The sequence below is a fragment of the Triticum aestivum genome, chromosome 3A (genome assembly GCF_018294505.1).
Source record: "Triticum aestivum cultivar Chinese Spring chromosome 3A, IWGSC CS RefSeq v2.1, whole genome shotgun sequence".
NCBI lineage: Eukaryota > Viridiplantae > Streptophyta > Magnoliopsida > Poales > Poaceae > Triticum > Triticum aestivum.
Genome location: NC_057800.1, coordinates 205,585,623 through 205,657,711, shown reverse-complemented (window position 1 = coordinate 205,657,711; position 72,089 = coordinate 205,585,623). Strand labels below are relative to the sequence as shown.

Here is a 72,089-nt window from a genome sequence, read left to right as displayed (position 1 = left end):
TCAGGGAGGGGGCCACCTGCAATTCACTAATGTGTTAATTGGAATGATTTAAACTAGTTTTAATTTGTGATGGGGCCCCACTGTCATATACCTATTAACTAACTGGGTTAGGTAGTCTACAAGGGGGTTAGTGTTAAGGGGATTACCCCCTGATTAAAACTGGATTGGGCCGGCCTCATATCCAGAGCTAGCCGGACCCCTGGCTGAGTTGCACGCATGGGCACATGGCCACGACGGCCATGGCCAGCAGGCAGGGCAGCGCAGCAGTGGCCGTAACAAGCGGCGGCGCTAGCCAGCGGTGGCGCTAGGCGACAGTAGGTGGAGCAGCAGGCAGCACAAGCGATAGGAGCAGCAGGAAGCACGCAGTAGCATCACGCAGCAGCAGCGGTACAACGCAGCAGCGGCAAGGAGCAGCAGCGCGGCACACACGTAGGCGTACGCGTACAAGAGAGCTCGGGTGTGATCGGGGACGGCAAATAGCGACCGTATCAAGGCGGAGGAAGGGGGATCCGGAGGAGTTGCTCACCGCGAGCGCGACCACGAGGTCGGGGAGGCAGGGGACGGCTCGGAGCAGCGGCAATGGTGACGTGAGATGCGACGGCCGACGGAAGAAGACGATGCAAGCGTTGAGGAGGGGGCGTCCAGGCTTGAGTTGGTCCCCTGAACTGATGAAGCCGGCCGCGGCGGACCTCCTCGGAGTGCTCCCGCATGCCGGAGACATCGACGACCGCGACAACGACGACGAGGCAGCGGTGACCGCGACTGGTTCAAGCTCGATTTCCGAGAAGAAGAGGAAGGGGGCGAAGGGGGAACGAAGGGGGAAAGAAGGAGCTCGATCTAGGGTTTTCGGGCGACGCTCTTATAGGCGGCCAGGGGGCGTCGATGGTCACCATGCACGCCGTGGCCGTGGCCATGGCCATGGATGTGTGCCACGACCCCCCTTGTCTCCTGTACAGAGGAAGGGGTGAGGTGGAGGTGGGCTGGGCCTACCCTTTCGCTAGATGGGCCATAGAGCCAGTAGATTAGGTCCCCTTCTTCACGTCTCTCTTTTCCCTTTTCTTTACATTTCTACCACAATTTTCTATTTAGCTGCTAGCAAATGGATTTAGTTAAGCCTGAAATTTGGCACAAAATTCAAGCACAATATTTTGGAGTGGCACATAAAGTTTTGAGTCATTTGGAAACTTATAATTATTTGTTTATTTTGAAATGGTTACATTTGTTGTAGTTGGACCACTTTATATTTTACTAGAGATTAATCGGAGAGTCAAATGATATTGGATTCAACATGATAAATGATCGGGGGGAATTATACTAAAATTTGACATTTTAATTTTATAGTTTGAAGAAATAATAACTTGACTTGTTATTTGAATTTTGAATTTGACTCCGATTTTTTTTATCAACTGGCAAATTGGCTTAATAAAATATGTTGACATGGCATAATAGGGTGAGATTACTGTAGCCAAATTATTGGGGTGTTACAAATCTCCTCCACTACAAGAAATCTCGTCCCGAGATTTAAGGGGTGGAGTAAGGGGAAAAGAGTTGATTACGAAATTCTAACGAGTCTTCACAGTCTTGGTTGCCCTTCTCGAAGAAGTTGATCCCTTTCGTTGATGCCTTCATTTCATTGCATCAGGGCATCATGATGAAGTCATCGTCCTCTCTTCAGGCTCTTCACCGTACTTATGAAAGGATGAGATGGGAAACTCTGTAAGGACGGGTTTTAACAAGATTGAGCATCGGACGATTAACTCAGGGGAAGAAGCATAAAGTGTCTCTCGAGTTGTTTGCATGAAACACCTCGAGGGCATTATAGGGGGGTACAAAAGTTTCAAACAGGTAAGCAATCGTTCGATACCTGAAGTAGAGTGTGAAGGGGGGTCATAGCAGTGGAAAAAGTATTGTTACTGATACCAGAATAGATCATCTCTAGGAAGGTGGCCCGTGAATTACATACGAGGTCATGCGCAAGGAATAACTTTTGGGAACAGGGGTGTACAGGAGAGTGAGGTTTTGATCCTGTGGAACTGTGGGTTATGGGCCCATCATGTGGGTTAAAAGTAGAAAGAGCGGTGACATCTTGCACGGTCATGATAGCAAGGTAGGCCAGAGCTTAGCCTGTCAGTTATGTTGGCAACAATGTTGGTACCAAGGGCGAGGGACGAAGAGAACCATTTCCTGCTCTTTGAACGAGACGGACCAATAGGCAAAGTTCTCGTCCATCGGTGGTTACGAGAATGTCATCAACAAAAGTAACAAGGTCTTGCTGACAGAATTGTACACCGAGGTGTTTACATAAGCAGGAGAATATTGCTGCTTAGGACATATAGAACACAAGAAAGGTTAAACCAAACAATGGAAAGGATAATATGATTATCAGATTAAATAGAACAATGGAAAGGAAAATGTGTTTAAACACATATTGCAGGGGTATATCCTTCCCAAGGACAAGCAGAGCATGATATCCATGTCAGGATATAATGTAGAAAACTCTTTAGGTAAGGTGAGCGAAATTTCATGACTTTACCCATACAGCGGTGTTTGGATATTTGAGCAGGAAACATTTAGCATATGGGCTTCAAATATTCTTGTTGAAAATCGGAGTACCACCGACATGCTTCGAGATAGCATTGACATGGTCTTCAAGCAAAGGTCGGACTCAGGATGCCTGAGAAGAAAAAGGTGCGGCACAAATTGACGAGATGACATTATAAGATCCTCGGGAAATGAACTATGGAAGCGAGTTCTGAAACAAGAGTTCATCATTAATCCAAGGGAATGACGAGGGGGTGGCTGATGGACTCGGCGACAATTCATCAAGATTAACCAAAGATGATCTCCACAATTATGTGAACAAGGAGATAACATTAGTTAGATCAAATGATATAATGATGTATGTCCGATGACAACATACACAATTGAACAATGATAGAAAGGTGCACCCAGAAATCTGGACTAAGTAGCACGATTAATGTTCGAATGATGATTCAATAAGCAATAGACTTAGAATGAAACTATAGACCAATAACTTCAAAGCAATAGGGTTGCTAGAAGTTTAGAATTTACATCACAGACCATTTGTCGGTATTCTGGTTAGAAACAACACAGAGACCAAGAAATGAATGCAAAAGGCGAGAGATATTACTATATCAAGAATTCTCAAGAGGTGGTAAAATTACCACGACATTCTTGACATAAAAGATGGTAATATTCCAAGGTAAAGAAGAACAAATGCTGGATAGCAAGGATCTCAAGGTATGACACAAAACACGAATAAGTTTGTGTTGAACGGAAGGCAATAAAGTGGTCGGTGATAGCACAAACCATTGAGGGGCGAGGATGGTATTTCTCATCAAGAATTCGATATATAACTTGGAAGAGCTCAGGATGTTGATGATGATCACGACACATTTGTCGAGAGATTTCATGAAGATGTAATCGGTTGGCGATGACATCAAGTCAAATGATGATGCAGCGAAAGTCAAATAATACTTGAAGAAGAACTCATAAGAAGTTATGCAGTTCCGTGATAATCTCGAGATACCAGAGGGGGTAATACTCGATGACAGATAAAAGTAGAGGTTGGGCTGGGGTATTGACTTGCAAAAGACAAGTGCTTTAACTTGACCGAGAAATGGGATCAAAGAGAAACTATGGTCGGAACCACGATTGCAAAGGACCAAACATAGATACCAAATAAACTTATAACAAGGGGATTAGTATTATCACAAGAAGCTTCCATGATAAGTTCCACATTGGGTCCATGGGCATGAACACAAAGTTCAAGGTCGACTCCCACTTTTCCAATGCATAACCTTTCATCCACTCCTTGTTTTGAAAATGGCATTAGTGTCAAAAGTTTTACCTGGCGAAATACAAGATGAGTATGACCCATGAAATCTTTCGGGTTTGCACAGATTAGGGAAGACATTAGTTCAAACCATCGGGTGTCTTAGGAACATATATCACAAACTTCAGGAGTAATTAACACAAGCTCGAAAGTAGAGCATGGTTGTCAAGGCAGAGGATACAATTTACCAAAGGCATTATATACCTATGGAAAGGCTCACAAGGTTATTGAATATTAAGGACGATGTCGGATGAAATCCAACAATGGATCTGACGATCCACAACGGAGCTGATGTGAGTATCGGTACTCTACCAGAAGAAGAAAGAATGCAAGGGGATCAGATGATAGAAACAACTGACTAACTCAAAGCCCAATTGCACAGGAATTATGATTCCAAGATAAGGGATCAGAAGCAATGCTCTGAATAGGGATGGATAAGTTGAATAGTCTTAGAGGTACAATCGTCGGCAATTTGATTGGTCGAGAACCGACTCATGTTTAAAATGGCGTCTGAGACAGAAGGATGAATTCTAGGATCTGGTTGAGGATTGCGAGCATTCGCACTTATTGAATCGGTGAGCTCAAAAATGATAGTGGCAAAGGATGCCAATAAGATTACTATACTTATGGGATTAACCATAATGCAATCAAGCAAGAATTTCAAGAGTAATAAGCTGCTAGGATTTTCGTAAGATCAAATAGTATTTTGAAGACTTTGATGCAACACATGAACAATTGGGGAGAAACAAATCCTTGGTGTGTGTGAGGATTAATTTGCAGGTGTATTCAGGTGACAAGGAAGTGCAAGGCAGTAGGCACAAGGATTCTCGGAACAACAACGAGTATTTTGGGGTATCTTGTAATAACAAGAGCAACTGGGGACTAAGGTAAGAATGGCAGTGCATGTAGTTATCTATAGGGGTTATCGGTGGAAGGGAATTGCAAACACAATGAGCACAAGTTCTCGGGATAACTTCGGAGAGTATCTTCTGAATCTTCTGGTGTTGTGGGTGACCATCTGTAATAAGGGGCTCTCCAGAAGGAAGTAATTATGAGAACCTAGAGTTAGAGTTAGCAAAATCTTTTAACCCGAATAGAAGAGAGATCAGAGTCCCAGAGTATAGATGAGGAATAAAAGATCCTAATACCACCCAGATGGCGACGTGGGCCCGTAAGGCACACAACCATGTTAGTAAAAAGTTTTGTAATGTCTAGACTCGAATTCGGTAAAGGAGTGTGGAAGGGGGATTCCTACAGGCAGTCGGCTCTGATACCAACTTGTGACCATCTGTAATTCGACCGTACACTAATCATACACGCAATCGTGTACGATCAAGATCAGGAACTCACGGGAAGAAATCACAACACAACTCTACAAATAAAAATAAGTCATACAAGCATCATATTACAAGCCAGGGGCCTCAAGGGCTCAAATACAAGAGCTTGATCATAGACGAGTCAGCGGAAGCAACAATATCTGAGTACAGATATAAGTTAAACAAGTTTGCCTTAAGAAGGCTAGCACAAACTGGGATACAGATCGAAAGAGGCGCAGGCCTCCTGCCTGGGATCCTCCTAAACTACTCCTGGTCATCGTCAGCGGGCTGCACGTAGTAGTAGGCTCCTCCCGAGTAGTAGTAGTCGTCGTCGACGGTGGCGTCTGGCTCCTGGGCTCCAACATCTGGTTGCGACAACCAGGTAGAAGGGAAAAGGGGAAAAGAGGGAGAAGGTAACCGTGAGTACTCATCAAAAGTACTCGCAAGCAAGGAGCTACACTACATATGCATGGGTAAATGTGTAAAGGGCCATATCGGTGGACTGAACTGCAGAATGCCAGAATAAGAGGGGGATAGCTAATCCTGTCAAGACTACGCTTCTGGCAGCCTCCATCTTGCAGCAGAAGAAGAGAGTAGATGGTAAGTTCACCAAGTAGCATCGCATAGCATAATCCTAACCGATGATCCTCCCCTCGTCGCCCTGTGAGAGAGCGATCACCGGTTGTATCTGGCACTTGGAAGGGTGTATTTTATTAAGTATCCGGCTCTAGTTGTCATAAGGTCAAGGTATGTGACGCCCCCGATTTGACCGTACACTAATCATACACGCAAACGTGTACGATCAAGATCAGGGACTCACTGGAAGATATCACAACACAACTCTACAAAAAAAATAAGTCATACAAGCATCATATTACAAGCCAGGGGCCTCGAAGGCTCGAATACAAGAGCTCGATCATAGACGAGTCAGCGGAAGCAACAATATCTCAGTACAGACATAAGTTAAACAAGTTTGCCTTAAGAAGGCTAACACAAACTGGGATACAGATCGAAAGAGGCGCAGGCCTCCTGCCTGGGATCCTCCTAAACTACTCCTGGTCGCCGTTAGCGGGCTGCACGTAGTAGTAGGCACCTCCCGAGTAGTAGTAGTCGTCATCAACGGTGGCGTCTGGCTCCTGGACTCCAGCATCTGGTTGCGACAACCATAAAGAAAGGAAAGGGGGAAAAGGGGGGAGAAAGCAACCGTGAGTACTCATCCAAAGTACTCGCAAGCAAGGAGCTATACTACATATGCATGGGTATCAAATAGAATAAGGGTATCATATGTGGACTGAATTGCAGAATGCCAGAATAAGAGGGGGATAACTAATCCTGTCGAAGACTACGCTTCTGGCCACCTCCATCTTGCAGCATGTAGGAGAGAGTAGATGATAAGTTCACCAAGTAGCATCAAGTAGCATCGTATAGCATAATCCTAACCGATGATCCTCCCCTCGTCGCCCTGTGAGAGAGCGACCACCGGTTGTATCTGGCACTTGGAAGGGTGTGTTTTATTAAGTATCCGGTTCTAGTTGTCATAAGGTCAAGGTACAACTCCAAGTCGTCCTGTTACCGAAGATCACGGCTATTCGAATAGATTAACTTTCCTGCAGGGGTGCACCACATAACCCAACACGCTCGATCCCATTTAGCCGGACACACTTTTCTGGGTCATGCCCGGCCTCGGAAGATCAACACGTCGCAGCCCCACCTAGACCAACAGAGAGGTCAGCACGCCGGTCTAAACCTAAGCGCCCAGGGGTCTTGGCCCATCGCCCTTAGCACACCTGCACGTTGCGTGGGCGGCCGGAAGCAGACCTAGCCTAGTAGGCGTTCCAGTCCAATCCAGCGCATGCCGCTCCGTTGCTGACATCACGAAGGCTTCGGCTGATACCACGACGTCGAGTGCCCATAACTGTCCCCGCGTAGATGGTTAGTGCGTATAGGCCAGTAGCCAGACTCAAATCAAATACCAAGATCTCGTTAAACGTGTTAAGTATCTGCGAACGCCGACCAGGGCCAGGCCCACCTCTCTCCTAGGTGGTCTCAACCTGCCCTGTCGCTCCGCCTCAAAGTAACAGTCGGCGGCCGTCGGGAACCCAGGCCCACCTCTACCGGGATGGAGCCACCTGCCCCTTCAGCCCCCAACTCCGAACAGTACCACAGGTAATGTAACTGTGTAAAGTATATAGTATATGCCCGTGATCACCTCCCGAAGTGATCACGGCCCAATAGTATAGCATGGCAGACAGACAAGAGTGTAGGGCCACTGATGGAACACTAGCATCCTTACTAAGCAGTAGGATAGCAGGTAAAGTAACAACAGTAGTAACAATGACAGGCTATGCATCAGAATAGGATTAATGAAAAGCAGTAACATACTACACTACTCTAATGCAAGCAGTATAGAGGAGAGTAGGCGATATCTGGTGATCAAGGGGGGGCTTGCCTGGTTGCTCTGGCAAGAAGGAGGGGTCATCTTCGATGTAGTCGAACACACGGACATCGGCAGCGGTCTCGGAGTCTACCGGAAAGGAGTAACGGAGGGGGAACACAATAAATAACAAAGCAATCAAATGTAACACAAAGCAAGACGCGGCAATACGTTGTAATAGGGGTGACCTAACATAGGGATGGGCGATACCGGCGAAGGGGGGAAACATCCGGGGAAGTATTCCCATTGTTTCGCGTTTTCGGGCAGATGAACCGGAGAGGGAAAGTTGCGTGTTCGCTACGCTAGGGACGTGTGACGGACGAACAGATTGTGTATCCGGATCCGTCTCGTCGTTCTAAGCAATTTTCATGTACAAAGTTTTTTAATCCGAGGTACGATTTATTTTAGTTTAATTTTTAAAGCTTTAAATGATTTTTTAATTCTGAATTTATTATAATTCAAAAATAAAAACAGGATATACTTTCTATACCCATCGTGGGCTAGCCACAGTGGATGATAGGTGGGACCAAAGGGTCCAGTTGACTTAGTCAACAGTCTAGTCAACAGTCAATTGTTTGACTGTTGACTGTTGACTGGTCAAAACTGCAGATCGGGCCCAGGAGTCATTGACACATATTCAACATTTTATTTTAAGTGGATAATTAGAGGGGGCCCACCTGTCATTGACTAGTATTTTAATAGGTTTATGTAACTAGTTAATTTAGAAGCGGGGATCCACATGTCATGTACTATTAGACTAATTAACTAGTACTCCTACTAATTAAACTACTCCTAACTAGCATGACCGGCCACACACGGCTGTGGCACAGCTGGCCACACACACCACACACACTCCCGCACACACACATCACGTAGCTAGGAGTTGATTCTATTATCTGAACATAGCATTTTGCGATTTTTATATGATTTAATTCAGGCATCGAAGAGATTTGGTCCAGTGGAATAAAATGGAGTTCGTCATGCAAACTTTCTACTCATACTATTTTTGCTCATGTTAGTCGTTGATTAACCATCATTTAGAGACAGTTTAGAGGGTTAGTCATTGTAAAAATAAGAAAGCTAGCTAGTAGCATCTACAGTAGCAAGCACTGGGCAAGAGCAGCGGCGGCTAGAAATAGCAGGAGCAGTAAAAAAAGCAGCGCAGCAGCATGCATCAGTAGCAAGCAACGGCCAGTCGGGGCGAGGGTGCTACCGGCGAGCGGGCGGTGCGGGCTGGCGGCCAACGCCGGGCGCGGTGAGGCACGACCTGGAGGGTGTGCGGCGAAGGAAGCAGGGCGCGGCCGCGGTCGGCGCGGCCAGGCGGGCGCAGCAAATAGCAATGGCAGCGGCAAGCCGGCAATAGGCAGCGGCATAGTAGCGTCAGCAACAGAGCAGTAGCAGCGGGCACAAGTAGAGCAGCAGCAGCAAGAAGCAGAGCAGCAGTATGCAGGGGGGGTGCGGCCTCGGGCGTACGCGCACGCGCGAGGGCGCCGGCCTCAGGCGGGCAAAGGCGCTGGGAGCGCGCCCGGTGTGGCTACGGCAGGGTCTGGCCATGGCGAACTCAGGTGGGGGCGGGTCTACGGCGCTGATTCCAAGGGGAGAAACAAGGGGAACGGGAGGAGGGCCTCACAGTGGAGGACGCATGCGAGCTCGAGGGGTCAGGGAGGCCGGTGGCTGTCGGAGACGACCGAATCGAAGGCGGCGAGCTCGGGGCAGAGCTTGAAGATGATGTCGAGCTTGGCAGCGCCCCGGCTTGAAGTTGAGGCCGGGGACGACGTGGAGGAGTCCGGCGGAGCTCCTGGGCGGGCAGAGACGGCGAGAAGAGGCGGTTGACCGCGGCAATGGCGACGAGGTGGCCTCGGGGGCAACGAGCGGAACGCGGAGGGGCGAGGGGCGCCCAGATCCATTGAGGAGGGGGGAGTGAGGGGAGAGATCTAGGGTTTGGCCCGGGGCGAGGCCTTATAGGAGTGGGGGTGCCGGCGGATGGCCGCCACGGCGACGACCGGTGCCGTGGCAGGCATCGGCCATGGCCACGGGGTGGTTCGTGAACAGGGGAGGAGAGGAGGGGTGCGCCTGGGCCGGTGGTCCAGTTGGGCCAGGGAGGTGGGGCGTTTCCTTTATTTTTGTTTTTATGTTTTTTTGTTTATTTTCTCTCTGTTTTATTTTAGTTTCACATTGCTATAGTTTAGATAAAATACCAAACTAGTTCCTAATTTAGTTTCATAAATATGTCACTGCCCCATTAGTTCGGGCAATTAAATAAATTAGTTTAATATTTTATTAATTGAATAGGGCATTTAATTATCTGTTTCTGCTACTGTTTTATTTATCTCAAAATATTTAAACAATTTGTAAAAGTGTGGTTACTTCACCAAAATAATTTATGGATTATTTTCCGCAAACCGAACATTTTAGTTTTACGTTTGAAAACTTTTGATGTTTGCCATTAATCTGAAATTTGAATTTGATTCGTTTTGAACTAACGCGAGATTAGCAACAGTAACCGTCGTGACGTGGCATCATTAATAGAGGTTTACTGTAGCTTAACTACCCGGGCGTCATAATTCTCCTCCACTACCAGAAATCTCGTCCTGAGATTTTTAGGAGGGGAGTAAGGGAAAGACGTGGCTACGAAATTCTATCGAGTCTTCTCGGTCTTGATTGCTCTTCTCGGAGAGGTTGATCCCTTTCGTTGATGTCTTCATTTTCTCTACTTTAAGTCACCATGATCAAGTCGTCATCCTTTCTTCGGAACTCCAACGTACTTACGAATAGGTAAGAGGCAACTTGGCTACGTCAGAATGTTTATGAGGGAAACAATCTGGGGTAACCCATGAATAAGCATAAGACTACCTCTCAAGTTGAACAAATGAAACACATCGAGAGCAAAGTAAGACGGTGCAATAAGAAGTTTCGAATGGATAGGCAATCGTTCATTGCCTGAATCAGAGTGTAAAAGGGGTTCAGAGCAACGGGAATAAGTATTGTGTCCGATACCAGAAGTGATCACTAGGAATGTGGCTCGCAAATTACATACGAAACGAAGCGTAAGGGATAACTTCGAAACAGGGATGTACAGGAGAGTCAGGTTTCGATCCTGTGGAACTGTGGGTTATGGGCCCACCATGTGGTTCAAAGTAGGAAAAGCGTTGATATCTTGCACGGTCATGATAGCAAGACATGTCAGAGGGTAGCCTATCAGTTATGTTGGCAACAATGTCGATACCAAGGGCGAGGGACGAAGAGAATCATTTTCCTGCTCGTTGAACAAGGCGGGCCATTAGGCAAAGTTCTTGTCCATCGGTGGCTACCGAAATGTCATCAATTATAGTAATAGGGTCTTACTGGCAGAGTTATACCACGAGGTGCTTACCTAAGCAGGGAATTACCACGGCTCAGTTAAGTAGATTATAAGAAAGTTTGAACAAAACAATGGAAAGGAAAATGTGTTTAAACACATATATCAGGGGTATACCCTTCCTAAAGTCAAGCAGAGGATGATATCCAAGACAGGATATAAATTAGAAAATCATTTAGGTAAAGGGAGACCAATTTCATGACATTACCCAAACAATGGTGTTTGGATAATTGAGCAAGAAGCATTCAGCATTGGGCTAAAAATGTTCTTGCTGAAAATCGGAGTACCATAGACATGTTTCGAGATAGCATTGACATGGTATTCAAGCAAAGGTCAGACTTTGGATAAACGAAGGATTCATCAGGAACAACTTGTAGAATAAGTCTTACAATTTCCTCATGAAAGAATGGATAACCTCGCATAAAAGGAAACTATAACAATAGGTCCTCCGGTCAGATGTGCTAGGCATGACATCACCTTACCGGGTCATAAAAGACCAGTGTTATAACTCTTGGAAAAATGTCCCAACCATCATATCTGACCGAGATTCAGATCTAATCGGTGTTAGGATACCTCAGACTCAGGATGCGTGAGAAGAAAATGTGCCAAACAATTTGTCGAGACGACAATGTAAGATCTTCGAGAAATGAACTATGGGAGCGAGTTTTGACACAAGAGTTCATCATTAAACCAAGAAGAGGATGAGGAGGTAGCTGATAAACTCAGCGACAATTCATCGAGACTTCCAAAAGATGGGTTTCCACAATTATGTGAACAAGGAGATAACATTAGTCAGATCAAATGATATACTGATGTATGCTCGAGGAAAACATACTCGGTTAAACATTGGTTGAGAGGTGCACCCGAAATATGGGCTTAAGTAGCATGATCAATGTTAGTATGGTGGTTTGATAACCAATGGTCTAAGAATGAAATATCGACCATTTACTTGGAAGCAATAGGGTGCTAGAGACACGAACACGTTTGTGTTGAACGGAAGGCAATAAAGTGGTCGATGATAACACAAATCATCAAGGACAAGGAGGGTACTTCTCATCATGAATTCAATTAATATCTTGGAAGGGGTCAAAATGTTGATGATGATCATGACAAATCTTGTCGAGAGGTTTCATGAAGATGTAATCAGTCGGCGATGACATCAAGTCAAATGATGATGCAGCGAAAGCCAAATAATACTTGAAGAAGAACTCATAAGAAGTTATGCAGTTCCGTGATAATCTCGAGATACCAGAGGGGGTAATACTCGATGACATATCAAAGTAGAGGTTGGACTGGGGTATTTCTCTACAGAAGACAAGCGCTTAAACTTGCACGCGAAATGGTATTTAAAGGAGAACATGGTCGGAACCACGATTGCAAAAGGCCAGATCCCGGATATAAGATGAACTTATACCAAAGGAATAATTTAATTTAATAGAAGCTTTAATGATAAGATCTACATCGTGTCCATGGGCATGAACACAAAGTTCAAGGTCGACTCCCACTCCTCTAATGCATAACCTTTCATTCACTTCTCACTTTCGAAGAAGTTGTAGTGTTGAAATTTTATTTGGCAAAATACCAGAAGTGTATGACTTGTGAAAACTAGAGAAGGCATATGTTCAACCCATAGGGGCTTCTTAGAAACATATACCACAAGTTTCGAGAGTAAATATCACAAGCTCGAAAGTAGAGCAAGGTTGAGAATGTAGATGATACCATTACCAAAGGCATTATGTATCTGAGGGAAGGCTCACAAGGTTATTGAATATGAAGGATGCTGTCGGATAAAGTCCATTAAAGGATCTGCCGGTCCATAACAGAGCTGACGTGAGCATCGGCACACAACCAGAGGAAGTAACAATGCAAAGGCATTGGATTATGGAAACAACTGACTAATCCAGAGCTCAAATGCAAAGGAATTATGATTTTCAAATCAAGGGATCAGAAGCAATGTTCTGATTAGGGACGAATAAGTTAAATAGCCTTAGGGGTACAATCGACGACAATTGGATTTGTTGAGAACCAGCTCATGTTTAAAATGACGTCTGAGCCAGAAAGATAATTTAGAAGGATCAACTGATGATTGCGTGCATTCGCACTCATGTTGAATCAAAGGGATCAAAATGATGGTGTCTAAGGATACTAACGAATATTGCCAGACATATGGAAAGCATCCATCATGCAAGCAGGCAAGTATTGCAGAGCAATAAGCTACTAAGGATTTTTGGAGGACCGAATAGTATTTCGATGACCATTGTGAAACACATGAACAACTAATGAGCGGATACTCGATAAGTGCGAGAATTATCCGTAGGGGTATTCAGGTGACAAAGAACAGCAAGGCAATAAGCTCAAAGGATTATCGAAACAACGACGAGTATTTTGGGGTATCTTGTAATAACAAGACCAACTCGGAATAAAAGTAAGAACGACAAGTGTAAGTATTTATCCATAGGGATTTTTCGGTGGTAGGGAATTGCAAAAGCAATGGCACAAAGTTTCGGGAGAACATCGGAGAGTATTATCAGAATCTTCTGTTGAAGCAGTCGATCATCTATAATGAAGGTCTCTCCGAGAGAAAGTGATAACGAGATCCTAATGTTAGATTTAGAAAAATTCATTTAACCCGAATAGAAAAGAGTTCAGAGTCCCAGAGTAAGGATCGAGGAGTAAAAGATCCTAATACCACCCAGATGGCGACATGGGCCCGTAAGCCGCACAACCATGTTAGTAAAAGTTTTTCAATGACTAGACTCGACTTCGGCCAAGGAGTTGGAAAGGGGGATTCCTACAGGCAGTCGGCTCTGATACCAACTTGTGATGCCCCTGATTTGACCATACACTAATCATACACGCAAACGTGTACGATCAAGATCAGGGACTCACGGGAAGATATCACAACACAACTCTACAAAAAAAATAAGTCATACAAGCATCATATTACAAGCCACGGGCCTCGAAGGCTCGAATACAAGAGCTTGATCATAGACGAGTCAGCGGAAGCAACAATATCTCAGTACAGACATAAGTTAAACAAGTTTGCCTTAAGAAGGCTAACACAAACTGGGATACAGATCGAAAGAGGCGCAGGCCTCCTGCCTGGGATCCTCCTAAACTACTCCTGGTCGCCGTTAGCGGGCTGCACGTAGTAGTAGGCACCTCCCGAGTAGTAGTAGTCGTCATCAACGGTGGCGTCTGGCTCCTGGACTCCAGCATCTGGTTGCGACAACCATAAAGAAAGGAAAGGGGGAAAAGGGGGGAGAAAGCAACCGTGAGTACTCATCCAAAGTACTCGCAAGCAAGGAGCTATACTACATATGCATGGGTATCAAATAGAATAAGGGTATCATATGTGGACTGAATTGCAGAATGCCAGAATAAGAGGGGGATAACTAATCCTGTCGAAGACTACGCTTCTGGCCACCTCCATCTTGCAGCATGTAGGAGAGAGTAGATGATAAGTTCACCAAGTAGCATCAAGTAGCATCGTATAGCATAATCCTAACCGATGATCCTCCCCTCGTCGCCCTGTGAGAGAGCGACCACCGGTTGTATCTGGCACTGGGAAGGGTGTGTTTTATTAAGTATTCGGTTCTAGTTGTCATAAGGTCAAGGTACAACTCCAAGTCGTCTTGTTACCGAAGATCACGGCTATTCGAATAGATTAACTTCCCTGCAGGGGTGCACCACATAACCCAACACGCTCGATCCCATTTGGCCGGACACACTTTTTTGGGTCATGCCCGGCCTCGGAAGATCAACACGTCGCAGCCCCACCTAGACCAACAGAGAGGTCAGCACGCCGGTCTAAACCTAAGCGCCCAGGGGTCTGGGCCCATCGCCCTTAGCACACCTACACGTTGCGTGGGCGGCCGGAAGCAGACCTAGCCTAGTAGGCGTTCCAGTCCAATCCAGCGCGCGCCGCTCCGTTGCTGACGTCACGAAGGCTTTGGCTGATACCACGACGTCGAGTGCCCATAACTGTCCCCGCGTAGATGGTTAGTGCGTATAGTCCGGTAGCCAGACTCAGATCAAATACCAAGATCTCGTTAAACGTGTTAAGTATCTGCGAACGCCGACCAGGGCCAGGCCCACCTCTCTCCTAGGTGGTCTCAACCTGCCCTGTCGCTCCGCCTCAAAGTAACAGTCGGGGGCCGTCGGGAACCCAGGCCCACCTCTACCGGGATGGAGCCACCTGCCCCTTCAGCCCCCAATTCCGAACAGTACCACAGGTAATGTAACTGTGTAAAGTATATAGTATATGCCCGTGATCACCTCCCGAAGTGATCGCGGCCCAGTAGTATAGCATGGCAGACGGACAAGAGTGTAGGGCCACTGATGGAACACTAGCATCCTATACTAAGCAGTAGGATAGCAGGTAAAGTAACAACAGTAGTAACAATGACAGGCTATGCATCAGAATAGGATTAACGAAAAGTAGTAACATACTACACTACTCTAATGCAAGCAGTATAGAGGAGAGTAGGCGATATCTGGTGATCAAGGGGGGGCTTGCCTGGTTGCTCTGGCAAGAAGGAGGGGTCATCTTCGATGTAGTCGAACACACGGACATCGGCAGCGGTCTCGGAGTCTATCGGAAAGGAGTAACGGAGGGGGAACACAATAAATAACAAAGCAATCAAATGTAACACAAAGCAAGACGCGGCAATACGTTGCAATAGGGGTGACCTAACATAGGGATGGGCGGTACCGGCGAAGGGGGGAAACATCCGGGGAAGTATTCCCATTGTTTCGCGTTTTCGGGCAGATGAACCGGAGAGGGAAAGTTGCGTGTTCGCTATGCTAGGGACGTGTGACGGACGAACGGATTGCGTATCCGGATTCGTCTTGTCGTTCTGAGCAATTTCCATGTACAAAGTTTTTTCATCCGAGGTACGATTTATTTTATTTTAATTTTTAAAGCTTTAAATGATTTTTTAATTCTAAATTTATTATAATTCGAAAATAAAAACAGGATATACTTTCTATACCCATCGTGGGCTAGCCACAGTGGATGACAGGTGGGACCAAAGGGTCCAGTTGACTTAGTCAACAGTCTAGTCAACAGTCAATTGTTTGACTGTTGCTGGTCAAAACTGCAGATCGGGCCCAGGCGTCATTGACACATATTCAACATTTTCTTTTAAGTGAATAATTAGAGGGGGTCCACCTGTCATTGACTAGTATTTTAATAGGTTTATTTAACTAGTTAATTTAGAAGCGGGGATCCACATGTCATCTACTATCAGACTAATTAACTAGTACTCCTAATTAAACTACTCCTAACTAGCATGACCGGCCACACACGGCTGTGGCACAGCTGGCCACACACACCATACACACTCCCGCACACACACATCACGTAGCTAGGAGTTGATTCTATTATCTGAACATAGCATTTTGCGATTTTTATATGATTTAATCCAGGCATCGAAGAGATTTGGTCTAGTGGGATAAAATGAAGTTCGTCATGCAAACTTTCTACTCATACTATTTTTGCTCATGTTAGTAGTTGGTTAACCACCATTTAGAGACAGTTTAGAGGGTTAGTCATTGTAAAAATAAGAAAGCTAGCTAGTAGCATCTACAGTAGCAAGCACTGGGCAAGAGCAGCGGCGGCTAGAAATAGCAGGAGCAGTAAAAAAAAGCAGCGCAGCAGCATGCATCAGTAGCAAGCAGCGGCCAGTCGGGGCGAGGGTGCTACCGGCGAGCGGGCGGCGCGGGCTGGCGGCCAACACCGGGCGCGGTGACGCACGAGGTCGTGCGGCGAAGGAAGCAGGGCGCGGCCGCGGTCGGCGCGGCCAGGCGGGCGCAGCAAATAGCAATGGCAGCGGCAAGCCGGCAATAGGCAGCGGCATAGTAGCGTCAGCAACAGAGCAGTAGCAGCGGGCACAAGTAGAGTAGCAGCAGCAAGAAGCAGAGCAGCACTATGCAGGGGGGTGCGGCCTCGGGCGTACGTGCACGCGCGAGGGCGCCGGCCTCAGGCGGGCAGAGGCGCTGGGAGCGCGCCCAGTGTGGCTACGGCAGGGTCTGGCCATGGCGAACTCAGGTGGGGGCGGGTCTACGGCGTGGATTCCAAGGGGAGAAACAAGGAGAACGGGAGGAGGGCCTCACAGTGGAGGACGCATGCGAGCTCGAGGGGTCAGGGAGGCCGGCGGCTGTCAGAGACGACCGAATCGAAGGCGGCGAGCTCGGGGCAGAGCTTGAAGATGATGTCGAGCTTGGCAGTGCCCCGGCTTGAAGTTGAGGGCGGGGACAACGTGGAGGAGTCCGGCAGAGCTCCTGGGCGGGCAGAGAGGCGAGAAGAGGCGGTTGACCGCGGCAATGGCGACGAGGTGGCCTCGGGGGCAACGAGCGGAACGCAGAGGGGCGAGGGGCGCCTAGATCCATTGAGGAGGGGGGGGAGTGAGGGGAGAGAGCTAGGGTTTGGCCCGGGGCGAGGCCTTATAGGAGTGGGGGTGCCGGCGGATGGCCGCCACGGCGACGACCGGTGTCGTGGCAGGCATCGGCCATGGCCACGGGGTGGTTCGTGAACAGGGGAGGAGAGGAGGGGTGCGCCTGGGCCGGTGGTCCAGTTGGGCCAGGGAGGTGGGGGGTTTCCTTTATTTTTGTTTTTATTATCTTTTGTTTATTTTTTCTCTGTTTTATTTTAGTTTCACATTGCTATAGTTTAGATAAAATACCAAACTAGTTCCTAATTTAGTTTCATAAATATGTCACTGCCCCATTAGTTTCGGCAATTAAATAAATTAGTTTAATATTTTATTAATTGAATAGGGCATTTAATTACCTGTTTCTGCTACTGTTTTATTTATCTCAAAATATTTAAACAATTTGTAAAAGTGTGGTTACTTTACCAAAATAATTTATGGATTATTTTCCGCAAACCGAACATTTTAGTTTTACGTTTGAAAACTTTTGATGTTTGCCATTAATCTCAAATTTGAATTTGATTCGTTTTGAACTAACGCGAGATTAGCAACAGTAACCATCGTGACGTGGCATCATTAATAGAGGTTTACTGTAGCTTAACTACCCGGGCGTCACAAGGTACAACTCCGGGTCGTCCTTTTACCGAGGGACACGGCTATTGGAACAGATTAACTTCCCTGCAAGGGTGCACCACATAACCCAACACGCTCGATCCCATTTGGCCGGACACACTTTCCTGGGTCATGCCCGGCCTCGGAAGATCAACACGTCGCAGCCCTACCTAGGCACAACAGAGAGGTCAGCACGCCGGTCTAAATTCTATGGCGCAGGGGTCTGGGCCCATCGCCCATTGCACACCTGCATGTTGCGAGGGCGGCCGTGTTGGAAATATGCCCTAGAGGCAATAATAAAAGCATTATTATTATATTTCCTTGTTCATGATAATTGTCTCTATTCATGCTATAATTGTGTTATCCGGAAATCGTAATGCATGTGTGAATAACAGACACCAACACGTCCCTAGTGAGCCTCTAGTTGACTAGCTTGTTGATCAACAGATAGTCATGGTTTCCTGACTATGGACACTGGATGTCATTGATAACGAGATCACATCATTGGGAGAATGATGTGATGGACGAGACCCAATCCTAAACATAGCACAACATCGTATAGTTCGTTTGCTAGAGTTTTGCAATGTCAAAGTATCTTTTCCTTAGACCATGAGATCGTGTAACTCCCGGATACCGTAGGAGTGCTTTGGGTATGCCAAACGTCACAACGTAACTGGGTGACTATAAAGGTAGACTACGGGTATCTCCGAAAGTGTCTGTTGGGTGACATGGATCAAGACTGGGATTTGTCACTCCGTATGACGGAGAGGTATCACTGGGCCCACTCGGTAATGCATCATCATAATGAGCTCAGAGTGACCAAGTGTCTGGTCACGGGATCATGCATTACGGTACGAGTAAAGTGACTTGCAGGTAACGAGATTGAACGAGGTATTGGGATACCGACGATCGAATCTCGGGCAAGTAACATATCGATAGACAAAGGGAATAGCGTACGGGGTTGATTGAATCCTCGACATCGTGGTTCATCCGATGAGATCATCGTGGAGCATGTGGGAGCCAACATGGGTATCCAGATCCCGCTGTTGGTTATTGACCGGAGAGTCGTCTCGGTCATGTCTGCTTGTCTCCCGAACCCGTAGGGTCTACACACTTAAGGTTCGGTTACGCTAGGGTTGTAGGGATATGTATATGCAGTAACCCGAATGTTGTTCGGAGTCCCGGATGAGATCCCGGACGTCACGAGGAGTTCCGGAATGGTCCGGAGGTAAAGATTTATATATGAGAAGTCCTGTTTCGGGCATCGGGACAAGTTTCGGGGTTATCGGTATTGTACCGGGACCACCGGAGGGGTCCCGGGGGCCCACCGGGTAGGGCCACCCATCCCCGGGGGCCACATGGGCTGTAGGGGGTGCGCCTTGGCCTGCTTGGGCCAAGGGCACCAGCCCCACAAGGCCCATGCGCCTAGGGTTTCCAAGGGGGAGGAGTCCTACTAGTGGAAGGCACCTCCTAGGTGCCTTGGGGGGGAGGGAAACCCCCCTAGGCCGCCGCACCCCCTAGGAGATTGGATCTCCTAGGGCCGGCCACCCCTCCTTGGCACCCCTATATATAGTGGGGGAGAGGAGGGACTTCATACCTTGAGTCCTTGGCCTTTGGTTGCCTCCTTCTCCCTCCCCAACACCTCCTCAACCTCCATAGTGCTTAGCGAAGCTCTGCCGGAGTACTGCAGCTCCATCAACACCACGCCGTCGTGCTGCTGCTGGTGCCATCTCCCTCAACCTCTCCTCCCTCCCTTGCTGGATCAAGGAGGAGACGTGGCTGTTCCGTACGTGTGTTGAACGCGGAGGTGCCGTCCGTTCGGTGCTAGGATCTCCGGTGATTCGAATCACGTCGTGTTCGACTACATCATCCCCGTTCTTTGAACGCTTCCGCTCGCGATCTACAAGGTATGTAGATGCATCCTATGACTCGTTGCTAGATGAACTCCTAGATGATCTTGGTGAAACGAGTAGGAAATTTTTTGTTTTCTGCAACGTTCCCCAACAGTGGTATCAGAGCTAGGTCTATGCGTAGTTCTTCTTGCGCGAGTAGAACACAATTTGTTGTGGGCGTAGATTTGTCAACTTTCTTGCCGTTACTAGTCCTTTCTTGCTTCAGCGGTATTGTGGGATGAAGCGGCCCGGACCAACCTTACACGTACGCTTACGTGAGACCGGTTCCACCGACTAACATGCACTAGTTGCATAAGGTGGCTGGCGGGTGTCTGTCTCTCCTACTTTAGTTGGAGCGGAATCGATGAACAGGGTCCTTATGAAGGGTAAATAGAAGTTGACAAATCACGTTGTGGCTTTAACGTAGGTAAGAAAACGTTCTTGCTAGAACCCTAATTCAGCCACGTAAAACTTGCAACAACAATTAGAGGACGTCTAACTTGTTTTTGCAGCAAGTGGTTTGTGATATGATATGGCCAAAGTTGTGATGAATGATGAATGATCTATATGTGATGTATGAGATGTTCATGCTATTGTAATAGGATTCACGACTTGCATGTCGATGAGTATGACAACCGGCAGGAGCCATAGGAGTTGTCTTTATTCTTTTATATGACCTGCGTGTCATCGAGAAACGCCATGTAAATTACTTTACTTTATTGCTAAACGCGTTAGCCATAGTAGTAGAAGTAATAGTTGGCGAGCAACTTCATGGAGACACGATGATGGAGATCATGATGATGGAGATCATGGTGTCAAGCCGGTGACAAGATGATCATGGAGCCCCAAGATGGAGATCAAAGGAGCTATGTGAAATGGCCATATCATGTCACGTTTATTATTTGATTGCATGTGATGTTTATCATGTTTTGCATCTTGTTTACTTAGAACGACGGTAGTAAATAAGATGATCCCTCACAATAAATTCAAGAAGTGTTCCCCCTAACTGTGCACCGTTGCGACAGTTCGCTGTTTCAAAACACCACGTGATGATCGGGTGTTTTATTCAGACGTTCACATACAACGGGTGTAAGACAGATTTACACATGCAAACACTTAGGTTGACTTGACGAGCCTAGCATGTACAGACATGGCCTCGGAACACAGAAGACCGAAAGGTCGAGCATGAGTCGTATAGAAGATACGATCAACATGAAGATGTTCACCGATGTTGACTAGTCCGTCTCACGTGATGATCGGACACGGTCTAGTTTAACTCGGATCATGTAATACTTAGATGACTAGAGGGATGTCTAATCTAAGTGGGAGTTCACTAATAATTTGATTAGTTGAACTTAATTATCATGAACTTAGTCTAAAATCTTTGCAATATGTCTTGTAGATCAAATGGCCAACGTAGTCCTCAACTTCAACGCGTTCCTAGAGAAAACTAAGCTGAAAGACGATGGCAGCAACTATACGGACTGGGTCCGGAACCTGAGGATCATCCTCATAGCTGCCAAGAAAGATTATGTCCTACAAGCACCGCTTGGTGACGCACCCGTTCTCCCTGCGGAACAAGACGTTATGAACGCTTGGCAGGCACGTTTCGATGACTACTCCCTCGTTCAGTGCGGCATGCTTTACAGCCTAGAGCCGGGGCTCCAAAAGCGTTTTGAGAGACATGGAGCATATGAGATGTTCGAAGAGCTGAAAATGGTTTTCCAAGCTCATGCCCGGGTCGAGAGATATGAAGTCTCCGACAAATTCTTTAGCTGTAAGATGGAGGAAAACAGTTCTGTCAGTGAGCACATACTCACTATGTCTGGGTTGCATAACCGCTTGACTCAGCTGGGAGTTAATCTCCCGGATGATGCGGTCATTGACAGAATCCTCCAGTCGCTTCCACCAAGCTACAAGAGCTTTGTGATGAACTTCAATATGCAGGGGATGGAAAAGACCATTCCTGAAGTATTTGCTATGCTGAAATCAGCAGAGGTAGAAGTCAGAAAGGAACATCAAGTGTTGATGGTCAATAAAACTACTAAGTTCAAGAAAGGCAAGGGTAAAAAGAACTTCAAGAAGGACGGCAAGGAGGTTGCCGCGCCCGGCAAGCAAGCTGCTGGGAAGAAGCCAAAGAATGGACCCAAGCCCGAGACTGAGTGCTTTTATTGCAAGGGAAGCGGTCACTGGAAGCGGAACTGCCCTAAGTACTTAGCGGATAAGAAGGCCGGCAAAACAAAAGGTATATGTGATATACATGTAATTGATGTGTACCTTACTAGTGCCCGTAGTAGCTCCTGGGTATTTGATACCGGTGCAGTTGCTCACATTTGTAACTCAAAGCAGGGGCTGCGGAATAAGCGGAAACTGGCAAAGGACGAGGTGACGATGCGCGTCGGGAATGGTTCCAAGGTCAATGTGATCGCCGTCGGCACGCTACCTCTGCATCTCCCTTCGGGATTAGTTTTAAACCTTAATAATTGTTATTTAGTGCCAGCTTTGAGCATGAACATTGTATCGGGATCTCATTTAATTCGAGATGGCTACTCTTTTAAATCTGAGAATAATGGTTGTTCCATTTTTATGAGAGATATGTTTTATGGTCATGCTCCTATGGTGAATGGTTTATTCCTTATGAATCTCGAACGTGATGCTACACATATTCATAATGTGAGTACCAAAAGAAGTAAAGTTGATAATGATAGTCCCACATACTTGTGGCACTGCCGCCTTGGTCACATAGGTGTCAAACGCATGAAGAAGCTCCATGCTGATGGACTTTTAGAGTCTCTTGATTATGAATCATTTGACACGTGCGAACCATGCCTTATGGGTAAAATGACCAAGACTCCGTTCTCAGGAACAATGGAGCGAGCAACCGACTTATTGGAAATCATACATACCGATGTGTGCGGTCCAATGAGTGTTGAGGCTCGCGGTGGCTATCGTTATGTTCTCACCCTCACTGATGATTTAAGTAGGTATGGGTATATCTACTTAATGAAACACAAGTCTGAAACCTTTGAAAAGTTCAAGGAATTTCAAAGTGAGGTTGAAAATCAACGTGACAGGAAAATCAAGTTTCTACGATCAGATCGTGGAGGAGAATACTTGAGTCACGAGTTTGGGGCACACTTAAGAAAATGTGGAATAGTTTCACAACTCACGCCGCCTGGAACACCTCAGCGTAATGGTGTGTCCGAACGTCGTAATCGCACTCTGTTAGATATGGTGCGATCTATGATGTCTCTTACCGATTTACCGCTTTCTTTTTGGGGCTATGCTTTAGAGACTGCCGCATTCACTTTAAATAGGGCTCCGTCGAAATCCGTTGAGACGACACCGTATGAATTATGGTTTGGGAAGAAACCTAAGCTGTCGTTTCTAAAAGTTTGGGGGTGCGATGCTTATGTCAAGAAACTTCAACCTGAAAAGCTCGAACCCAAATCGGAAAAATGCGTCTTCATAGGGTACCCAAAAGAAACTATTGGGTACACCTTCTACCTCAGATCCGAAGGCAAGATCTTTGTTGCCAAGAATGGGTCCTTTCTGGAGAAAGAGTTTCTCTCGAAAGAAGTAAGTGGGAGGAAAGTAGAGCTTGATGAAGTATTGCCTCTTGAACCGGAAAATGGCGCAACTCAAGAAAATGTTCCTGAGGTGCCTGCACCGACTAGAGAGGAAGTTAATGATAATGATCAAGATACTTCTGATCAAGCTCCTACTGAAATTCGAAGGTCCACAAGGACACGTTCCGCACCAGAGTGGTACGGCAACCCTGTCTTGGAAATCATGTTGTTAGACAACGGTGAACCTTCGAACTATGAAGAAGCGATGGCGGGACCAGATTCCGACAAATGGCTAGAAGCCATGAAATCCGAGATAGGATCCATGTATGAGAACGAAGTATGGACTTTGACTGACTTGCCCGTTGAACGGCGAGCCATAGAAAATAAATGGATCTTTAAGAAGAAGACAGACGCGGATGGTAATGTGACCATCTATAAAGCTCGGCTTGTCGCTAAGGGTTATCGACAAGTTCAAGGGGTTGACTACGATGAGACTTTCTCACCGGTAGCGAAGCTGAAGTCCGTCCGAATCATGTTAGCAATTGCCGCATTCTATGATTACGAAATATGGCAAATGGACGTCAAAACGGCATTCCTTAATGGTTTCCTTAAGGAAGAATTGTATATGATGCAGCCGGAAGGTTTTGTCGATCCTAAGAATGCTGACAAAGTGTGCAAGCTCCAACGCTCGATTTATGGGCTGGTGCAAGCATCTCGGAGTTGGAACATTCGCTTTGATGAGATGATCAAAGCGTTTGGGTTTACACAGACTTATGGAGAAGCCTGCGTTTACAAGAAAGTGAGTGGGAGCTCTGTAGCATTTCTCATATTATATGTAGATGACATACTTTTGATGGGAAATGATATAGAACTCTTGGACAGCATCAAGGCCTACTTGAATAAAAGTTTTTCAATGAAGGACCTTGGAGAAGCTGCTTATATATTAGGCATCAAAATCTATAGAGATAGATCAAGACGCCTCATAGGTCTTTCACAAAGCACATACCTTGATAAGATATTGAAGAAGTTCAATATGGATCAATCCAAGAAGGGGTTCTTGCCTGTGTTGCAAGGTATGAAATTGAGCTCAGCTCAATGTCCGACCACGGCAGAAGATATAGAAGAGATGAGCGTCATCCCCTATGCCTCAGCCATAGGTTCTATTATGTATGCCATGCTGTGTACCAGACCTGATGTTAACCTTGCCGTCAGTTTGGTAGGAAGGTACCAAAGTAATCCCGGCAAGGAACACTGGACAGCGGTCAAGAATATCCTGAGGTACCTGAAAAGGACTAAGGAAATGTTTCTCGTTTATGGAGGTGACGAAGAGCTCGTCGTAAAGGGTTACGTCGACGCTAGCTTCGACACAGATCTGGATGACTCTAAGTCACAAACCGGATACGTGTATATTTTGAATGGTGGGGCAGTAAGCTGGTGCAGTTGCAAGCAAAGCGTCGTGGCGGGATCTACATGTGAAGCGGAGTACATGGCAGCCTCGGAGGCAGCACATGAAGCAATATGGGTGAAGGAGTTCATCACCGACCTAGGAGTCATACCCAATGCGTCGGGGCCGATCAAGCTCTTCTGTGACAACACTGGAGCTATTGCACTTGCCAAGGAGCCCAGGTTTCACAAGAAGACAAGGCACATCAAGCGTCGCTTCAACTCCATTCGTGAAAATGTTCAAGATGGAGACATAGAGATTTGTAAAGTACATACGGACCTGAATGTAGCAGATCCGTTGACTAAACCTCTCCCTAGAGCAAAACATGATCAACACCAGAATTCCATGGGTGTTCGATTCATCACAATGTAACTAGATTATTGACTCTAGTGCAAGTGGGAGACTGTTGGAAATATGCCCTAGAGGCAATAATAAAAGCATTATTATTATATTTCCTTGTTCATGATAATTGTCTCTATTCATGCTATAATTGTGTTATCCGGAAATCGTAATGCATGTGTGAATAACAGACACCAACACGTCCCTAGTGAGCCTCTAGTTGACTAGCTTGTTGATCAACAGATAGTCATGGTTTCCTGACTATGGACACTGGATGTCATTGATAACGAGATCACATCATTGGGAGAATGATGTGATGGACGAGACCCAATCCTAAACATAGCACAAGATCGTATAGTTCGTTTGCTAGAGTTTTGCAATGTCAAAGTATCTTTTCCTTAGACCATGAGATCGTGTAACTCCCGGATACCGTAGGAGTGCTTTGGGTATGCCAAACGTCACAACGTAACTGGGTGACTATAAAGGTAGACTACGGGTATCTCCGAAAGTGTCTGTTGGGTGACATGGATCAAGACTGGGATTTGTCACTCCGTATGACGGAGAGGTATCACTGGGCCCACTCGGTAATGCATCATCATAATGAGCTCAGAGTGACCAAGTGTCTGGTCACGGGATCATGCATTACGGTACAAGTAAAGTGACTTGCAGGTAACGAGATTGAACGAGGTATTGGGATACCGACGATCGAATCTCGGGCAAGTAACATATCGATAGACAAAGGGAATAGCGTACGGGGTTGATTGAATCCTCGACATCGTGGTTCATCCGATGAGATCATCGTGGAGCGTGTGGGAGCCAACATGGGTATCCAGATCCCGCTGTTGGTTATTGACCGGAGAGTCGTCTCGGTCATGTCTGCTTGTCTCCCGAACCCGTAGGGTCTACACACTTAAGGTTCGGTTACGCTAGGGTTGTAGGGATATGTATATGCAGTAACCCGAATGTTGTTCGGAGTCCCGGATGAGATCCCGGACGTCACGAGGAGTTCCGGAATGGTCCGGAGGTAAAGATTTATATATGAGAAGTCCTGTTTCGGGCATCGGGACAAGTTTCGGGGTTATCGGTATTGTACCGGGACCACCGGAGGGGTCCCGGGGGCCCACCGGATAGGGCCACCCATCCCCGGGGGCCACATGGGCTGTAGGGGGTGCGCCTTGGCCTGCTTGGGCCAAGGGCACCAGCCCCACAAGGCCCATGCGCCTAGGGTTTCCAAGGGGGAGGAGTCCTACTAGTGGAAGGCACCTCCTAGGTGCCTTGGGGGGGAGGGAAACCCCCCTAGGCCGCCGCACCCCCTAGGAGATTGGATCTCCTAGGGCCGGCCACCCCCCCTTGGCACCCCTATATATAGTGGGGGAGAGGAGGGACTTCATACCTTGAGTCCTTGGCCTTTGGTTGCCTCCTTCTCCCTCCCCAACACCTCCTCAACCTCCATAGTGCTTAGCGAAGCTCTGCCGGAGTACTGCAGCTCCATCAACACCACGCCGTCATGCTGCTGCTGGTGCCATCTCCCTCAACCTCTCCTCCCTCCCTTGCTGGATCAAGAAGAGGAGACGTGGCTGTTCCGTACGTGTGTTGAACGCGGAGGTGCCGTCCGTTCGGTGCTAGGATCTCCGGTGATTCGAATCACGTCGTGTTCGACTACATCATCCCCGTTCTTTGAACGCTTCCGCTCGCGATCTACAAGGTATGTAGATGCATCCTATGACTCGTTGCTAGATGAACTCCTAGATGATCTTGGTGAAACGAGTAGGAAATTTTTTGTTTTCTGCAACGTTCCCCAACAGGCCGGAAGCAGAACTAGCCCCCTTAATACAAGAGCAGGCTTACGTTCCAATCCGGCGCGCGCCGCTCAGTCGCTGACATCACGAAGGCTTCGGCTGATACCACGACGTCGAGTGCCCATAACTGTCCCCGCGTAGATGGTTAGTGCATATAGGCCAGTAGCCAGACTCAGATCAAATACCAAGAACTCGTTAAGCGTGTTATTTTGAAATAACCGCAAACGCCGACCAGGGCCAGGCCCACCTCTCTCTTCTAGGTGGTCTCAACCTGCCCTGTCGCTTTGCCACAAAGATCCACTCAGAGAGCCGTTGGGACAAAGGTCCTTTCAGCCCCCAATCCATGAATCACTCGCGGGTGCTCCACAAGCCGACCCGTCTTTAGTCACCACATGTATCATGTATAAAGTATAGTATATACCCGTGATCACCCCCCAAGTGATCACGGCCCAATAGTATAGCATGGCATACGGACAAGAATGTAGGGCCACTAATGATAAACTAGCATCCTATATTAAGCATTAGGATTGCAGGTAAAGGTAACAACAGTAGTAGCAAGGACAGGCTATGCATCAGGATAGGATTAACGGAAAGCAGTAACATGCTACACTACTCTAATGCAAGCAGTAGAGAGAAGAATAGGCGATATCTGGTGATCCAAGGGGGGGCTTGCCTGGTTGCTCTGGCAAGAAGAAGGGGTCATCAACACCGTAGTCGTACTAGGTAGCAGCGGCGTCGGTCTCGGTGTCTAATGTGAGAAGAGGGGGAAGAAACAATAAATATTAAGCAAACAGATGCATATCGATGCATGACATGACAAGTAGCGGTGCTAGGGGTGTCTTAACACGGTATGAGGTGGTACCGGTGAAGGAGGGAAACATCCGAGATATTATCCCCGGTGTTTCGCGTTTTCGGACAAACGAACCCGAGGGGAAAGGTTCGATGTTCGCTATGCTAGGGACATGTGGCGGACGAACAGACCGCGTAGTTGGATTCGTCTTGTCGTTCTGAGCAACTTCCATATATAAAACTTTTTCATCCGAGTTATGGATTATTTTCTCTGATTTTTTAAAGCTTTAAAGTTTGTCTGAAATTTCTGAAATTTATTTAATTCGAAAATAAATAGGAAAAACGATGTGTACCAGTGGTTGTCTAGCCATAGAGGCTGACATGTGGGGCCAGCCAAAGTTAAAAGTCTAGTCAACCGGTCAAAAGGGGTCAAGGTAGACCGGTCAAACTGTCAGGGAGGGGGCCACCTGCAATTCACTAATGTGTTAATTGGAATGATTTAAACTAGTTTTAATTTGTGATGGGGCCCCACTGTCATATACCTATTAACTTTTTTTTTTGAGACAAATATACCTATTAACTAACTGGGTTAGGTAGTCTACAAGGGGGTTAGTGTTAAGGGGATTACCCCCTGATTAAAACTGGATTGGGCCGGCCTCATATCCAGAGCTAGCCGGACCCCTGGCTGAGTTGCACGCATGGGCACATGGCCACGGCGGCCATGGCCAGCAGGCAGGGCAGCGCAGCAGTGGCCGTAACAAGCGGCGGCGCTAGCCAGCGGTGGCGCTAGGCGACAGTAGGTGGAGCAGCAGGAAGCACGCAGTAGCATCACGCAGCAGCAGCAGTACAACGCAGCAGCGGCAAGGAGCAGCAGCGCGGCACACACGTAGGCGTACGCGTACAGGAGAGCTCGGGTGTGATCGGGGACGGCAAATAGCGACCGTATCAAGGCGGAGGAAGGGGGATCCGGAGGAGTTGCTCACCGCGAGCGCGACCACGAGGTCGGGGAGGCAGGGGACGGCTCGGAGCAGCGGCAATGGTGACGTGAGATGCGACGGCCGACGGAAGAAGACGATGCAAGCGTTGAGGAGGGGCGTCCAGGCTTGAGTTGGTCCCCTGAACTGATGAAGCCGGCCGCGGCGGACCTCCTGGGCGTGCTCCCGCATGCCGGAAACATCGACGACCGCGACAACGACGACGAGGCAGCGGTGACCGCGACTGGTTCAAGCTCGATTTCCGAGAAGAAGAGGAAGGGGGCGAAGGGGGAACGAAGGGGGAAAGAAGGAGCTCGATCTAGGGTTTTCGGGCGGCGCTCTTATAGGCGGCCAGGGGGCGTCGATGGTCGCCACGCACGTCGTGGCCGTGGCCATGGCCATGGATGTGTGCCACGACCCCCCTTGTCTCCTGTACAGAGGAAGGGGTGAGGTGGAGGTGGGCTGGGCCTACCCTTTCGCTAGATGGGCCATAGAGCCAGTAGATTAGGTCCCCTTCTTCACGTCTCTCTTTTCCCTTTTCTTTACATTTCTACCACAATTTTCTATTTAGCTGCTAGCAAATGGATTTAGTTAAGCCTGAAATTTGGCACAAAATTCAAGCACAATATTTTGAAGTGGCATATAAAGTTTTGAGTCATTTGGAAACTTATAATTATTTGTTTATTTTGAAATGGTTACGTTTGTTGTAGTTGGACCACTTTATATTTTACTAGAGATTAATCGGAGAGTCAAATGATATTGGATTCAACATGAAAAATGATCGGGGGGAATTATACTAAAATTTGCACATTTTAATTTTATAGTTTGAAGAAATACTAACTTGACTTGTTATTTGAATTTTGAATTTGACTCCGATTTTTTTATCAACTGGCAAATTGGCTTAATAAAATATGTTGACATGGCACAATAGGGTGAGGTTATTGTAGCCAAATTATCGGGGTGTTACAACTACTGCCCATGCAGCAGGAACCAAACCAACTCTGCCGCAAGGCAGGGATAGTCCAGATTTGGAAAGGTATGGACATATAAATATATATTCATGGCAACTTCCGCTGAGTTGGAATCTGTGCAAAAATCCGACACGATAGTACCGCATGCCAGGAGCGGTACTACCGCGTAGGGCGCGGATGTAAAAAATTACATCCGCCCCTACTTCCGCTCGTGTTGCTGTGCCAGGCTAGGGCTCATGTTACTACCGCACCCATGGGGCGATACTACCACGTAGGGCGCAGATGTAAAAAAAATTACATCCGCCCTACAATCGCTCGAGCGGCTAAGCCTGGCCAGAGGCCACGGTACTACCGCTCCCAAGAAGCGGTACTACCGCACCTACGGCCGGTACTGCCGCAAGGCCCCGCGGTACTACCGCTCTAAAGAGCAGTACTACCGCGTGCCTTAGAATAGCAACACTAGAAGTCCTTCATTTCGCAGAGACACAGAAAAACGGAGAATGCTCCAAAGAGCCAAAGGAAAGATGGTGCAAAAGGAGTAGACGTGTATGTGATGATTCCACCCAAACCTTTTCAAAGCGAACCCCTCTTAATAGTACAGCTTTCCTACGACTCAAATCCACCGAAAAGAAACATAGAGAAACACCGTCTTCAACAGTCTTCGAGGGCATCAAATCGTCTTGTGCCTAGTTATGATATGTCTGAAAATACTCAATGCACACGATTAGTCCGCAAAGCATTGTCATCAATCACCAAAACAACTAAGGGATAAATATGCCCTTACACCACTTCATATTTTTATGTCTAAGTTTGACTATTAATTTTACCAACAAAATATGAGTCATATGCCACAAAAGTATGTCACTGGATGCACATTTTAGAGAACTTTTCGATGATATATTTTTTACGACATATAGCTCATATTTTGTTGATCAAAATTAAAATTCAAAGTTTGACACAAAAAATAAAGTGGCATTGTATACATAAATATGTGAACATAAAAATAATAATATGTGAACAAGTTTCTTTATTTTCATAAACATTTCTGTAAATTTCATGACCATTTTTTGATGTTTACAAAAATTAATATATGTCATGAACATTTTTTAAAAACTGCACATACAAATTTTTAAATAGTTATGGAATTTTAACGTATGCCATGAACATTTTTAAAAATTGAACAAACAAGGTTTTATACTTTACTGAACATTTTTAAACATATGAACATTTTTGGAAATGTTGCAAACATTTCTAATGGTTAAAAACACTATTTTACATGCCATGCACATTTTTCATAAATTGCAGGAACAATGTTTTACATCTCATTGAAGATGCTATAAAATGTCATGATTTGTTTACATCTTGTGAACATTTTTAATGGTACCAACATGAATTAAAATGTCATGAACAATTTTTAGAAACGTGTGAACATATTATAAGTGCAATGACCTTTTTTCCCTTATTAAAATGCGTGAGCACTTTTTTTTTGAAAATACAAAACCCCTTTATTAAGTGTGTGAGCACTTCTTTTGAGGTGCGTGAACATTTTGTAGGACTATATATAAAACCGTTTGCGTTCTCGCTAGTTGGGCCTGGGCTACAAACGAAGCGAGGCGAGGCGAGGCGAGGCGAGGCAGACGCGCCCCTTCCACGGGAGCGCGGCGTCTCCTGCTCCTCGTCCCGCGGAAGGCGGCGTCTCCTCCGGCGACGACCGCCTTCCCCTCCTCCAGCGACGACCGCCTTCCCCTCCTCCGGTGAAGCGCGGTGTCTTCTCCTCCCGTGACGGCTCCCTGAATCCACCGCGCCGCGCGTTTCTCGGCTCGCGTGTGAGTCCGCGCTCTCTCCTCCCTCCTCCCTTTGCTAGGGTTTTAAGGCTTTAAGCGGCGAGGACGACGGGGGTAATCAGTTCGTTTTCGTCCTGCAATTAGGTGGAGCGCAGGAGCGATTCCGGCGGCAGGGGAAGGGTGGCCGCGGCTGCTGTCTGGGGTCGATTCTCACCGTACGCTTCGGTCTTCCTTTGCTGTCGCGTGGACTTCGGGTGTGCCGGTGGTGGCCACTGCCGTGGGATCGAGGTACTGCCCCCTGATACGAGCTCTGTTTCCCCCTTGCTTCATCTGCCCAGCGAATTGGTGCTTGAGATTCTCAGATTTGGGCCCGGGTTTGTGGGTGGTGCCATGCCGTTCAACTTATTTCTGCAGATTGAGTCGTTTGGGGGTTACATTCCTGTTTGTATGCTTATTAATTTGTCTTCCTCAGTCGCAGATTGTACCAGATTGTCTTCTTATCATACAATTGAAATTAATTGCAAAAGTTCCCTTGATCTGCTAGCATTTGAGTTCCATTCATTGTTTCTGGTGAACCATACGCCAAGTCATTGTCTGGCTTGTGGTATTAGTTTGTCAGCTGCTCCTTATGTAGGATTAGGTTTTGAAATCTCTCATCTAAGAAGGTACTGATTATCTATTATCATACAGTTCCAGTACAAAGGTTTCCCTAATCACCTACGATTTGAGTTGGACACATTCTCTTCTTAGGTTTTGAACTAGTTTTGTTTGAGAGTTAGAAATTCAATCTAAATTTATTTCCGGAATAGGTATCAAACTGACAAGTAAATTTTTGCAGTGGCTTGACACTTGCTGTTTTAAGATTTAGCACCCATTTGTCTTCTAGAATTAGATATCAAATTGATTAGTTGTATGCTCATATTCATTATACTCGTCCATTGTTTTGATTCCAAATGGTGTGGCAAGCCCCAAAGTTCCTACAAAACTGATATATTCACCTAGCTGTGATACTGATATGCATGATCACTTTTTTTGATTTGGCTTAAATGTTTACCCATGTTTTTTATTCTTTACAAACTGTCAAATATGCTGCCTCTTTTTGGCCTCCTTTTGTTAGAACCATGTTGCTGTTGATGCGCTCACTTTGCTTCATAACATTGCTACATGTGTAGTCTAGGGATAAGGTTGCTGCTAGTACAGATATGCTTTGTTTTGTCTCAAACATAGTAACTTTTGTTTCCTTTGCTTACAATCCTTTCAGGAATATAATTTTCTGTAAGTATGATGGTTTTACTCTTCAGTAACCTACTTCTTTCTGCTCTTGCATGGTATTTTAATTATCCAGTCACCCAGCTCCTTGTAGCCGTGGACTTTGGGTGTGCCGGTGATGACTACTGCCGTGGGCTAGAGGTGTTGTCCCTGATACGAATTCGGTATGCCCCCTGCTTCATCCGCTCTGCTAATTGGTGCTTGAGGTCCCTAAATTTGGTCCCGGGTTTGTGGGTGCTGCCTCGCGGTTCAACTTGTTTGTGCAGCTTGGGTCCTGGTTCCCTGTTTGGGGGTTCGTTTCTTGTTTGTTTGCTTATTAATTCATCTTCCATAGGGTTTGCTTAACTAAAACTGTACTTCATGTAGGCTTTAGAATCTCTATTTCAGAATGTAGCAAATTGTCTATCATTTAATTAGAATTAATTGCAAAAGTTCCCTTGTTCTGCTAACATTTGAGTTTCATACATTGTTTTTGGTGAACTATACGTTAAGTCGTTGTCTGGCTTGTGGTATTTGTTTGTTGGACAGTTAATCAGCTACTTCTTATGTATCATTAGGTTTTCAAATCTCTCATTTAAGAAGGTACTGATTGTCTATTGTCATATAGTTATCATACAAAGGTTTTCTTAATCACCTACGATTTGAGTTCCACACATTCTCTTCTTAGGTTTTGAACTAGCTTTGTTTGAGAGTTAGAAATTCAATCTAGAAATTATTTCTGAAATAGATATCAAGCTGACAAGTAACTTTTTGCAATGGCTTGGCACTTGTTGTTTTAAGATTTAACACCCATTCCTCTTCTAGAAATAGATATCAAATTGATTAGTTGTACGCTCATATTCATTATACTCGTCCATCGTTTTGATTCGAAATGGTGTAGCAAGCCCCAAAATTCCTACAAAACTGATATATTCACCTAGCAGTGATACCGATATGCATGATCACTGTTGTTTGATTTGGCTTAAATGTTTACCCATGTTCTTTTTATTTTTTACAAACTGAGAGATATGTTGCCTCTTTTGGCCTCCTTTTGTTAGAATCATGTCGCTGTTGGGGCGCTCAGTTTGCTTCTTAAAATTGCTACATGTGTAGTCTAGGGATAAGGTTGCAGCTAGTACAGATTTGCTTTCTTTTGTCTTGAACATAGTACTTTTGTTTTCTTTGCTTAGAATCCTTTCAGGAATCTAGTTTTCTGTAAGGATGATGGTTTTGCTCTTCAGTAACCTACTTTTTTCTGCTCTTGCATGGTATTTTAATTATCTAGTCACCCAGCTCTGCACCCTGCTGTTAAACTCTGAAGTGTGGTGGGTTTGGGAAATTTCTGGATAACTCTATTCCTCTCTAGTCTGTACAATACATATACTGGTTTACATGGGCCACGTGGGCCAGACTTACTCACACATATACGGCCCAACAAACTCTAATACTATTTCATACACTGTTTTTGCTGAACTGGCTGTGATTGGAGTAATTTGCTTATTTGACAAGTTGTCATACTCCCTCGGATATGTGTATTATTCGGCATTATGCATTTGCGCTTACTAATTGATTAGTCTGACATAATTAAATATTTTCTTCCAGTTATCAAGCAATTAGGGATCAAATATGGCTTCATGCCAAGAAAGAAAGCGGGCTGAGAGAGAGGCCAGGAAGAAAGTTGCACAGGCTTTCAAGGAAGGAGCTATTTGGAGGTTGAAGTTGCATATTCTTACTTGGTTAATGTGGATTTTGCTATGCGCTGAGTGGATATCAACAAACCGGGTACATGATGGTCTGCGCATGGCAATTCTAGGAGCGCCATGGACAATCGGTATTCTGTATTGCTCTACGGATTGGGTCCGAGATGTTTGCTGGGTTCTTATGCTGTACATTTGGCCTCAATGGATGCTGAACCTAGTATGTATCCTCATCTTCCTAAATTTATTTCAGCGAATGGTGATATATAGCCTATATAGAAATACTATAGAACCCCGCACTTGATGATCATGGACTAGTTTATACTCCCTCCTTATATTAGTTTACAGAGGGAGTACTATCTAGGAGAGCAAGAACTAATTTAGCAATCCTTATGTATCAAAGTTGCAGAATTCCTTTTTTTGTGTGTGTTTGGCCACTCACAGTTCTGTTTATAGTCATTAACATCACTGTTTTGTTTGTGTGTGTTGCTCTATCTACTGCTTACAGTAATACTCCAATTTCTAGTACGAGTAGTATTAAACTATTAATTCTGTTGCTTGAGTTAATAGATAGCAGAAACCAATCCTATCATGCTTAAACTAATATGCTCCACAATTATTGGTTCGAAGCACATGTCTTTTCATAAGTTGTATGCTGCAAAATAACTTGATTTTTGTGTGTGTATGATCTAAAGATACCCGGAGAGAGATCAGTGAGACAGTATCTGAATAAGTATGGAGTTGTTGATACGAGCCCAATTGAGGGTGGTGGTTCAGCGGTCATCTGCACCAAGTATGGTAGAAATCTGTGGTCAGGGTTTATTAAGGTGATAACTGATGCTCATAACCGGCACCAAAGTTGGGGCAGGCAATTCACTATGGAGGATCTAAGGATGAGTGGACACCGCTGCCGCATTAAGCGTGAACCCATGTGCGATGGAAGTTTTGCCAATCTGCTATTAGATCTGTCCATGTTGGCTAGGCTATTGCTGGTAGATGAATTCAGAGATTCCCAAGGATATCCAATTAGTTATATCCAGGAACTGTACAACTTGATGGTCTCCCCTACAGTTGGTTCATGTCCTTCAAAGGCAAAGAAGGAAAAGTTCCTTAAATTCCTGCACAACCATCCAGCAGTCAAGTCACCAAGAGCAGTCACGATCCTCATAAGTGCAGTCTTCCAAGCCTATAAATCAATGGGTCAAATAGAGAAACAGAAAGTTGATGACCTTGTGGCTAAGACCAAGCTTACTACTAAGGATTGGAGGGTAGACGCTGCGTTGAACTCGTTACTTAACAAGGTGTTGCTATTCAAGTACAACGACCCCAATAACACTCTGACCAGTTATGCTCCCAATTCGTGTGACCTTTTTAGGTTCTTATGGAACTTCCAGCAGCATGGCGGGGATGTAAGTTTTCTCATAATTCGAGTACTCCACACGCTTGTATTTTAGTTGTCGTCTGAAATAACGATATATGTTGTGCTTGACAGGCCAATCAGGGTGATAAAAAACAAAACATCTCTAACCTTGAGGAACTGGAGTATATTGCTTCATACAGATTTCCAACTTTCATATCTACGCTTATTGAAGATCTTGTTATGGTGTTGGATATGCAGGGGATGTAAGTCTAAAGTTTGATTTTGTTTGCTCTATTCAAAATTGATGTTCCATCATAACTGATTTGTTATGCAGGTTACAATATGCTTGGGAGAACTACACGTGTTCAGCTTAGAGACTCACAGTAACGAAAGGTAATTCTATCTACTTTAGAGAACATGGAAAAAGTCGTGCTTTCAACATGTCCCAGGTTTGGTGGTCCTGACACTTGTTTTTTTTGGTTGAAATTGCAGAGAGAACACTAAGTGAGAAGCGATTGTCAAGGACATGAGACCTGGGCATGTGGTTGAAATTGCAGAGAACAAGTGAGAAGCGATTGGCATGCAGGCCTGGACATATTCTGAGTTGACGAAGAATTAGTTGTTAGCACTCAATTGCAGAGCGATCAGATTAGCTTTTCTTGTCCTGATGCAGGGTATATCGTCTGTTTAGATGTATGTGCTTATTTTTGGTCACTGACCATTGCTTCGGTTAGCACTCGATCTGTTTCAGACTAATAGAATTAGATGTTAGCACGCTATCTTAGTTTTGGTCACTGACCATTGCTTCGGTTAGCACTCAATCTGTTTCAGACATCTAGAATTAGCTTTTAGCATGCTGTATGACTAGGCTCTCTTGAATGAGGACACTGCCCCTCTTTTAGCACTGCGCTGCTTTGTTACTGGTCAATGGAAGTACTTGTTTTTGGTCACTGACCGTTGGTTCTACTTTGTATGAACTCCTATCTTTTTCATGACGCTGGCTGTTGCTTGTTATTGGTCAATCTGATTCAGACCTCTAGAATCTGATTCCCTTTAGTACTCTGTATGCACTTATATGGTTTTGTTACTTTGTATGACAACTTCCTGTGAAGATATAGTGCCACAAGGAGCCTGGCAGCTAACTCTACCTTTTAGTCTCCCACTTACTGTTATCTCATGGACATTACCCAAGGTAAAATAAAGCGGTCAAAATGGGGTCATCCCTTGCCTTCAATAAGAAGAGGACATTACTTAAAGCGCGAGATTGAACTGGTGCTATTGTCTGTGTGTAATAAGGTGCATACTGAAGAAGTACGGTGGCCTCACTAGCTTCCACTGTTTCTATACAACAAAATAGAGCTGCTAATTACTCCCTCTGTCCCGAAATAGTTGTCGCTGAAGGTTTCTAGTTCAACTTTCGCGTAGTACAGAAATATCCCCACTTTCCAATTTTGCCCTCGCCGGCCTTCGCACTCGCTTGCTCACTCGCTTGCCCAACCGCACTCACTCGCTCGTGCTCTCTCGCACGCTTCTCGCCGCTCGTCGGCCTTCCCTTCTCACCTGCCTCCCCTCTCCCCGCCGCTCGCCGGCCTCACGCTCCCCTCTCCCCACCCCATCGCTGACCTCACCCTCCCTCTCCCTCTCCCTCTTCCTTTCCACCACCCCGCCTCCACTCACACCCCGGAGGTAAAAAAATCAATCTTTTGAGCCGGCGACGAGCTTCTACTCTGGAATATGCAATAGAGGCGTGGATGTGGAGCGCCAGCGCTGGATCTGGGCGAGGGAGGCATGGATGTGGAGCGGCACCCGAGCGGTGGATCGGGAGCAGCGCCAGAGCAGTGGAGCGGCGGATCTGGAGCAGAGTCTTCGTCCTCACGGTGCACACGTCGTCGTCTTCGTCAGATGTCCCCACCTCGCTGACGCATTCGATCCGCGCATGCTGTGTTCTCTCGGTATTGCCTGCTGCATCCTCCTCAGTTAGTCGATTGCTGACCTTCCGCTGGTTACTTGCTCAATACAATGCGCTCATCTCTTTGCTGTTTGGTAGTAAAACAATCGTCAGTAGTACTTGCTCAGAATGAATCGTTGCTGTTGGGTGGTAAATCTACCCGTACGTTGGGTAATAGCCTTATCGGTAGCTGCAACTGTAACACTGGTTGCTCTCTGCTGCTTCATCGTTTACTGTTGTCGGCTTAGAAAAAGGCACACAAAAGGTGGGTAAATTAGCCGGTTAATTACTAAAATGCTCAACATAAATATAAAGAGTCGTAATTACAGAGATCGATATTGATAGTGCCAGTTCACAATTTTCAGGTAAAGTGAAGTTACAGGAAAAAAGTACTCACCAGTTTCAAGGAGATGAACTTGTTTGGGAAGTGGAAGCAGAGTTGTCTGAATTTTCAGTATGTGAGTTTCATCAGATATTAGAGGCTACAAGTAACTTTTCTGAGGAAAACAAAATTGGCGAAGGTGGATTTGGCCCGGTTTATAAGGTAAAATAGAACACCATGCATTATATACTCCACATTTTCTAGGCAAGGCAACACAAAATGATTAACTGAAATTGACAAGATTAACTGAAATTAAGTTTCAGTATACCTGCGCTGGTAGTTTTAGTTTCAGTTAAACTTGGTAATACAGCTCCCAAGCAGGGCCGTGTTAGGGGAGCTGTTCGATTTGTAGTGTGTAGACTGTAGAGAGTCTTACTTAATGTTTGTTCAAGTACTAAAAGAACACGAGGCCTTGCATTGCGATCGATGGCTAGAGTTCTTCTATGCATGGCTGATTCTTCAACTACAAGAAATTTGTTTTAATAAGTTTGTTATTTGCCTTGCAAAAATCATGCCAGGGCTGCCCTACAAGTTTTGCTGAAATTACTTATTTTCTTTCTGGCTAAATTAAGGAGAACATATGGGCGACAGAACTGTAAATTACTCATAAATGGGCAAAGAGGAGGAAGAGTCATCTTTATTATCTTCTCTCATTCTCTAGTCTTTTCCATGCCCTCTCGTTCAACTTGCTCCAACAGAGACTTGATGTCCTCTAGCTTTGCATAATTAATGAGATGCCCAACTACTTTGAGGACCCACTTTATTTTCTTCTGTGGCTTACAACAACTCCGACAATGATATATCATCAATAGAAAAATCTTGAACGAGTTATTGAACTTGATTTTTTTGGTTTTGGTTTTGGAGTAGTTCAGACAACAAATTAAGGAAGAAAAGTTCCTTTTATAATTTTGAAATTTTCAGAGATTGTGTACCAGCCAATAGTGATAAAGTACAAAAGTTTCATCTAGAGTTTTTAGACATAATAACAAGTAAAATTGCAATTCTGCTGCTCATCATGATCGAATGGTGCATTACTGTTATCTTGGATATTTTTTGCTTATATCCTGCTTTATGTGTTGGTGGCACAGGATGATCGACGGGTGCATGTCATAGAGAGAGACCTGACAGAGCCTGATAGAATTGTGGGTGAATTGTTACAACCTGGAGGTTACTTGAAATTGATAGAATTGGGTCTGCAGGGTAAGCTTTGCTCTCTCCTGCTCAAAATGGGTTTCCTAACAGAACCATAGGCAATGTATACTGACTACTCAGTATGGGTTTCATTCTACCCAGACCGCGTTGATGAAATTGATGCACAACGTGTCCTTGGTTATGCATTATTCATGTCTTTGAGTAGATTTTTTGGACATAATAACAAGTAAAAATGCAATTCTGCTGCTCATCATGATCGAATGGTGCATTCAGGCTATCTTGGATATTCCTTGCTCTCTAAACTCTCTTATCTTCTCCTATCTAAATGGAGTAAACTGGAGTATGGATTAGCTTAAAATGAAGTGCAGTACTGTTTTGGTTTCATTGAAAAAAATCTGAACAAAAGAGAAACATCACCTGCTGAAGCTTCTGTAATTTTGTAAATTCTGAATCACATTTTTAGTTTTGCAAATTCTGTAATTTTGCACATGAAGCTTCTGTAATTTTGCCCATGAAGCTTCAGATTTTAGCACATGAAGCTTCTGCTACTGTTAATCTTGTCATGAATCTTCTGTTGATTTGGTACATTAGCTTAAAATGAATCTTTTCCTTTAAGTGAAACTAAATAAAAAAAATTCTGTTAATTTAACAGTTGCAGTAGTATAGCACTTGCAGTAGTGTAGGACAGTAGTAGTTTAGTGTAGGACATCAGTAGTTTAGTGTAAGTTTTAGTTCATTAACTGAATTTTTTCAGTTACTTAACTGAAACTTTTTCAGCTACAGTAGGACTTCTCTTCTCTCTTCTTCTCTCTTATCTTTCTCTTCTTGCATCTGTAGTTTAGTGTACTTCCCTTGTGCCCTCCATACTCCTCTCCTCTCCCACTCCTTTCCTCTCCTGCTACTTTGCTTGTTCTCTTCTTCTCTAAATTATCTCATGCATTACAGGTTTCCCAATTGCAAAGCTGCTGCCTTGTGACCATGAGGTCATGGGTTCAAGTCCTGGAAACAGCCTCTTACAGAAATGTAGGGAAAGGCTGCGTACTATAGACCCAAAGTGGTCGGACCCTTCCCTGGACCCTGCGCAAGCGGGAGCTACATGCACCAGGTTGCCCTTTATTACAGGTTTCCCAATTGATCATTACACTCCAGTAATTTCTTCTGATGCCAATTGTGAGGGTGATGATCTTGTCTGATTGCCATAGTTATTGATCTTAACAAATTCTTCCTGATTGAATGTCTCCTGATCAATTTTACAGACTATTGTACCTAAAAGCATCAACAAATTCTCCCAATTCTGCATTTGGCGAAAACTGATAAGAATTGGGAGCAGCGAGGAGTACCTGGCGAGGACCGGGCGGGGGAGCAGCAAGGATCAGGCTGGTCAGTGCGGTTGAGAGGACCAGGTTGGTGCAGCGAGGACTAGATTGGGAGGAGCGGTGGGGCGGCTAGGCTGGGGCAGCGGCGATCAAATTGGGAGCGGTGGCCACCAGACTGGGCGGAGGAGGAGGAGGAGGAGGAGCAGGCGGCGGAGGAGGAGGAGGTAGAGGGCGGAGGAGGAGGTGGCCGGACTAGCAGCTGGAGGAGGTGGAGGGCGCAGGTGGCCTGGCGGAGGAAGACTACGAGGAGGAGCCTGGCGGAGGAAGACGATGACTCGTTTTCAAATCAGGGGTATTTTTGTACATTTGCTCGTTTCCACCTGGTCTGAAAAATCCCCCAACGACAACTATTTCGGAACAGAGGGAGTATTAGGTACTATATATCTCACTCATATTAACAATCTTACCATCTTCTCTTCACAAAACGCCACTATTTGTCAATCAGATCGACACCTAACTCCAAGTCAGGCTGAGAAATTAAAAAAAAAGGTAAGGCTGAGAAAAATACATTTTTTCCCGCAAATACGCAAAGCCTCCGTATCTTTCCATTGATAGAAGAATAGGGAATTAGTACAAAGTGATGGCACAACACATGCATGATCGCAAGATGGAGTGAACACGGTGCCCAGAGCAGAGAGACAAGAGAGAGAAGGGTTGCTCGGCCCGAACAAACACACAACACAGCTAAACTCCCTAACATGAGAAGCAATCTGACCCAATGTCGGCGGTAAAACCGGCAGACCTCAGGGTAGGGGGTCCCGAGCTGTGGATCTTGAATCGGTGGTAACATGGGATGAAGGAGACAATATTTACCCAGGTTCGGGCCCTCTCGAAGAGGTTCCTGCTTTGATTGTGTTGATGATGATGTATCGAGTACAGGCTTGATCTACCTCGAGATCGTAAGTAGAGATCTAACCCTAATGCTAGGTGTATGTAGCTGTGATCGAGTCCCCCCTATAGGCTAAACCCTTTTGATGCGGAGCATCCTACGACCATCCCCATGGACCTGTCTACGTCTGCCCAAGCACCAAGTGGTCCGATGACAAGAGCTCGTGCCCGCGCTATCGAAACCTATGTGAACTCGCTCCTCTTTGAACTTACACATTCCGCGTGTGAGACATGGCTACTACCTCAACCAGAGACCTTATGCATGCTCAGGTACTTGGATGAGGGACGTGAAGATGCTATACGTCAAACGGATAAGACGGCAACGACACCAAGTACAAGAACCAAGTGGAAGAGCTGCCAGAAAGCTACAGCCAGCGGACGACCGGTAGTTACCGGACGTCCGACAGCTGGAGGTCCAGCCAGCCAGAAGGCCCAGTGAGGAACACTACAGCGGACGGACGACCGACCCATACCGGGCGTTCGACACCCTCCCGCGCCAGGACGTCTGACCCACTCCAGAAATCTAGCATCCCTGTTCCAGAACCAAAACGCCAGCAGACCGAGGCTTTCCGGACGACCGACGCAGCGGACGTCCGACTGCGTCCGGAAATCCGATGACGCCTCAGCCGAGCCGAAACGTCAGAAGTCTGGTCCTTACCGGACATCCGGTCTCTCGTGAGCCATCGGATGACCGGTAACTACCGGACGTCCGGCGCCTATCTGAGCACAGTTTCAAGTCCAAGGCCCATGTACCCCCTCACTTCGCCCTCATTTGCACTAAGACTATATATAGGACCCCTCCTCCTCCTAGCTAGGGTTAGCAAAGTGATAGCTCATTCATATTAGAGCCTTTGCTCCTTGTATCCACCTCCTCTTGCGAGAGAGGGACTACTCCCATGGACAGCAAGCCCTCCATGTGAGAAGATCCTACGGGATTCAAGACCCCGAAAGGGAAGATTCATATCCGGATATCAAGACATCTCTGCTCACTGATTGGGAAGAATTACCTATGTATCTCAGTGTGTTGACTTGGGATCTTTGTCACCTTTATATGTTATGTGGATTTAGCGTATGTGTAATTGGATCTTGTTTATTTAGTGTTTTTCCTCTCGTTTCCCCTAGTGATCAACATTTATACATGATCAATATTTTTCACATACTTGTTCAACATTTTTATATACTTGTCACTTTTATACATGATCAACATTTTTCACATACTTGTTCAACATTTTTATATAGATGATAACCATTTTCTCAAATACTTGTTCAACATTTTTCAATACTTGTTCAACATTTTTATATACATGATCAATATTTTTTTCAAATACTTGTTTAACATTTTTCAAATTCTTGTTCTACCTTTTATTCAAATACTTGTTTTTGAAAAAGTGTTTTTTGTAATATATATATTTAGAATATTTTAAAGTATAAACAAAAGTAAAAAAAGGAAAGCAAAAAATAAAAACAAAAAACATGAAAAAGCAAAACAGAAAATAGGCTGGTGTTTCTCGCGTGCGTGGGCCGGCTTAGATGCTTGCGCCCTTCAGCAAGTCAGACGCCTCGACTCGCTGAACGCGAGACAGAGCGGTGCCCCTGGCGGGCGTAGTTTTTTACCGCCACTATTACTTGAGTTAGCAGTAGCGGGCACTAATTGCGGGCCGCCACTGATATTTTTGGACAGATTTTCTCTGGGACCAAAAAATATTAGTGACGGGTACATTTGGCTGCTCGCCACTGATAAGTCAAATACTAGTGGTGGGCGCAGTTTTGAACCTGTCACTGGTAACATTTGTTTCATGACAAATCTGGATACCTGTTTTTTTTGTTGAGGAAACACAGTGGGGAAGACCCCCACTGTAACTCATTTTCTATTAGTTGGTGGGACAATTACAGGTGGCTATACACATGTATGCCTGAATGTATACAATGGGATAAATTAAAAAGTGTCTAGCCAAGCTTGCATTCCCTCTTTTAGACTAGGTTTTGTCTTCTTGATGATGGTGCTGATGTGCTCCTTGAAGCATGATATGCAATATGCAGTGTCTTTGGTTTTGTTGTAAAAAATGATGGCATTTCTGTGTTTCCAGATGCTCCAACATCCTGCCATTATGCATTCCTTGAATCCTACCATGTTGATTCTATTTTTGGCTTCCATCATCATGTCATTGATATTCAGGTCAGTGTTCCATTCCAATCCCAAATTCATCCAAATTTTTTGACTGAAATCACAGTTGAAGAAAATATGTTGAAGATATTCATTGGGCTCCTCCTCACAGAGAACACATTTGCTCTTCAATGTAGAAGTTTTTCCTCACCAGCAAATCTCTGATGTTTAGTCTGTCCAGCAGCAATAACCAAAAAAAAGAACTTTTGTTTTGGCAGACAGTTGGATTTCTAAATCCATTGGAAAGATTTAGGAGCCTCAGATGGGTCACCAATGAGATGTTGATATATTCTTTTATTGGAGTAGTGCTTACACTGCCACTTGAAATGCCAAGTATCTCTATTGCTGCTATTGTTTCCTTCAGTTAACATGTTGTGCAACTCTTGACTCTATTGCACAGCAATTGAGGACATTGAAAGATGAAACATACTGTAAAAATCACTCTCAATAATATTGATTGCTGAGGCAATAGTGATGCTGTCATTTTTGGCATATGAGTGAAGCTGAGGGAATTTGTTTTCCAAAGTGTATGCTTGCCATACATCTTTCCATAATAGGACAGTATTGCCAGCTGGTGGTTTACTGTAAGTGCATCTACTGCCATCCCTAGTTGGTTTTGGAGTATTGACGACAAACCTAGTTGAGGGACTAATCTGTTTGTAAGAATTGCAGGATAACACAGGTAGAAGTCCCTCATTGATTCGGTTTTACTACCAGAGATAGCCCCTAAAACTGTATGAAGACATTGAAGTCAAAGATGGTATATGAAGATATTCACATTAAAGACTATGACAAGAGAAGACACTATATGAAGCCTATGGAGCTCGAAGACTTAGATCTTTCGTAGTTCTTTTTCTTTTGTGTTGAGTCATAGGAACCACCGTACTGTTAAGTGGGGTCCAAGAGAACCAGTCAGAATGACTGAAGTGATGCCTAAACCAAAAACCTATGTCTTTGAGTGAAGACTATGAGAGCGAATCTTGTCCAGAGTCAGACAAGTCAGGTTTGCTTGTAGCCCAAGTAAAGTTGCCGTGTGAGTTTGAAATCTGACCGTTGGAACACGTGTCAGTTCCTTAGTGACCCAGGGTCATTTCGGACAAATCAGGTCGGGTTGCCAAGTGGCTATAAATAGCCCACCCCCTACAACCATAAACGGTTGGCTGCTTAGATTGAAAGCACGACTTTTGTCGTTTGAGAGCAACCCACCTCGAAGCCTTTGAGAGAGAATTCCTTGAGAGGATAAAGCCCTAATCACCAGAGCCAGAGAGAATTGGGCATCACTTAAGTCTTCTTGTCTGTGTGATCTGAAGACTTATTACACTTGAGGACTGTGCATCCTCCAGCCGGTTAGGCCTCGCGTTCTGAGCTTCCAAGAGACATTGTGGATTGCCAGTGAACAAAGTCTGTGAAGGTTTGGGAGTCTACCTTGAAGACTTACCAGAGTGATTGGGCAAGGTCTATGTGACCTTAGCTCAAGGAGAATACGGTGAGGACTGGGTGTCCTGAGCTGCGTGTTCAGGACTGGGTGTCCGGAACTGTGTGTCCTAAGGTTTAAATACCTAGCCGCTCCAACCAGACATACAGTTGTCACAGCAACTGGAACTGGTTCAACAAATTATTGTCTTCAGCGAGTCACTGGTTTCATATTCACTTCACTTTACTTACTGTTACTCCTTGTGAAGTCATTTTATGTTTGCTCTATCATTTGTCTTCACTGAGTGACTGCGTGTTCTGTTTGGCTTCACAATATCTTCCTACCTGATCCTTACTACCTAGCTGCTATTAGTCTTTGTGCTTTCACTTCATTGAATACTTGACTATGGTTTGCCTAGTGTAGTCTACCTTCCGCTGCTTGGTAATAGGTTTAATTTTATCGTTTTTCTTCAAAACTTCTATGTTCTGAAGACTTTCATAAAAATCGCCTATTCACCCCCCCTCTAGTCGATATAACGCACTTTCAATTGGTATCAGAGCAAGGTTCTCCCTTGTTCTGTGTGATTCGGTTTAACCACCTAGAGTTTTAGCTATGTTGACTGCAGGGATAATTAAAGTCTCCGCTGCGTGCCCCGTCTTTGATGGAACTGAATATCCCTACTGGAAGAATAAGATGCGCATGCATCTTGAAGCCATTGACGTAGACCTATGGTATGTCGTCGAGAACGGCGTTCCGAAGGTTGGAGAAGGTGTCACTACTGCTGATGTCAAGAAATTCGTTCAACTGGACTCTACTGCCAAGAATATCATTTGTGGTCATCTGACCAAAGGACAGTATGGCCGTGTGAGTGCTTTGAAGACATCCAAGCTGGTCTGGGACTGGCTCTCCAAGGTCAATGAAGGCATCTCAACCCAGAGAGATCAGAGAATCAGTGTCCTTCGCAACCTCTTCAACCGCTTCAAGCGAAATGACAATGAGAATGTCCAGCACACATTTGACCGACTCACTGACATCACAAATGAGCTTCAAGCCCTCGGCGCCACTGAGATTACCAAACACGAAGTCGTCAAGACGCTGCTGAGATCACTTGATAGTTCGTTTGACATCCTGGCCCTGATGATTCAAGAACGTCCTGATTTCAAGACACTCGATCCGTCTGACATACTTGAGAGGCTCAACACACATGAGTTTCAGCTTTCGGAGAAAAGAGAGATCTACGGTCCAAACTATGGGCGAACTCGTGCCTTGAAGGCAAAAGCTGTCTCCTCATCTGAAGAAGAATCTGAAAGCAGTTCTGATGACCCTGAAGACATTGGAAGGGAACTTGCTATGCTTGTCAAGAAGTTCCAAAAATTCACCAAGAAGAAAGGCTTCAGAAAGTCTTCCCGATCAAGTTCAAGGAATGATGAAGCTCCTGCTCATGACTACAAGAAGAAAACATGTCACAAGTGCAAGAAACTTGGCCACTTCATCTCTGAGTGTCCACAGTGGGACAATGAGAACAAAAAGAAGAAGAAGAGCAAGGAATATGACTCTGACGACAAGAAGAAGAAGAAGAAATACTCAAAGTCTTCTTCCAAGTCTTCCTCAAAGTCTTCATCACACAAGAAGAGCTCATCTGGCAAGGCACGTGCGTTTGTTGGCAAGGAAATGGATTCAGAGGAGGAGTCTGCTTCTGAGGAGGCGGAGGTGGAGTCTGAGGAGGAATCCGACTCAGGCGTCGCAAGTCTGGCTACAACATACGTTGCCAAGTCCATCTTCAACACTGAAGACAATGACTTCATCACCGACACCGATGCAAATGACAAGGACTACTCCGCTTCTACCTACTGCTTCATGGCACACGGTGCCAAGGTAAACACACGCACTACTCACTATCAAACATCTAGTGACGATGACTCTGATTGTAGTTCAAAACCTAGCTACAAAACACTTGCTAAAATTGCAACTGAACAACAGAAAGCTATGGAACATATTCAAAAACTGTTAGATAGAAGCGATGATCTGTTAGGTGCTGAAATGACTCGACCTGAATCCTTAATTGAAGACATAAAAAATCTTCACGTTAAGTATCAGGAACTTGAAAGTCGTCATGAAACTCTCTCAACAACTCATGAAAAGCTTTCCTATGATTATCTTCAAAGGAAGCAAGATCTTGAGAAATTGAGAGCGAAAGATCTTCAAAGGGAAAACGAGTCACTTCGCGCCAAACAGATCAGTCCCGCTCAGGAAGGATTTGAACCACCATGTCTTAAATGCATTGAGCGTGATAATGCTACTTCTGTTGCTGAATGTTCTACTGCTACTGCTATTGCAATATCTTCAACTGTTGATGTGGTAACTAACCCCTCTGCTAAGGATACCACCGCTATTGCTGATGAGAATGCTAGGTTGAAGACATTGCTTGAAACAGGGATGTACAAAAGTCTTAAAGGGCATCAGATGCTATGTGATGTCCTGAAAAAGCAGATTCTGAACCGAAACCCTAGGAAAGAGGGTGTAGGGTTCGTAAGGAAAATGAATGCAGATGGCTCTTACTGGAAACCTGAGCAGTACCCCAAAACCTTGTGGGTTGCTGCAAAGGAACCTTCAGCAGATCCATCCAATCTATCTGGCTTCACTTGTGCTAACCCCATTATCATTGATGAATCCTTTGATGCAAACTATATACTGTTTAAGAATAAGAATGGTGAAGTGTTTGCCAGGTACATTGGTACTAACTGCAGGAATGGACCGCCTATGAAGAAGATCTGGGTTCCGAAAAGGTGTCTGAAGAGTCTTCCTGTGAATGTCATCATGACACCTCACGTGAAGAAGACAAACCTCAGACCAAAGGCTTCATACGGTCCAAAGGCTTCATACAGACAGAGGACTCACCTGAGTCGCACTAACGCAAACGTTTTGCAGGGAAACCACACTCAGGCATATGAATATGAGAGCGGTTCATCAAACCGCCATGTTCATAAGACCAAGAACTATTCTGCTTATTCTTATGAGTACTATTGTCCGCCTGCAAGACTGTTTGCTAGGGCTTCAAAGCCAAAATTCTCAGATGCCGCACTTAGACTAATTGCTTCTAAGCCACCCTTGATGTGGGTGGCTAAGAAAGCTTAACTCTCATTTGCAGGGAAAGGTCTCCAGCAGAAAACCAAAATCGTCTGACGCCATTGCTGGGGACCTTAAACATCTTGTAGGGCGCAAGATGAAATGCCCAAATGGTCTTACTATGTACTTCGTACCTGAATCGCTTGCTACTCTCCCTATTAGTCCTAACCTGGATCTAAGCTTTCATAACCCACTGGTTCGTCAAATATTTTTGCTTCTCAATGCTCTTGGTGAAGCCTATCCCCCTAACTGCACTGTAGGGTACGACACCAGCATCTTCAGAATGGATTATTGACAGTGGGTGTACAAATCACATGATTGGCAAAAGAAGTCTTCTTATGGACTCAACCTTACGTCCATCCGACAAGAGCCACATCACATTTGCTGACACTGGTAAAAGTAAGGTATTGGGTCTAGGTAGAGTTGCAATCTCAAGGGATCAACACATGGATAAAGTCATGCTTGTTGAATCCCTTGGCTTCAACTTAATGTCTGTCTCAATGCTTTGCGATTTGAACATGATCGTAATGTTTGGGAAATATTGTTGCCTTGTACTAATGGAATCTGACAAGTCTCTAGTGTTTGAAGGGTATCGAAAAGATGATTTGTACGTGGTAGATTTCTCAGCAGGGCCACAACTTGCAGTATGTCTTCTAGCAAAGGCTTCAGAATGCTGGCTCTGGCATCGGAAGCTTGGACATGCTGGCATGAGGAACCTTCACACCCTTGAGAAGAAGAAGCATGTCATAGGCATCGAGGGCGTCAAGTTCAAGAAAGACCACTTATGCGGTGCCTGTGAAGCAGGGAAGATGACGAGGGCCAAACATCCCTCGAAGACAATCATGACCACTACTCGACCCTTCGAACTGCTTCACATGAATCTTTTCGGTCCCACTCACTACTCAACTCTAACTACTATTGCTTGCCTCTATGGCTTCGTTATTGTTGATGATTATTCTAGATATACTTGGGTGCACATAATCCTTTACAAGACTGAAGTGCAGGATGTCTTCAGACGCTTCGCCAATCGAGCTATGAATAATTTTGTCGCCAAGCTAAAGCACATCAGAAGTGACAATGGCACTGAATTCAAGAACACTGGCCTTGATACATATCTTGATACATTGGGCATCACACATGGATTCTCAGCCCCGTACATGCCACAGCAGAATGGCGTCGTCGAACGCAAGAGCAGAACACTAATTGAGATGGCCAGAACGATGCTAGACGAATACAAGACACCAAGAAAATTCTGGCCCGAAGCCATTGATACTGCATGCCATACAATCAATCGTGTTTATCTTCACAAGCTACTGAACAAGACATCTTATGAGCTCCTTACCGGCAAGAAGCCAAATGTCAGTTACTTCAGAGTATTTGGCGCAAGGTGCTGGATCAAGGACCCACATCACACCTCAAAATTTGCACCAAAAGCACATGAGGGTTTTATGCTTGGATATGGAAAGGATTCACACTCCTACAGAGTCTTCAATCTTTTCCATTACAAAGTGGTTGAAACAGTGGATGTGCGGTTCGATGAGACCAATGGTTCACAAAGAGAGCAGCTGCCAAATGTGCTAGATGAAGTTCCATCCAGTGAATCAATCAAGCTAATGGGAACTGGAGAAATTATACCTTCTGAAGCTCATCCTAAAGAAGAACTTATCATTTCAGCACCTGATCAACATGAAGACAATGCTCAGCCTGAAGACATTCCTTCCAACAACGACAATGAACAGCAAGAGCAAAGTCTTTGCCCTGTACATCCTCGCGTTGCCAATGAAGTGTAGATTGAAAGAATAATTGATAGCATCAATGCACCTGGTCCACTCACTCGTTCAAGGGCAACTAAGCTAGCAAATTTCTGTGGGCACTTCGCATTCGTCTCAATAGCAGAACCCAAGAAAGTTGAAGAAGCCTTCATGGAACCTGAATGGATTCAAGCTATGCAAGAAGAGCTTCAACAGTTTGAGATGAATAATGTATGGGAACTGGTTAAGCGTCCTGATCCACGGAAGCACAATATAATAGGCACCAAATGGATATACCGCAACAAGCAAGATGAGCATGGTCAAGTTGTCAGAAACAAAGCTTGTCTCGTTGCTCAAGGATATACTCAAGTGGAAGGCATTGACTTTGATGAAACATTTGCTCCTGTGGCTAGACTTGAAGCCATACGCATACTGCTGGCCTATGCAAATCATCATAACATACTTCTATATCAAATGGATGTGAAGAGTGCCTTTCTCAATGGCAAGATTGAAGAAGAAGTGTATGTTGCACAACCGCCTGGCTTTGAAGATCCAAAACATCCTGACATGGTATACAAGCTCAACAAGGCACTGTATGGCCTCAAACAAGCCCCTCGGGCCTGGTATGACACACTCAAATACTTCCTGAAGAGCAAAGGCTTCATACCTGGTTCCCTAGACCCCACTATTTTCACAAAGACATATGATGGTGAACTGTTTATGTGCCAAATATATGTGGATGACATTATCTTCGGCTGCACCAATCAGAAGTACAGTGAAGAGTTTGGATATATGATGCAAGAGCAATATCAGATGTCTATGATGGGAGAGCTAAAGTTCTTCCTCGGTCTTCAAATACGACAACAACACAATGGCATCTTTATATCTCAAGAGAAGTATCTCAAAGATTGCCTGAAGAAGTTCGGTATGCAGGACTGCAAAGGCTTCACAACACCAATGCCAGCCAAACATCATCTGGGTCCTGACGACAATGGTAAAGAGTTAGATCAAAAGGTATACCGCTCCATGATTGGTTCTTTACTTTATCTATGTGCATCTAGGCCAGATATTATGCTTAGTGTTTGCATGTGTGCTCGATTTCAAGCGGCACCAAAGGAGTCGCATCACTTAGCTGTGAAGCGAATTCTTCGATATTTGGCTCACGCCCCAACTCTAGGATTATGGTATCCAAAGGGCTCAGAGTTTGATCTGGTTGGATTCTCGGATGCTGATTATGCTGGTGAAAAAGTTGATCGCAAGTCTACATCAGGCACATGTCACTTTCTGGGACGATCACTTGTATGTTGGTCTTCAAAGAAGCAGAACTGTGTATCTCTCTCCACTGCTGAATCTGAATACATTGCTGCTGGATCTTGCTGCGCTCAGCTTCTATGGATGAAGCAAACACTCAAGGACTATGGCATTCATCTGAAGCAAGTGCCACTTTACTGCGACAACGAAAGCGCCATCAAGATTGCCAACAACCCAGTTCAGCACTCGAAGACAAAGCACATTGAAATTCGTCATCACTTTCTCAGAGATCATGTTGTGAAGGAAGACATTGATATCATACATGTCAACACTGAAGAGCAATTGGCAGATATCTTCACCAAGCCCTTGGATGAGAAGAGGTTTTGCAAGTTATGGTGTGAGCTAAATATCCTGGAATCCTCAAATGTCTTGTGATCAGGCACACATCCTAACCCTTATGCATATTGATGACTTAGATCTGCAACACACACAGTAAAGTATATCTTCAATCAATGAAGACATACATTCTAAGTGTGAATACATTAATGTGGAATTTGACTTTGGAGCGCCATGATAATTATGCGCCGTGTCTGGGTCTAATACTTCCTATACGGTGGGTAACGCCACCACCAAACGTTCTATTTTGAAGTGTTTCACTCATGGCGTTACCTTGCAATGTCTTCACATTTGGTTTGGCTTCGGTCTCAACATATTCTCATGATTATCTTCACTATGTTGATTATATATATACTTGTGTTCTGTCCTCTACAGCATTCACTTATAGCTATGTCTTCGTGTTGAATCTTTTGAACTAAGTGAATGTGATCGGACCCTAACCTCTCTATGCTTTCTATCTCAAACTCTATCTCTCCAAGTCATATGCATTCTATTGAAACTGTCGAATGTCTTCTCTGCGTCCTTGTCAGCAGAACATACAGAGACAACCATTAAGTCTGTTTTCAATGCTCATTCCTCCACATGAAATCCGGAGAAGTAGGAACGACCACCTGACAATCCAGGCGTGCGTGGGACGTGGAACAAACCCCAAAATTCCGCATAATGGCCACGTGTTCCTCAGATGCGAATCGCCAGGGGCACCTGTGTAATAGCACAGTGCCGCCCCTGTGCCTATAAATACACACTCACGGCAGTCATTATCTCTTCTTCCACCCTCGCACGAACCCTAGCGCTACCGCTAGCTCTCGACGATGCCGGCGACGAAGCACTTCGCTGCCGCAACCTCTCCGATGCCGTCTTCACGCCGACCGCGGACATCGTCCTCTCCGCCGTCGCTGTAGGTGTCCTTCGTCGCCAAGTTAGGGCACGAAAGAGTGAACTGCTCGGCCTCATCTCCCACCCCGTCTAGCAGTTCTCAGTGTGGTAAATTAAAACTCCCTTTTTACAGCACCATTGATCCTATTGATCTGTCACTTTCTACCACAAGCAGTTTCTGTTCACACAAGCTAGATCTCTCTCATACTGCATCTCATAACATGCCTAGTATATTCACTTGTGCTTCACAAAGTAATTAGATTCCTCACTTGTACTGATCTGTGGATTCGTACAAATCTGGAACCAACTTCTTATCTATGAGTGAATGTCTTCACACGATGAGGTCAATGTCTTCTAAACAGATTTATCTTCAAAATCTTCTGAGAATGCATATGACCTCTTCCCCTTCCCTCGCACCTTAATGCTGTCACAGGTACATGTCCGTGGGAGAATCCTTTGGTTCTCATAGTCTGCATTCATTTGCAGAATTCTTACAGCATCACATAAATTCTCCCGAAGCCAGTTCCTGTTGGTCCAGCAAACGAAAACCTTTGAAGCCTTTGAACGTCTTGAAGCCTTTCAAGTTAAAGTTTATGGCTTCAGAGAAAGCAGCAAGGAAGGGTGGCAGAAAGCGTCGTGGTGAGACCTCCAGAGATCTGCCATATGAACTCTCAGAAATGTACAAGACAGATCCTGAAGAGGATTACAGTCAGCGCAAGACCCGAATCCAATGGATTCGAAGATATTGGGCAGAACAATGGTTCAAATACAGATTTGTGACCCAGGAGTATGCTGAGAAAAACGCCATCAAGAGACCGTGGGGTGACATCCTATTCAAGAATCTTCTACCCAGGTCCAGAGATGAAGCCATTGCTCAAGGCTTCTATCCATGCATGGTCCGTGGACCATAGCCTGCTGATGCACACTCGTCGTCACTGCTATGGTGTCGTGACGACAACCTGTTCAAGCGCAACTTCCAGTTTGCTCAGAACTTAGCGAAGTAGAACAAGAAGACTTTTGGGTTAGACTTCAACCTTGGTCCCTCATCTCCAAGGGCAGATGGCACACGACATGCAGAACCCAATGTCATCGGTCCTTTTGCCAACCTTGAAGGCCTCATCACCTACATCTTGGTTCAAGGGACTGCAGTGAATGAGCCTGCAGCTGACACTGAGTCTGATGACGCGCCTGCAGTGCCGAAGCCAAAGCAGTTGAAGAAGCCAAAAGCTTCAAAGCCGGTCCCTTCACCAAAAATCTCAAGGGCGAAGCCATTGGCAACTGCACCTCCTGAAGACAGTGTGCAGTCTGAAGACTTTTCATGCATCTCCAAGCCCCAGAAGGCTAAGATGCCTCTGTCTCACACTGGCAAAGAGCTAACAGCTGCTGCCATTCTGCGCAACGACAACATTGATCTGTCAAGTGATGAAGATCTTGCAGATGACGCTCTTGAGCAACTCATCAAGAGCAAAGAAGAAGTAGAAATCTTCAATGATCTGCCTCTCTTTGATGTCACCATCATCCACAACTTCATTGACGAGTGGTTTGACACGCCAAACATCAGCTTTGAAGATCTGCAGCTACCCATTGGCCTCAGTGTCGCCTTCCAAGGCGCCATTGCTTCAGAACTTGCTATTGCCCAGCGCATTGTTGAACTGAAGCAGAAGATTGACTATGAAAAGGCTCAGTTCAAGAAGCATATGGCCAAGCTCAGCGTGCAAGAAGTGAACTTCAAGACAATGATGCACGAGCTCAAGGAAGCCTTTGTGAAGAAGCGTGCAGAAGCTCAGGGTTCGCGTGAGCGCATGAAGACTCTGGCTGACAGATGTGTGCAAGCCTATAATGAGGCTGAGAAGCGCAAGGCGCTTGGGCGTCCTGGCATCGACCCCAGGATGGCCGCAAAGAAGAAGAAGAAGCCTGCTATGGCTGAACCTGATGCACCAAGGCAAGAAGCAGTTCCTATTGTCTTTCCAACTAGACTGACTGGCTCGAAGCCAAAAAGCCGGTCAATAGCTTCAGAGCTCAAGAAGACAAGGACTGCTGAGGCTGAAGCCAGGAAGAGGAAACACTCTGAAGCCTCTCCTATTGCCCCCTCCAAGAAGAAGAGGAAGACCAAGAAAGCTCGGGCTGCTCCCACAGAGCCCTTGATAGTTGAACCCATTTCTATGGTTCATCCTGACGCAGAACGTCAACTGACAGTTCATGAGCTGCTCCCACAGAGGCTCCTGAAGCTGAACACATTCCAGCAGCTGATCCCATCGCTGCTGAAGACATTGGTCATCATGACAATGTAGAAGATGATGCAGTCCTTCCTCAGTCTGAAAACAGCGAACTCATCAGCATTGGTCGTCCACTGACGCCAATTGCAGAGGATGCTTCATGGGGGATCGACCACAAGAGGAAGAAGACTATGAGGCCCAGCCCACTCCAACTCCACAGGCGTCGTCTGCGCTCCGCAGGCTTCGCAAAGGTCCAAGGCCTCAAGTCTCTGCTGAAGACATTCCGGCTGCAACAGCCGCAGAAGAAGAAGTACCACAAGATCCCACTCCCCTATTCCACCAAGAAGCAGTTCTCCAGGAGAATGTGCTTGTGACCGACCCTCCATCTAGTCAAGTGGAGGATGAAAATCGTGAGGCTGCCACAACCACCAATGAAGCTAATGTGGAGCCCTCCCCAGCAAAATCTTCAGAAGACAGCGAAGCCACTGATCCTGCCACTTCTGTTCCTGAGTCTGCTGCCGGTCCCCAATTCAACTATCATGTTGAGCACAGGCCTCAGGTCCAGAAGCCAATTCCAAGACTGCCAAGGTTTCCAGGTCCTGCATCAGCACCTGGCTCCTTCAACATCAATGGCTTCAGGGCAGACAACACATTCTTCAATAGCTCCATGAACCCCTACTCAAGGGAAAGGATATCATCTGATCGGTTCTGGAGCTATCCTCAGCGAAGCTATTACTCTTGCATTCTTTACAACCAAGGTCGCGTCTTCCCACACAAGCGCCTTGACGTTGAAGCTATAGCTGGTCTGCCCTGTCTAGAAGAAGCGTTGGATTGCTTCAAGCAAGTGGGTCTGCTGCAGTTTGTTACTGATGAAGAGCATTGGAATGAAGAGCTGCTGCTACAATTCTATGCCACACTTCACATCAAAGGGTACAACAAAGATCCGAAGACTTAGGTCCTGGAGTGAATGACTGGCAACGTTCATCATGAAGCCAATGCATTTGACATCATTGAGCTCAGTGGCTTGCCCACTCCTGGCGATCTCTTCGAGCAAGGATGTCAGCTGCATGCTGAAGCTATTGAGAGCATCTTTCAGCGGCCAAAACCTGATATGAGTCAAATGCTCAGCATGATGAAGCCATTGCCCCAAGATGCTGCTTATCCCACAGAGTTCTTCGTTGAAGACCTTGAGTACCTGCCCAGAACCATCTATCACATCATCAGGCGAACTCTCTGGCCTATCAAAGGGCACTCTCCAAATGCCAAGCTTCAGGGTGCAATGAAGACTTTGGTCTTCTATATACTTCATGGCAAATGCTTCAATGCACAGGACTTCTTCATACGCCAACTTGCTGCATCAGGCATTGATCTGTTTGGTTTGAAGTTCTACGCCCCTTGGGTCATGCGGCTGATCAAGCTACACTCCGCCATCTCGTATCAGCCCTCAGCCCGCAACCATCGGATCTTCTTACCTGACATGGACATGTCTACTGAAGCCATATATTATGAGCCTGCCAAGCAACCTCTAAGTCTTCAGAATGCAGACCATCAGAGTTTTACTCAGAATGTTGAAGGCGCTGAAGCAGTTTCTCGGGTGTATCCTTTGGCTGGCACTACACGTGCACCACACCCTGCTTCCACTGAAGCCACTGACAGTGCCACTGCTCCGAGACCCAAGAAGCGCACTCGTGTTCTCAACGACCAAGAGCTTCTCGTGGCTCTACATCAGAAACAGGATAGGCATCATGACTGGCTGAAGCGTCAGATGAAAAGCCTCTTGGTGGATGTTACTCGCACTTGAAATCTTGCCACCAAGAATGCTTTCGTTGCCCATGAAACCTGTCGCCGCACATGGAAAGGGCTCACGATGATGTGTTCTGAAGCTGATCTTCAAGAGGATGGCTTCTCTGAGAGATTCAAGTTTGACTCCACACCTCCTCGAAGGGTTGTGCTGCTAGGAACTCCATCCCTTGAAGACTCTGAGTTCTCTTCCTCTGCTGCCACAGTGACTGCCAGAATTATTGGGGAAGAAGACGATGCTACTTCACCGCCACCTCCTTCAGCACCTCCAAGCTCTTCTGCACCACCAAACAACACCAACAACCCTGCTACTTCACCTACTCCTCATGGGAACGAGTAGAGGCTCTATGTCTTCAAACCTTTTTGGTCATTACTGACAAAAGGAGGAGAAGCATATGAGATTGATAGTCTTCAAGCGGGTCCATATGGGCGGGTGCTTTATATTTTGCTTCGTGCTTACAACTCTCGTTTTTGCTACATTTGGTTCTTATGAGTTGTAACACTTAAACTAGATGGTCGTCTGCTACTTATTTGCCACCTTGTTTTGCGAATATAAATTCCGCATGTGCGACGATAAATTCCGCACTTAGCTCATTCTGCAGACGTCCATTTTCCATTATGCATGTCATTATCTTCATATACTTTCACATGCATAGTGGATTGTCATTATAAGTTGAAGTGGATCTCCACAAGTACAACCTGCCATGTGCATTTGCATTCCAAAAGCAAATTAACTTATATGCACATCTTCAGGGGGAGCCCTTGCAACTTATGAAGACAATTCCTTATCCTTTACAATTTCACAGATTATATTCCCCGTTGAAAACTTCAACTAGTTTGTCATCAATCACCAAAAAGGGGGAGATTGTAAGTGCATCTAGTGCCACCCCTAGTTGGTTTTGGAGTATTGACGACAAACCTAGTTGAGGGACTAATGTGTTTGTAAGAATTGCAGGATAACACAGGTATAAGTCCCTCATTGATTCGGTTTTACTACCAGAGATAACCCCTAAAACTGTATGACGACATTGAAGTCAAAGGTGGTATATGAAGATATTCACATTAAAGACTATGACAAGAGAAGACACTATATGAAGCCTATGGAGCTCGAAGACTTAGATCTTTCGTAGTTCTTTTTCTTTTGTGTTGAGTCATAGGAACCACCGTACTGTTAAGTGGGGTCCAAGAGAACCAGTTAGAATGACTGAAGTGATGCCTAAACCAAAAACCTATGTCTTCGAGTGAAGACTATGAGAGCGAATCTTGTCCAGAGTCGGACAAGTCAGCTTTGCTTGTAGCCCAAGTAAAGTTGCCATGTGAGTTTGAAATCTGACCATTGGAACACGTGTCAGTTCCTTAGTGACCCAGGGTCATTTCGGACAAATCAGGTCGGGTTGCCAAGTGGCCATAAATAGCCCACCCCCTACAACCATAAACGGTTGGCTGCTCAGATTGAAAGCACGACTTTTGTCGTTTGAGAGCAACCCACCTCGAAGCCTTTGAGAGAGAATTCCTTGAGAGGATAAAGCCCTAACCACCAGAGCCAGAGAGAATTGGGCATCACTTAAGTCTTCTTGTCTGTGTGATCTGAAGACTTATTACACTTGAGGACTGTGCATCCTCCAGCCGGTTAGGCGTCGCGTTCTGAGCTTCCAAGAGACATTGTGGATTGCCAGTGAACGAAGTCTGTGAAGGTTTGGGAGTCTACCTTGAAGACTTACCAGAGTGATTGGGCGAGGTCTATGTGACCTTAGCTCAAGGAGAATACGGTGAGGACTGGGTGTCCTGAGCTGCGTGTTCAGGACTAGGTGTCCGGGACTATGTGTCCTAAGGTTTAAATACCTAGCCGCTCCAACCAGACGTACAGTTGTCACAGCAACTGGAACTGGTTCAACAAACATTGTCTTCAACGAGTCACTGGTTTCATCTTCACTTCACTTTACTTACTGTTACTCCTTGTGAAGTCATTGTATGTTTGCTCTATCATTTGTCTTCACTGAGTGACTGCGTGTTCTGTTTGGCTTCACAATATCTTCCTACCTGATCCTTACTACCTAGCTGCTATTAGTCTTTGTGCTTTCACTTCATTGAATACTTGACTATGGTTTGCCTAGTGTAGTCTACCTTCCGCTGCTTGGTAATAGGTTTAATTTTATCGTTTTTCTTCAAAACTTCTATGTTCTGAAGACTTTCATAAAAATCGCCTATTCACCCCCCTCTAGTCGATATAACGCACTTTCATTTACAGATTGTCATTTCTTTAAAATCTTGTAGTATAGCACAACAGTCCGTCCACCAAAAAGACCCAACTCTGGTTGGATATGTGGGCACAGATCCATCAGAGTAATAAGTATCCCATACCATTTCTTCCCATGGTATATCCTGTTTATTAAAGAATTTGTACATGAATTTAACTAACAGTCTGGACACCTATTACCAGTGCCATTGGTAAGCAAATAGCAGTGCCAGGCGCGTTTTTGCGTCTACCACTGGTAATTATTCGGAATACCAGTGGCGGGTGCTAGAGTGCGCCCACCACTAATATGAGTTCACCTATAAGCCCTTACCCGGTAATGGGTATCTCGAGTTCTAGACTTGACACCGGTGCTTGTATTTTTCTGAATTTATTTCATGCCTTTCGGCAATGTGTGTTCAATGAAAGAAGACATTCCTGTCGACTATGAAGGCGATTGCGACTTCGTCAATCTCAAGATGATGTGTCGACTCAGTCTTTCAAAGATGTTCATAAGGATAGAATATGTGCGTTCATAAAAATGAGCACATGTGTGTTTGTATGAACTTCTGCATCTTCACTGTGTTTAAAAAGTAGAAAAATGATAATAATAAACTTATCTCTTCCGGGCTATCAGCACCTTCTCTTATCCGTTTCTCGTTTGTCCAAGCTGAGGAGGACAAATAGAGATTGGGGCGTGTGGGACAGGACTGCTAGCTAGAGGGCTCATCGGCAGCTGGATCTGGCTCCTCCACGACGGCGAGCATGGAGGACGAGCTGGAAGAGCAGCTCGGCTGCTCGCCTTCACCCACCGCACAAAGTCACGCCGCCAGTCAGGGACCGATCAAACCGCAGCCACCGCACTGCTCCTAATTGAAGTGGTGGATCCCATCACACCCATGCTCGGTGGAGGCTGGAATCCTCGACTGTGTGGCCCTCCTTAGAGCATCTCCAAGGGCGTGTTTGGTAGCCTGCATTTCTGTCAATCAGATTCGTGCAAAAAATTTGTGGCCTGTTTGGTTGTCTATACATACCATTGGGTCTGTGTCGCACGAATTTTAAAACACCTTTGGACCTGTTTTGTTGGGAACACTTGAATCAACAATTTCTTCAAAGCCAGGCCTGCGCAATGCACGTGGGCGATGGGGACTACACGCGTTGAGCCACGCTCGTGAAGCCGCGTTGCTTCCCGAAGCGCCAGTAGTGATTGCCCTCACTGCTCCCTCTCCCCTATCACCACTCCCACCGATGGCGATGGAGGCAGCGTGAAGCAGATCGGAGAACAGCAAGGCGACATCCGGCCCCTACAAGGCCATCCGCATCATTACCTCCGGCACGGCAATGGCGGTAACCACTTTTTTCACCACCTCACATACTCATTGGCATTCTATCCGCATTTAGGTTCGATCCTCGTTGCGAGAATGGGGAATCAGTGTAAATTGCCATAGGAGTGATCATGACATCGTCATGAGTTCGTAGTACCGATAGATTAGATTTGAGGTTACCGATCGGGATTGCGTACAAGGATGACGCAATATTGGGGATAAATCTTACACATTAGTCATAGGTCTTAGCCTCGACGACCCTCGAGGCGCTTGGAGCGGCGGGTGCCCTTGTCCTTGTTTTTCTCCTCGAGCCGCACCATCGTCTCTTCTTCCTCGACGGAGTCCAGATCGATTGGCATGCTTCGGTGTCCTGACTCCAGCACACTTACAACCATCGCCACCGCAACTTCTTCTTCCACCTCCATGGCCACCGCTTCTTGTTCCTCCTCCACCGCCACCACAGTCCTTGTCATGAAGTACGCTGTGGCACGATGGTCATGAGGACGCCTGTACTCTTGATACGTCTCCAATATATCTATAATTTTTGATTGTTTCATGCTGTTATATTATCATTCTTGAATGTTTTACAATCATTTTATATAATTTTTGGTACTAACCTATTGACATAGTGCCCAGTGCCAGTTGCCGTTTTCTGCTTATTTTTTACATCGCAGGAAATCAATACCAAATGGAGTCCAAACGCAGCTAAACTTTTTGCGAATTTTTTCTGGACCAGAAGACACCAGATGGGCCGAAGAAATACCAGAGGGGTGCTCTCAGGGGAGGACAACCCACCAGGGCACACCTGGGGGCCAAGGCGTGCCCAGGTGGGTTGTGCCCACCTCGATGGCCTCTCGCACCGCCTCTTTGCTATATTAATACCCCAATATTCCAGAAAGCATAGGGGAGTCGACGAAATTTTATTCCAGCCGATGCAAGTTCTAGAACCACCATATCCGATCTAGACACCATCATGGAGGGGTTCATCATCCTTATTGGTGCCTCTCCGATGATGTGTGAATAGTTCATTATAGACATACGGGACCGTAGATAGTAGCTAGATGGCTTCCTCTCTCTCTTTTTATTCTCAATACAATGATCTCTTGGAGATCCATATGATGTAACCCTTTTTGCGGTGTGTTTGTTGGGATCCGATGAACTTTGAGTTATTTGAGTCTTCTTTGATCTATTATATGCATGATTGCTTATAGCCTTATATTTCTTCTCCGATATTTGGGTTTTGTTTGGCCAACTTGATCTATTTATCTTGCAATGGGAAGAGGTGCTTTGTGATGGGTTCGATCTTACGGTGTTTGATCCTAGTGACAGAAGGGGAATCGACACGTATGTATCGTTGCTATTAAGGATAACAAGATGGGGTCTATTTCTACATAAATAGATTTTGTCTACATCATTTCATCGTTCCTATTGCATTACTCTGTTTCTCCATGAACTTAATACACTAGATGCATGCTGGATAGCGGTCGATGTGTGGAGTAATAGTAGTAGATGCAGACAGGAGTCGGTCTACTAATCTTGGACGTGATGCCTATATAATGATCATTGCCTGGATATCGTCATGATTATTTGAAGTTCTATCATTTGCCCAACAATAATTTGTTTACCCACCGTATGCTATTTTTCTCAAGAGAAGCCACTAGTGAAATCTACGCCCCCTGGGTCTCTTTATTATATTTGCCTTCGCGGTCTATTTTTATTTGCTTTTATTTTCAGATCTATTAATCCAAAAATCCAAAAATACCTTGCTACAATTTTATTTATTTATTTTGTCTCCTGTTCCCACGAGATCTATTTATCCAATCTACTACAATTTTATCTATCTTTTTACCCGTGAGGGATTGACAACCCCTCTCTTACGTCAGGTTGCAAGTATTTGTTCTTGGTGTGCATGAGTTGTTTACGTGGTATTGGGTGGTTCTCCTACTGGTTCGATAACCTTGGTCTCATCACTGAGGGAAATACCTACCGTTGTTGTGCTGCATCATCCCTTCCTCTTTGGGGAAATACCGACATAGTTCTAGCAGACATCAAAAGGAATTTCTGGCGCCGTTGCCGGCGAGACATCATCAACATCTACCAAGTTCCTAATCACAAATCTCATCTCCTTGTAATTTACATTATTTGCCATTTGCCTCTCATTTTCCTCTCCCCCACTTCACAAAAATTTGCCGTTTTATTTGCCCTCTTTTTCGTTCGCCTTTTTCTCGTCCGATCTCTTGTTTGCTATCTTTGCTTGCGTCGCCATGTGTCTTCTATTTGCTTGCATCTTCACTTGCTAAAAATCTATTTATATGGATCCTCATCCACTTGCTAATATTTTCAAAAGATCCAATTATGATGAACTAATTGCTAGTGATTTGAGTGCACTAGATTATCTTTATGAAGTTTTGCTTGAGATTCGTGAATCTAAAAATTGTGATGAAAAAATTTATGAAGTTATTCATGATAGCTCCTTGAATGAAAAGCATGATTGCAATGATTTTACTATAAATTCTATTAATGTCAATTGTGCTAATAATATGAAAAACTCCAAGCTTGGGGATGCTAATTTTGCTATGTCCACTACTTGTTGCAATGCTCATGATTGGGGTGATTCTTCTTATGATCTTGAAAATTTATTTAAGCCTCATGATGAATATGTTTGCAATAATATTGAAAGTTGGTTTGGAAGAGCGTCAACTTTAGGTAAAAGTAATCCCACATATTTGGAGAGTATTCAATCTCGTGAAATATTTGATGAAAGTGGGCTTATAGAGGTCATGAATTTATTTGATGATAATCCCACTATTTTGGAAGAGTGTCAACTTTGCATGCACGTGGATCATGTAGAGAAAATTTTATATGATAGCTATATTGTTGAATTTGAGTATGATCCTACATGTAATTATTATGAGAGAGGAAAATATGGTTGTGGAAATTTTCATGTTACTAAATTAGCTCTCGTTATGTTGAGATTTTCAATGTTTTGTTCCTCTCCTTTGCATATGCTACATATTTGTTGTCTTGACAATTTGTTTTCCTATAAAATTCCTATGCATAGGAAGTATGTTAGATTTAAATGTGTTTGTCACATTTTTCATGATGCTCTCTTTGTGTTTCAATTATTATCTTCCGTGTGAGCATCGATGAAATCTTATGCCTAGCTAGGGGCGTAAAACGATAGCGCTTGTTGGGAGGCAACCCAATGAATAAATTTTATTTTTGTCTTTTTCTTTCTATTCTTCAGTGTTTGCACAATTATGCCTCTGTTATGACTGTGTTTTTTATGTTTTAATTAGTGTTTGTGCCAAGCAAAGCCTTTAGGATTATGTTGGGTGATAGTTGTTTGATCTTGTTGAAAAAAAGAAACTTCTACACCCAGAAAAACAATTTTCATAAATCACAGAAACATGCTTTTGCTCTGAATTTTTTACACAAGATTGATATACAAATTACCTACAATGTCCTAATTTTCAGAATTTTTGGAGTTACAGAAGTATTCGAAGTTTTCAGATTGCTACAAACTGTTCTATTTTTGACAGATTCTGTTTTCTTTGTGTTGTGTGCTTGTTTTGATGATTCTATGGTTTTCTTTGAATTTTTTTTGTGATAGAAATGTTGGAATACAGTAGATATAATGCAAAAATAAAATATGAATGGGTTTGCAACAATACTTATAGTAGTGATTTGCTTTCTTGTACTAACGGATCTCACAAAGGTTTTGTTGAGTTTTGTGTGATTGAAGTTTTCAAGTTTTGAGTGATATTACGATGGATGAAGGAATAAGGAGTAAGAAGAGCCTAAGATTGGGGATTCCCATGGCATCCCAAGCTATTATCTAAATAGAAGAAAGCAACTAAGCTTGGGGATGCCCGAGTGGCATCCCCTCTTTCTTCTAACGACCATCAGTATTTTACTTGGAACTATATTTTTATTCGTCACATATTATGAGTTCTGCTTGGAGCGTCTTGTATGATATGAGTCTTTGTTTGTTTTGCTTTTTATTTTGTGTCATGAATCCTTGCTGGACACACCTATTTGAGAGAGCCAAATTATGTTATGACTTGTTACACTGCAAAAAATGCACTTCCGTGATGATACGTGTTTGTCACAGTAGGTCATGTATTTTGTCATGCATGTATATCCATAATGATTTTATGACATAATCAAGATAGTCATACCTGTGCTATCGTAGAAGTGTACCATGACATTACCAAAATTATCACCACGGAAGTGTACACTTCCATGATGATAAATGGCACATCACGGAAGTGCTTTCATCAAGGGTAACCGACACGTGGCATCCACCATAACGGGTCGCTGTTAAGCTATCGGGTCCGGTTTCGGATCCGATAACCCGTTAACAGCCCAAACCAATGGGGATTTTCCATGTGTAAAATTCTCATTGGCCAGAGGAAACACATGTTGGCCCACCGTTGGGACAGATGTCATCCACTCATTGGACAGGAGGCGCCTATGATAGGTCGACACGTGGCACAACTCAACAGTGGCCCATTCCGGTGAAGAAGGATGGCCTAGTAAAAATTAGTAGGCCGGCCCATATAAGGCCTACTTGTGTCAGGTCCATTTAAGCCCACGGCCCATACGAGATGTGCCAATTCGGCCCGTCAATGGCCCGTTAATGATTTGACACCATTGTAGCCCATCGTCAGTTCGAGCCTGTTAACAGCCCGCTATATATTTGGGCTCAATATCGGCCCGATGTGGTTTCGGCCTGTTAACGGCCCATTCAAGGGATGGGCCAATTTTCAGGATGTACATCTTTCAGCCTTTTAGTGACCCATTTAAGTGTTGGGCCAATTTTTGACCCGGTGTGTCTTTCAGCCTGTTGGCAGCCCATAAATGAGTTGGGCCATTTGCAGTCGGACCTGGTTTTGGCCTTTTAACAACCCATGTTCTTCATGGTCCAATACCAGCCCGGTATATCTTTCGGCCTACCAGAGGCCCACAACATAGTTGGGCCATATACAATACTTTCGGCCTCTTAGCGGCCCATGCTCTTCATGGTCCAGTATGAGCCCGCTGTCTCTTTCGGCCTGCTAAAGGCCCATAGTATAGTTGGGCCATATGTAGCCCGACCTTAGTATCGGCCTGTTAACGACCCGTGAAATCAAATGGGCCCACTTGTTGCCCGCTTTGATGTCGACCTGTTAACGACCCGGGAGGTAACAGGGCTAACCATTAACTTACGGCCTGGTAACGGCCCATTAACTTAATGGGCCCACTAAAGTTCGAACATGTATGTAGGCCCAATTAGATAATTTGAGCCCATTACGACGAGCAATTATGCACATGACCAAAACCGATCAATCAAAGGCCTATGAGAATTTTGGCCCATGTGAGCCCATTAGGGAAGCTCATAAGGCCAGTGGGCTCCTTCCTTCATATAGGGCCCATGACTGGTCATGCTAACTAATAATTTCACTGCTTTTTTAGCTTCCTAGCGACCATTTAGCTGTTATGCGAGGCGCGCTAAGCAAAGGTATGACATACAGGGAAAAACGTTGCACATCCAGCATATATTACAGGAAATTACATCCACTGGGCAATGAAAGATTGATGCTAGTGCAAATAAATGAATAGAACCTAACGATCTACAATGTCACAATCTGCAACCTCAGCACAGATGATGCCCATAAGCATGTGGGAAAGTTCTTCCTTCTTTTCTACACTGTCTCTGAAAACATTGATCAGTTGTTGTTGCGCACAAATGTGCACCTCTGATTCCTCCACCATTTCCATCATTGCTTCAGCTAGTAATTGGTTCACAAACATACATTTTTTTGTTGCATTCGAGACAGAGAAAACTGAACAGATTCAGATGGCGATTTTGGCAGGCTTTCGAGTGTCTTCACCACTGCATCATAACATAAATTAGGATTGGAACTGAACATATTAATCAAGAGTTATTGCCATATTGCCTGGCCTAGATTTATTGGAAAGAAACAATGTGGTTGCCTTGCTATTTCCAGAGTTTATCTTCTTATCTTCAGCGGCTTGCGCCAAATTAACACACTAGCATTGCTATCATTGGCCAGGTCAGAAAATAGGAAAGAAACATTGACACAACAAACATTTGGGCAACCAGACCACACCAGCCTACACCAAATTAACACAATATGGCACAACTATCATCAGCCATGTAAGGTAATACGAAAGCAACATTCACACAATGAATGAATGGGCAACCAGAGCAGCACTACAATTCAGTAATGTGCATGATATGAGATAGTACACTTGTCGGAGTAAATGACCACGGGTAGCCTCATCAGCCTCCCATGGTATTTCAAGACATCGGGGCCGGCTGCGCCCCTCAAGCCTCAAAGACAAAGGACCGCCTTCTTAGGGCCGGCTGGTCCCAGCGGCCGGCTGCTGGAAGGCGGCAGAACCCAGAAGGCAGCCATGAGCTGGACCGACTCCTAGCAGGCGACCTCCAGGGAGGCCGACTCCTAGCAGGCGGCCCCTCTCTCCCTCAAAGTTAGCACCTCATTACAACGACGAGACAGGGTGTGGCTACAGTACAGCCTGCCACCCCCGAATCCCGGGCAGAATGTGGCCACAGTCCAACACACTGGGCAGACATCCCTCGCCCGGTGCGGCACTGTTGCCACGCAGCCCGTGACATCACCCATGGCAGAGGAAGCCATGCTCCTACTACGGACTGTCGGTAAAGCCCGTAGGTAGCGGGCCCCTACCTGTCCGTGAGAAGCCAGAAGGCGGCAAGACCTGACAAATCGGCATCGGGGGAGGCCGACTCCTAGCAGACGGCCCTCCACTGGTGCGCGTCGGTCCTAAACAAACGGGTTTTAACACCTTTCCGCGACGGCATTTGGAACCGTCGCCAAGTGAGTGTTGGCGATAGGGGGGTCCTTCTCACACGACCCAGAAACCGTCGGGGATAGGGCCCCTACAGTACTCCTACTCATTTCTGCTCGCATTGCCATCACAGTCGGTATTCTGTGGTGCTACGTTTACGATGCACGACCCATCACAAATGGTTCACTATTATAGAACATGTATGATGAGCGGCCCATCACAAACGGTTCACCATTAAGAAGATTAGCTAATCGTCGTACGAGTGTTGGACAGGATTACGAAACGTCGGACCGTCGTAACATCGTCATACACGACAACTATCACACATGCTATTCCGTGTCGCAACGTTTATGATGCATACTTCATCAGAAACAGTTCATGGTTGCGACCATGTACGATAAGGCAACTAACACAAACATTTAGTTTGCCCGCACCGTTTGTGATATTATTTGACATCGCACACGCTTTGAAAACGGCAACTATGTGCATGCTTGCACACGTTTCCTCTCTGTGAACCGTCTCGGATTATGGTGCATATCGCAAATGTTTGTGTTTACCAACCATGTGTGCCATAACAACCTGGAGAGCGTAATTTCCTCGTAATTTAATTGCCGCTTTTCCAAATTGTACCGGATTTGAATTTGAATGTATGCTACAGCTTTATTCATATCCATCAGGTTCAAATAACCAATGCATTATTCGATCCATATGTATATATGTTCAAGAATTACATAAGAACCAAATAAAGAATGATGAACCACATTTGTATACTTGTATTATTAAAGACGGTAAAGAAAGAGGCGAAGTATATTCTAGTTGCTGAACAAGGTGAAGCAGAATGCCCATATTGTGCCCTCCTCCATGCAGAAGGCACACACGACTCTAGTCCAACCCCTTGTGATGGCCGACCGCACATCCTTCACGGTCTTCATGAAAACATCTAGATAATCATCATGTTCTGGTAGAAATACTTTAATCTTTGCATGCCCACCAATCATGTAGTTTGAGAGGCAATCTTGAGTAAACTGCTTTGGCAACCACTACAAAGGAAAAAGATTCAGACATTGTCATCTAACACAACTCATTATGGGCAGTAAAAAGAAGGCCGCAGAGTTCTTACTTACCATCCTACAGTTCGCTGTTGTCTTGGATAAAGTGTAAACAAATAGTTTAATTGCCATCTTTGGACCCATTTTACTAACAATCTTTATCAACTTCCTCACTTGATGCTGGTTCATCGATATCTCATTGCCCCATACGCAAGAAGGGTTGAAACATAGATCTTTACCAATGACATATGTACCTAAAAGCACCAAGTTAATATTAGAAGCTAAACATTAATTGCACAATGATGTAGTACAACACTCTTTTTTAATATGTCTATATACATCCGTATGTGGTAGTCCATTTGAAATCTCTAAAAAGACAAATATTTAGGAACGGAGGGAGTATCTTATAACATTCAATACACTCACATATTAGATGAATTATCATCTTATAGTATGGGCCGGAAGGAGTTTAGTTCATTCTTACAAATTATCGGCTGATTAACTACTGATGTATCCATGGGTTACAGTTAGTTTGAGCTAGTTTGGGCTCAAATAGCCCTAATTAAAGTATATCTAAACATGAGGGCTAGTTTGAGCTAGTTGCATCTATAACCCACCCAAAAAAACTATCCAACCCAAGAGGTGCTAATTGGAGCTAGTTCTCCTAGTGCATTTATTGTCAATCTAACCCTGCCATCCAAACAACTCTTTGGATGGAGTTAGTTCAGGGTTAGTAATGAGCTAGAAACTAACTCTAACCTCTAGCTAAGTTGAGTATCCAAACAGGGCTGTGTTGTTGCTGTTGCTACTGCTGCTCTTCTACGTATATCTAGACATCATTAGAACATTAATGTAACACTCTTCCTTGTTGCTATGTAGCCTAGGATTGCATATTTAGACATTAAGTACAGTGCATGTTGCTATGTAGCCTTAGATATATTACATATGGCCCTAGTTAACCTAACGAAAAATGGGTTGCAGATATATTCAGTTAAAAGTTCGATTCACCGATTAGTCCCTTATCAGCCGCCGGCCTATATGGTACCAGCTACCGATATCCCGAACAGTGAGTAGATATAAGCCATGGGATGAAACTAACCTCGATGGAAAACAATAGTCGTTCCCAAAATTGTCATGTGTAGGTACATCGAGAAGCATGTTAAGCACAACAGGCTAAACATCAACCAAAATTATACATGGCAGACAAAATAATCTCCAAAAGATAGCTTCAATGTGTAGGTTTAAGCATGCTAGTAAAGCAAAACAAGTGGAAAGGTGTGCTAACTACAATAGGCCTAACATTTAACAACAAGCAAACATAGTCATTCAAACTGGTATTGTGTCGGTCTAAGTACACTGGTTATGGTTAAATAAAAATGGAAAGGCATGTTAACTACAAGATGCAGCAACCAAATGTAGTCATTCATAGTGGTATTGTTGAAACTGGTACTGATGAAATTGAACTGCACAGTTCATACTTGCACATATAGAACATCATGTTGTGAATAACTGGAATAAACAACGCATACTACGAACAACCAAAGATAGCATTTGAAACTGAACATATGCTAACTATAAACAACCGAACAATCAAAAAACTTTGAAAGAGGCATATGCTAGCTATAACAGGCTTAACAACAAGCAAATATATGCATTCCTATCAGTATGTTTAAAACTGGATTGATCAAATATACTGCACAGTAAATAATTGCACATATAGAGCATCACATTGTGAACAACTGAAATAAACAAGGCATACTGCAAACAACCAGAAATAGCAATTAAAACTAGACATATTCTCACTACACTACAAAAGGGACTCGACAAAACAAATCATGGGTTTCCCCCTGTGAAGAGGCACGGCAAAACAAATCATGGGTTTCCTCACTTGTCACAGATGGGCTTGTTCCCGTGGGAAGAGCACGGACCCTGGATGCGCTCCATGTTCTCGCAGATGGGCTCCTTCCCCTTGGAAGAGCACGGCTGTAGGGTGCCCTCCCTTATGTCGTAGACGGGCGTTTTCCCCTTGGAAGATCAGATGGGCTCTTTCCCCTTGCAAGAGCCGGAGAGGGTTCCCTCCTCGTGGTCGCCGTTGATGAGGTCTAACTTGGAAGCTGTGGATCCCAAGCCAGCGTCACAGAATGTGTCCTTCAGAAATGACAAAAGGGGCTCGATGGCGATGTAGAATGGAAAATTATTGACAGCGAGCCAGAGGAGATCAGCGGTGGGGCCATGGATGAGATCGACGGCGGTTGAACCCGAGGGGTTGGGGGTGGGCCACTTAACCTGTGACACAGCCCGCCTCAGGCCGTCGCTATCAATGACCTCGATGTTGTAGCCGGTGGCCGAGACATGCCCGCATACTCTAGCCTGCTGCTTGAGTGTCAGCCGCCAGTAATGGTCGTCAGCTTCCTCGGCGACGTCGGGCGAAGAGACCGCTATACACCTCTTTTGGGACATTCGCTCCTCTTGCTCCATAGGAAGCGTAGCCGGGCTTAGGCTGCGACGCTCTGGAGTGGGGGATGGGGATGGGGATCTATGGGAAAGGGGGCGTTTGGCAGGCATCATCTAAGAAACTCAGGGCAGCCTGGGTATGGAGATCGGTGGGTAAGCTGCACGGGCAAACCAGCAGATGTTGACAATGGAGGCCTTGCGGCAGCGGCAGTGGGGACCTTGATATGGTTTCGAGCGAGGGTGTGTGTGTGTGCGCGCGCACGCCCGAGGAGGTTTTGGTGTGTGTGTGTGTGTGTGTGTGGAGGGGGGTGGGGAGGGGCGGTGTGTTTGAGAAAATGACGCGGGTACTAAAAATTTTACTACGTGATAACCCACAAGTATAGGGGATCGCAACAGTTTTCGAGGGTAGAGTATTCAACCCAAATTTATAGATTGGACACAAGGGGAGCCAAAGAATATTCTCAAGTATTAGCAGCTGAGTTGTCAATTCAACCATACCTGGAAACTTAATATCTGCAGCAAAGTATTTAGTAGCAAAGTAATATGATAGTAGTGGTAACGGTAGCAGAAGTAACGGTAGAAAAATTAATATTTTTGGTGTTCTGTAGTGATGATAATAGTAGCAACGGAAAAGTAAATAAGCGAGGAACAATATATGGAAAGCTCGTAGGCAATGGATCAATGATGGAGAATTATGCCGGATGCGGTTCATCATGTAACAATCATAACCTAGGGTGACACAGAACTAGCTCGAGTTCATCAATGTAATGTAGGCATGTATTCCGAATATAGTCATACATGCTTATGGAAAAGAACTTGCATGACATCTTTTTTCCTACCCTCCCGTGGCAGCGGGGTCCTATTGGAAACTAAGGGATATTAAGGCCTCCTTTTAATAGAGTACCGGACCAAAGCATTAACACATAGTGAATACATGAACTCCTCAAACTACGGTCATCACCGGTAAGTATCCCGATTATTGTCACTTCGGGGTTAACGGATCATAATACATAATAGGTGACTATAGACTTGCAAGATAGGATCAAGAACTCTCATATATTGATGAAAACATAATAGGTTCAGATCTAGAATCATGGCACTCGGGCCCTAGTGACAAGCATTAAGCATAGCAAAGTCATAGCAACATCAATCTCACAACATAGTGGATACTAGGGATCAAAACCCTAACAAAACTAACTCGATTACATGATAAATCTCATCCAACCCATCACGGTCCAGCAAGCCTACGATGTAATTACTCATGCACGGTGGTGAGTATCATGAAATTGGTGATGGAGGAAGGTTGATGATGACGATGGCGACGGATTCCCCTCTTCGGAGCCCCGAACGGACTCCAGATCAGCCTTCCCGAGAGAGTTTAGGGCTTGGTGGCGGCTCGTATCATAAAACACGATGAATCCTTATCTCTGATTTTTTTCTCCCCGAAAGTGAATATATGGAGTCGAGGTTGAGGTCGGTGGAGCGTCAGGGGGGCCACGAGGCAGGGGGCGCGCCCATGGGGGCAGGCGCGCCCCCACCCTCATGGACGGGTGGAGGCCCCCCTGACGTGGGTTA

General features: G+C 45.1%; 2 protein-coding genes across 9 annotated transcripts; both read left to right on the top strand.

Moving 5' to 3' along the window:
* The first annotated feature begins 31,381 nt into the window (after positions 1–31,381).
* Positions 31,382–36,826, top strand: LOC123060970 (uncharacterized). Of its 2 annotated transcripts, XM_044483837.1 has the most exons (8): positions 31,382–31,613; positions 31,716–31,859; positions 32,917–33,004; positions 34,422–34,736; positions 35,212–35,925; positions 36,009–36,139; positions 36,211–36,269; positions 36,369–36,826. In XM_044483837.1, exons 4-7 carry the CDS (start codon positions 34,446–34,448, stop codon positions 36,248–36,250), a joined length of 1,176 nt encoding a protein of 391 aa, XP_044339772.1. In that variant the 5' UTR covers positions 31,382–31,613; positions 31,716–31,859; positions 32,917–33,004; positions 34,422–34,445; the 3' UTR covers positions 36,251–36,269; positions 36,369–36,826. The 2 variants fall into 2 exon arrangements, with proteins under 2 accessions (XP_044339772.1, XP_044339773.1); XM_044483838.1 differs by lacking the exon at positions 32,917–33,004.
* Positions 36,827–37,310: 484 nt separating this feature from the next.
* Positions 37,311–41,135, top strand: LOC123060971 (uncharacterized). 7 transcript variants are annotated; one of them, XM_044483842.1, is made up of 5 exons: positions 37,320–37,828; positions 38,190–38,368; positions 39,295–39,406; positions 40,304–40,528; positions 40,615–41,135. In XM_044483842.1, the coding sequence occupies exons 1-5, from the start codon at positions 37,669–37,671 to the stop codon at positions 40,626–40,628; spliced, it is 690 nt and encodes a 229-aa protein (XP_044339777.1). In that variant the 5' UTR covers positions 37,320–37,668; the 3' UTR covers positions 40,629–41,135. The 7 variants fall into 7 exon arrangements, with proteins under 7 accessions (XP_044339781.1, XP_044339777.1, XP_044339775.1 ...); XM_044483840.1 differs by having other exon boundaries at positions 40,304–40,534; XM_044483843.1 differs by adding an exon at positions 37,924–38,089 and having other exon boundaries at positions 40,304–41,135.
* Positions 41,136–72,089: the final 30,954 nt, after the last annotated feature.

Excerpts from the sequence above, each read along its gene's own strand:
- LOC123060970 (XM_044483838.1), top strand. The coding sequence starts at position 34,446 with ATGGCTTCATGCCAAGAAAGAAAGCGGGCTGAGAGAGAGGCCAGGAAG. Across the intron at positions 34,737-35,211 it reads CTCAATGGATGCTGAACCTA|ATACCCGGAGAGAGATCAGT; the intron begins GTATGTATCCTC and ends TATGATCTAAAG. Across the intron at positions 35,926-36,008 it reads TCCAGCAGCATGGCGGGGAT|GCCAATCAGGGTGATAAAAA; the intron begins GTAAGTTTTCTC and ends TGTGCTTGACAG.
- LOC123060971 (XM_044483839.1), top strand. The coding sequence starts at position 37,669 with ATGTGGAGCGGCACCCGAGCGGTGGATCGGGAGCAGCGCCAGAGCAGT. Across the intron at positions 37,829-38,189 it reads GCGCATGCTGTGTTCTCTCG|GTAAAGTGAAGTTACAGGAA; the intron begins GTATTGCCTGCT and ends CACAATTTTCAG. Across the intron at positions 39,407-40,303 it reads GATAGAATTGGGTCTGCAGG|GTTTCCCAATTGCAAAGCTG; the intron begins GTAAGCTTTGCT and ends CATGCATTACAG.